The sequence below is a fragment of the Oryza sativa genome, chromosome 12 (assembly GCF_034140825.1).
Source record: "Oryza sativa Japonica Group chromosome 12, ASM3414082v1".
NCBI lineage: Eukaryota > Viridiplantae > Streptophyta > Magnoliopsida > Poales > Poaceae > Oryza > Oryza sativa.
In genome coordinates this window covers 8,367,275-8,428,733 of record NC_089046.1, presented here as the reverse complement: position 1 = coordinate 8,428,733, position 61,459 = coordinate 8,367,275, and the positions used below count along the sequence as shown (strand labels likewise).

At 39.7% G+C, this 61,459-nt stretch overlaps 2 protein-coding genes across 2 annotated transcripts; one reads left to right on the top strand and one right to left on the bottom strand.

The window, feature by feature from the left end:
- The first annotated feature begins 22,335 nt into the window (after nucleotides 1–22,335).
- LOC107277839 (cysteine-rich receptor-like protein kinase 19) lies at nucleotides 22,336–28,682 on the top strand. Its single transcript, XM_026021781.1, has 6 exons — nucleotides 22,336–22,503; nucleotides 25,482–25,758; nucleotides 25,846–26,062; nucleotides 26,165–26,309; nucleotides 27,286–27,465; nucleotides 28,620–28,682. The coding sequence occupies exons 1-6, from the start codon at nucleotides 22,336–22,338 to the stop codon at nucleotides 28,680–28,682; spliced, it is 1,050 nt and encodes a 349-aa protein (XP_025877566.1).
- Nucleotides 28,683–40,559: 11,877 nt separating this feature from the next.
- On the bottom strand, nucleotides 40,560–42,415 carry LOC107278353 (tetraspanin-3). Its single transcript, XM_026022273.2, has 2 exons — nucleotides 41,710–42,415; nucleotides 40,560–40,939 (listed from the first exon to the last, which is right to left on the bottom strand). The coding sequence occupies exons 1-2, from the start codon at nucleotides 42,310–42,312 to the stop codon at nucleotides 40,610–40,612; spliced, it is 933 nt and encodes a 310-aa protein (XP_025878058.1). The 5' UTR covers nucleotides 42,313–42,415; the 3' UTR covers nucleotides 40,560–40,609.
- Between the last annotated feature and the right edge of the window lie 19,044 nt (nucleotides 42,416–61,459).

Genomic DNA, 61,459 nt, shown 5'->3' with positions numbered 1-61,459 from the left:
TATATTAAATATTTTTTTGTGTGATGTGTGCTTTATGATAGTAAATAATTAATGGATAGAAAATTTAAAATATTTTTTTAAAAGAATTAGTAAATTGCAATTTTACAAAATAAATATGTGGCTATAGCTAGCTGAAAATACTAAGATTAGTATTATCTGTACATCCACTTAAATCACTTATTTTCAGCTAGCTATATCCACTTATTATTTTCAAAATTTCAGTGTACTAACTTTTCTCAAAATTTATTTTAAATTTTCTATCAACTGATTATTTAGTATCATAAAGCACACATCACAGAAAAAAATATTCAACATATAGCCAGCTCTCTAATCGGCCAACTATGATCAAATTTCATATCCTCCATTCTCAAAGGGCATAATGGACATTTCTAAGCAAATTAACATCTAAACTAACATAGACTTGACGGGTGGGGAACGCAAGGGTTCCAAACAAATTTTCGACGGCACACAAGGGATTCGGTATTTTTCAGGTGCATAGAAGGGATTGAGAGAGTTTTGAGGTGTACACAAGGAATTTTCTCTATAATCTAAGTGAACATCGATATTTAACCTAATCGGCTGACTTCTACTAACAGATGTTAGCCGATTGCAGGTTAGATAATGATATTGCCAGAGATTATGTAAGATATATGATAACTCGACGAATTGCATAAACAAGATTAGAGTGTCATAAAGATGGAAGCACTAATCCCGAGAACGCAAGCTGCCATAACAAGTTTTACCTCTTGTTGAAGATCGAAACCGATGCAGTACAACCCGAAATAAAGAACTCGTCGAAACAAAACGAAAGTAAAAAGGGTGGCGATGTGCCGAGATTGTATTGAACGTGTGTTCGTTTGATTACATGGGTTTCAGGTCTATTTATACCCAAGAATTACAAAATATGTCCATATCGGACATGACTCTTATCTCTAACAAACTCTAAGATAACATAAGTCTTTGCGACAGACTTTTGCCCAAATATATCTCTAAGAAAATTACATAAAATATCCTAATTAATAGATACAATTGCCTTCTCAGGACTCTATCCATGCGTGGCAATCATCATGAAGCACGTCAACCTAACCCGACATCATATGCCGTGTCATATTGTCGAATTCGGCTCAATCGGCTAACCCTGTCCAACTCGGACTCTGCCGATCGTGGTCGCAGCTGATTCAGACTCCATCCGATCTTTACTCTGTTTCCGAGACGATTTCCATCTCGAACTCCATCTCGATTTCTTCTTCATCTCCGATCCTTGGATTACCAAATTTGGTCGTTAACAAGGTCGCCGTTTTGTTCCATATGCTTCAGATCATTACGTGCTTCCAGTGTATCTTTCGACTTTCTATATACACCTAGGAAGCCAAGAAGGTTTACGCAAATGTTCTTAGTGAGGTGCATCACGTCGATTGCGTGGCGGATGTCCAAGAATTCCCAATAGGGTAACTCCCAAAATATGGAGTTCTTTTTCCACATCGCCGCGTGACCATCTTCGCTCTTCATTGGCTGGCTGCCAGGCCCCTTTCCAAACACTACTTTAAGATCTTTCACCATAGCAAACACTGTTTTCCCGCTGTAATGTTTAGGCTTCGTACGGTGGTCCGCCTTATATTCAAAGTGCTTGCCTTTCTTCCATACTAGCTGGTTTGCAGCAAGAAATCGACGATGACCCATGTAGACAACCTTCCTACAGTGCTTAAGATACGTACTTTCTGTTTCATCCATACAGTGAGTGCAAGCCTTGTACCCCTTGTTAGACTGCCCGGATAGGTTGCTAAGTGCAAGTCAATCGTTGATGGTTACGAACAGCAACGATCGTAGGTTAAACTCCTCCTGTTTGTCCTCGTTCCACACGGGGACACCTTCCTTCTTCCACAACAGTTTAAGATCTTCGACCAGTGGTCTTAGGTACACATCGATGTCGTTACCAGGTTGCTTGGGGCCTTGAATAATAATCGGCATCATTATGTACTTCCTCTTCATGCATAGCCAAGGGGGGAGGTTGTAGATACACATCGTAACGGGCCAAGTGCTTTGGCCGCTGCTTATCTCTCCAAAAGGATTCATGCCATCCGTACTTAAACCAAACCGTATGTTTCGTGTGTCCTATCAAAAGTCTTTAAATTTTCTGTCGATGTTTCGCCACTGCGAACCATCGGCAGGGTGTCTCAGCATCCCGTCCTGTTGACGTTCTTCAGCGTGCCAACGCGTCATTCTAGCATTCCCCTTATTCCTGAACAAACGACTTAGCCGTGGTTTTATAGGGAAATACCATATCACCTTAGCAGGAATTCTCTTCTTTGTTGGCTGCCCGTCAACTTCACCTAGATCATCTCGTCTAATCTTGTATCGTAGTGCTTTACAAACAGGGCATGCTTCTAGGTTCTCGCACTCCTCACCGCGATATAGGATACAATCATTCGGACATGTGTGAATCTTCTGAACTTCCAGTCCTAGAGGGCAAACTATCTTCTTAGCCTCGTACGTTGTCTTAGGCAATTTGTTTCTCTCCAGAAGAATGTTCTTGACGAGTTACAATAAATCGCCAAATGCCTTGTCACTAACACCATTTTTTGCCTTCTATTGCAAGAACTCCAGAGTGGTATCCAACTTTTTGTGCCCCTGCTCGCAACCTGGGTACAACGACATTCTGTGGTCATCTAACATATGCTCCAATTTATGGGCCTCCTTTTCACTTTCACACTCCTCCTTGGCGTCCTACAACATCTGACCAAGATCATCCGCAGCGTCATTATCGTCAGCATCCCTGTCCACCTCGCCCATTTGATTTCCTTCAAATGCAGCGTACTGAGCCCAGTCGGGAATGTTCCCGTCCTCCGCTTCATCTTCTTCCATTTCAACCCCTTGCTTACCGTGGGATGTCCAACAATTATAGCTTGGCATGAACCTCGACTCAAACAAGTGGAAATGAATAGTTCTGGATGTAGAATACTCCATCTTGTTCTTACACTTGTTGCATGGACAACAAATAAAACCGCTACGCTTGTTAGCTTCGGCCACTCTAAAAAAATAATGCACACCGTTGATAAACTCTTTGGACTGCCGGTCAGCGTACATCCATTGCTGATCCATCTACATGAAATGAAAAAAAATCGTACATAAATAAATTTTCGTACAATTTTGACAGTGGAACAATAATGATAAAATATTTAAAAACTCTTTCGACAAGCATACAATAATGACATATCATTACTCATACAATTAATAATTATAAAATAATCCAACAAACAATTCTTATTAACTATTTTTGAAGTTCTAAACTAATATTAATGTTGTACTTCTCTTAATTTTCAATTTAGTTTGTTTTCTATTTTTTAAGATTAATTTTCATTATATTTTAAACTATGAGAATAAAACTTTTTTAAGTAAAAAAACAAAATTTCTATATATTCTTCTTCCCCATATAAATTTTCTCTCTCATCAACTTACAACAAAGTTTTGGAGAAACAAAAATGTGTGAAACATAGCTCCAAAAGTAATATAACAACAAAAAACATTGGAGGATGAAGTTACTAACCTTTTAGACACCTCCGACTTGTATATAATCACTAAAAAAATTTCACAAGAAATTTTGGCATGACCTCCCCTCTTTTTTTGAGAAATTTTAAAGCTTGCTCGGGCTGGAGGAGGAAGAATACATATATAAAGGGGGGGATTTTTAGTCCCGGTTGGTGTTACCAACCGGAACTAAAGATCACATATGCCCGTTGTAGCCACCAGCCGGGACTAAAGATCACCTTTAGACCCGGTTTTTAGTGGAACCGGGACTATTGTGGATTTCGGCCGACCGACCAAAGATGGTTTCTCCACCAGTAGTTCATGAATTCACCCACCACTATTCAAATTATGGTGCCAATAAATATTACTCACTCCGTCCCTAAATATAAGGGATTTTGATTGGATGCGGCATATCCTATTACAACGAATCTGGACAGGTGCCTGTTCAGATTTATTATACTAGGATGTGTTATATCCAACTAAAATCCCTTATATTTAGAGACGGAGGGAGTAATTAATACAAATGTGCAAGTGCACTTCTAATACTATATTAGTCATGGTAAAGAATATTTTAATAGTATCTGTCTATTTGAGTTGGTGTGTTAGGACATACGTTTGTGAGTGTATAATCGTAGTGTAGTGTGGTGTAAGAAAAAAAAAACTATGCACCTATTTATATCTCCACCTATTATGCTATGAAGTTTCTTCCATTCCACCACTGTGCACTTAGTATGTTGTTTTCTCCTTCTAATGCAGGAACAGTCTGTTCAAAGTGCATATCGAGCCAAACATCGGATGGTACGATTTCCTTTTCCTCTCCATCAATCATCATTACATTGCACCCAGAAATGTTTTGTTAAATCCAATGCTTATATTTTCTTCTCAAATTTCAGTTCAATCTTTCATGTTTTCATAATATTCAGGAACAAGAGGGACATATACCAAAGTTTGCGTCACGGAACGAGGTGGGACACAAGCCTGGCCCTGGGGCAGGGCGAACAGTGCAAACGCCAAGTCGAGGGCCCGCAGGCCAGGTATCGCCATACGAATCGCTGATTTCTAGTGTATCGCAGCATCTGTGTGTCAAGCGGACACAACGTAAAAAATAAGTCCCTTAATTAACTGAGGCCCATGCGTAGCTATAGAAGGCAGATCAGACAATTGATTGGTCAGGCCTACATGAATGGCTCTATATATCCCCAAGGCGATTATCAACGATTTTAGGGCTACTATCACTTAATGAAGGGATCACTGATATTGATTTTGCGCCCATCAATACTTCAAGAATTATCGACACTATTATAAATGGTATTCTATTTAGAATAACCTACTTTATTGTAGACTAATCTAGAAACTTAATTTGATCTATTAAGTACTACTCTACTCGTTCATTATATAGCTTTCAAATTTTATCTAAAAATATAGGTACTTCATCGTCTGATGTCAAACAATCACAGCTTCCTCACGTGAACCAATCACAACCAAATCAATTTAGTTCCACTGCTCTTTAATCTCACTAAAAACTCTAATACTTACTATATTTTAGATGGAATATGTAGCATTGTATTTTTTAAACTGGTAATATTGCTAGAAAATTATATTGTTAGTTATAACTTACTAGCTTTGTAAAAACAAATTCTCCATTCGATCATACATATTCAAAATTCTGACAATCAAATCTATATTACGGTCTGTTCACTTTGATGCAAAAAAAAAACCTTACCAAATTTTAACATTACCAAATTTTGGTATAGTTGCCAAAATTTTGGCAAGTTGCCAAAATTTTGGTAGGATTTCTTATATAGTTACCAAAATTTGGCAGCAAACTAAATGTAGCCATTTTTTGGCAACTTTACCAAAATTTGGTAAGGTTAAAAATGACATCAAAGTGAACAGGCCTTTAGAAAATCTTCCTAAATTCTGATAAGTCTATAATATTATGATTAAAATTTTTGATGCAAATCTACGCATTGTTTACTTCATTTTTTTCACGCTACTAAACAGGGTTGTGTTCATGCTATTGAGGGCCCTAATTTTTGTCTCGCCATAGGCCCCAGAAATGTTAGAACCAGCCCAGGTGGGACAGCGGGACAAGGATGCCGCCCGGGTTGGTTGCGGATCACGGAACGAGGTGAGACAGCAGGACAAAGATGCTCCCCGGGTTTGTTGTGGATCACGGAACGAGGTGGGACAACGGGACAAAGATGCCCCCCGGGTTGGTTGTGGATCACGGAACGAGATGGGACAGCAGGACAAGCATGCCCCCCGGTTTGGTTGCTGGTAAGATATGCACAGTACGTTTTCTCTTTCACTAGCATGTTGATATATACTCTATCTTGTCAGACGCGAGCATGCCATTTCGTGCTTACAGTAAGGCGAAAATAGTTTTTCCACTCTCCCTGTACAGTGTTGAATGGCATAAGGAGAGATACATTGAAACGTAATGAACGAATATGAAAACGATCGAAGCAACGGGACCAACTGCATGAATGGCAATATCGCAGAAACCTGAGTAGGGACGGCTAAACCATAAGGCTAGAGCAGCGACAGTAGCACAACCTGTACGACACACAACGGCAATGCTCGTAATAGACGAATAAGAACCGGATGGCTGATTATAACTAGCGCAGATGTTGGAGACATTGACGTAGGAACAACAAGACGACGACGAGAGCAGTGATGCTGCGCTCGAAGGCAACACAACTATATAGCTCTAAGGCCCCGTTTAGTTCCCAAAATTTTTTCCTAAAAATATCATATCGAATCTTTGGACATATGGATGAAGCATTAGATGTAGATAAATGAAAAAACTAATTACACAGTTAGAGAGGAAATCGCGAGATAAATCTTTTGAGTCTAATTAGTCCATGATTAGCTATAAATGCTACAGTAACCCACATATGCTAATGACGGGTTAATTAGACTCAAAATATTCGTCTCGCGGTTTCCAGGCGAGTTATGAAATTAGTTTTTTTATTCGTGTCCGAAAACCCCTTCTAACATCCGGTCAAACGTCCAATGTGACACTTAAAAATTTTTATTTCCTCAACTAAACACACCCTAAGTCAATGCAGCACCCCGCGACTACAGTAGCCCAAAGCTTGATGTAGTACACGTGCTCGAAGCTCATACATCCCACGATGGATTGTCATAGATGGATCTTGGTTGCCCGATGATCCGGCCAATCGCGCATATTGCAATTCAACAGTGAATGATGCGGCACAAATAGGAGTTGAGGACAGCGATTTTGGAAGACAGCAGTCTGAAATCGTACGGTTGGGAATGCTGATTGAGCAGATCAAACCACTCATAATTACGATAATTTTTTTCTAACCCAAAAAGTCAAAACGGGTTGGATAGTAAAGATCGGGTAGAAGAGGTGGGAATGGATCGATCAGTGCTTGTATTGGAAGTATAGACGAGGCCAGGAGTACGTACCCTAGGGACTACAAAATTGCTACTTATAGTCACCACAATTGTTATCAAAGATGTACTTCCACGTAAAAAGGAAAAAAAAATTTGGCGGAAAAGAGATGTCCCTCCAAACATCTATCTATCTATCGTATACTAAAAGTCAATTAAACTTCCTAGAAACACACTTAAGCCGCCACATGACAGTACTGTTTAATCTCACCGTCAATTTTCATTAAAATTGGTGCACCCGATACTTTAGACCATTAGATTAGATGTATTATTTAAAAATAATACTACCTCCGTCCCATAAAAATTGAATTTCTAAGGAATTAAGGACATATTAGGAGGACAGACAAATGACTACAATAACCTTGTTTAATGAACACAATACATGCACACATTCCATATATAAACTTGATTAAAAGGAATGTTGAGACAATGGGTTAGAGATGGGATGGAAGGAAAGAAGATTACAAGGAAATGCAATCAGTTTAATGGGTCCCATATCAGTAGAAATACAATTTTTATGGGACAAAGATTCAATGGTAAAAATTCAATTTTTATGGGACGGAGGTAGTAATAATATTTTCCTCATGTATACTGTGGGCTGGAAAAAGAAACAAATTGTAAGTAATCCGTGTACGTACGTATGTACATACGGAAAACAAACAATGAATCTTATCTCCTGTTCACCGGAAGAAAAGAAAACATGCGTACCGACTTACGTACGTAGTGCCATTAAAGGCAAAGATCCGGCGAAGGCAGCGCTGGATCCACCGCCTCCTCGCTGGGATGGCCTGCCGTTCGCCACCTCTCCCGTGCCTGAGATGGGGTGCCACCATGTAGAAAGCCTTGCTGCCGTCATCATCGCTCGCCCAATGGCTTTCCGGCGGCGAGCTCTGGCAACGGTGAGGTGGGGGAGGGGGGAGAGGGAAGGCGGGTGGCGCTAGGGTATTCGCTCCCCGTGTCGCCAGCACGTGGGCGACGCGGGGGGGGGGGACCGGCCCACCTCTGACAAAGATTAAACCTAGATTGATGAAAAGCTAACCAATAGAACTGTGCATGTCTACACTTTTGGCCAATATCATCGGGTGAAGAGCTGGTTGACCATCGACGTAGCCACTTTCTCATTGCGTGCAGACAGCAGAGTGATGGCCTTTTCTTCTACACTAACCATCCCTCGAAACTCACGGGTAGACCTCATTGGCGAGCTCCTTGACTACATCTTAGTCATCATCGTGCCAGTCCTCGACACACCTCGGCCAACAGCCAGCCACCACTATCGCTTGACCTCCCTTATCCTTCGCATCTCCTTCTCTTGTTTGTGATGGCGCCGGTGGCCAGGTCTAGATGTCTAACACTCCACTCCGCCATCTCTTCTCCATACAGCGTTGTCGCTGCAGCCACCGTGGCCGATGGCGACGATGTTTGGCTCCACCATCTTTTCTTCATGTCACCTTACCACTGCAGCCACCCTTGCCACCAGCGATGATGATCATGACTAGCTCTGTCTCGTGTGTTTTCTACTAATGAAGAAAAGGTGAGAAGAAGACAAAACGATAAGGATTGGGACTGGATGGGTTGAATCTCTTCTCCATGTGACCTTGCCACTGCTGCCGCTGTGGTCGTCGGTGACGATGACTAGCTCTGCCTTGTGTGTTTCTTACCGGTGAAGAAAAGGTGACAAGAAGATAAGTGGATAAGGATTGGGAACGGTTGGGTTGAATCTCTTCTCCATATGACCTTGCCACTGCAGCTGTCGTGGCTACCTGTGACAATGGCTAGCACCGCCTCGTGTGTTTCCTACCGGTGAGAAAAGGCAACAAAAAGATAATTGGATAATGATTGGGAATGGATGGGTTGAATACTTAAATCAATAGCGAGTCCCACCTTATGTGGCATCCAGCGTTTCGTCTTGTGTCTAATGTTCAGGAATATGCATTTCCAAATTAGTATAGGTATAGATAGAAATATTCATTATCTTTCTTTTTTTTTGGTTTGTTACTAATTCAGGAAACCTTCACTGTTACTGTATCACTGGCAGGTCAGAAGAATCTGCAGGAGGTACCGACAAAATTTCGGGTAAGTCTGTCACATCTTGTAATTTCCTGATGGAAAGGGGCATTCATATTTTGGATCATATAGTTTAAATGCATCATTACTCGTTAGATAAAGATAAGCTGCTCCATGTTGTTACCTAAGTGATGTTGTAAATATCTTTCAGTGGCCAATAGGAAACCCCGACGCAAACTTTCTACCTTCTGTACACCTGTACAACTGTTTCGAGATCCAATTAGGCCTTATTCGGTTACAAAAGGATTCAATCCGGGCCGGGAATGACAAGTATAGTATAAATTTATTGTAGATACAATGAGAGACCGGGATTTATTTCAGGCCGGGAACAAATTTACCCATAATAGGGATAATAAGAGACCGGGAATCAATCCACTAATCAAGAGGTGTGAAACTAATCTGGATGTTTTGTTATACCTAATATGAGTAAATTGGTTCCGGACCGGAAATAAATCACGGTCTCTTGTTGTACCTATTATAAATTCCTTGTTATACCTATCATTTCCGACCTGGAACGAATCCTTGTGTTACTGAACAGGGCCTTACTCAACCTAAAACATATTGTATCATCTCTAGGACATATTTCAAAACATAAGGTGACATTTGTTTCGTTAGGACGAGACATGGACCAACCATATATAGCCAGAATAGAATAAAAACTTTTGTGACACGAAATTTTATTTACTAGATTCGTATCTAAAATTATGTCGTTATGATTATGTTTTGTCACGTAACTGATACATCATAGTGCTGTGCTAATAGAGTTATAGTTGGTTAAAGTATTTGTTACACTCCCACTTCATCTTCAACAAATCAACACAAACGCATTATATGGCACCAATAATTCTCACTAGATTTCTCAAGTAACTTGGGTAAAATGCAGCAGAATGAAATAAGGGGGTGAATAGAGCAGTTGCTGCTAGGTTGATCCTCTTGTATATGCCAGGTTGCTACTAGGTTGGGCCTAACAGGCCTCTTCTTTACATGCGATATAGCCCAGCCCATGTAAGTGATATTCCTTCCCACTTAAAAATCAGCTTGTCCCAAGCTGATGCAATTGAGCCTGCGAGCTGATGCAATTTCCCCAGGATCCCATAGCCTTGACCTTGCCTTTTCTCCAACATCGGCTTCATAAGGAGTAGTTGTAGCAAGGATTGCATAGACGATGCAGCAGCCATCACATCTCCCACTTAAGCATTTGAAACTTCACAGACAACATCACACTTCAGCTGCTCTCCCTGTAAAATCAGCTCACCAGATAATGTCAGCCCATTTATCGTAGCCTGGGAGACGAAATTTACTACTCCGTATTACCATAATTTGAATCACTTGTCCTTGAGCTGGTAATTCCACCTTTGCCGGATTGCCTCTTGTAACTTCAGAGAGTCAAACCAAGGATAACTAGCAGTGACAATCTTGCACTGAATAAATCGAGCACACAACAACAAAGGTGAAACCATTGGTGATAACTTTTAGTGATTCCTAGATACAATCCGACAAGCTTGGAACAAGTCAGTACACACGACAGATGCAATCAAGCGCCTCCACACAAAACTTTCAAGGACAGCAAAAGCCTTGCGAATATGGAACAAGAGCAGGGTTCGCGGAACAAAATTGAGAACAGAGATTGCAAGTGAGCTGATTTTTAGGCTTGACCTAGCACAGGAGGAGCGCAATCTATCCCCTGAAGAACTCACGTTCAGACGATTTCTAAAACAAAAACTTCTAGGTCTTGCGGCTTTAGATAGGGTCTGACTACGTCAAAGATCCAGGCAGACTTGGATAAAGGCAGGTGATGCTAACACTCGGTTCTTCCAAATCAAAGCTAGTGCGAGAAAGCGGAAAAACTTTATCCAACACCTCCTGACAGAAAATGGCCTGGCTCACTCTCATGAGGAGAAAGAAAACGAATTGCTCACCTTCTACAAGCTTCATTTGGGCGAAAATAGACCCCGTACCATAGCAATCAACTACAGCTTTCTACAGGAACAGAGCCATGACCTAACTGACCTTGAGGACCCTTTCATAGAAGATGAAATAAAATAAGCAATCTTTCACGCAAGATCAGATAACGCCCCAGGTCCTGATGGCTTCACAGGTGCTTTTTTCAAAAAATGTTGGGAGATTATACAGGAAGACGTTGTTCTGGCGATAAATCAGGTGGCTAACCACGACACTCGAAGCCTTTGGTTACTAAACTCGGCCTACATTGCCCTCTTGCCTAAGAGGAGTGAAGCACTTCGAGTAGGTGATTATAGACTGATCAGCCTCATTCATGCCTTTGGGAAGCTCTTCTCAAAATTATTAGCAAACAGATTGGCCCCTAAGCTCCAACAGATGATCTCAAAAAACCAAAGCGCCTTCAAAAAGGGAAGAAATATCTAGGACAATTTCCTCTTCGTCAACAGCCTGGTGCGCGAACTGCATTCCTCCAAAACCTCGGCGATCCTCCTGAAGCTAGACATTGCAAAAGCTTTGGACACTGTCAGTTGGCCATACCTTCTTGATAGACTCAGACACCTGGGGTTCGGAGACAGGTGGATTGGATGGATCATCTCTATCCTATCTACGTCCTCTTCAAAGATCATCCTAAACGGGAAAGCAGGTGACAGCTTCTTGCACGGAAGAGGTCTTCGTCAGGGTGACCCACTCTCCCCCATGCTCTTTATTCTGGCGATCGACCCCTTACAGAGATTACTTGCTAAGGCACAGGAAGAGGGCCTACTCCAACCTCTCCAAAGGCGGACATCTCGTTTCAATGTAGCCTTGTATGCTGATGACGCGGTGGTGTTCACAAGGCCAGATAAACAGGAACTTCAGACAGTACAGGCGATTCTCCATAACTTTGGACTCTCAACAGGGATGGTCACTAACCTATCTAAGAGCGAAATCTACGCAATAAGATGTGAAGACCTGGACCTCCAAGATATTATCTCCCCTTTCCCAGCGCAATTGAAGGCCTTCCAATGCACATACCTAGGTCTCCCTTTGCACATCAGAAAGCACAAAAAATCGGATGTGCAACCACTCATTGACAGGTTTTCAGCTCGGCTTCCGACATGGAAAGGAAAATTGCTGAATAAGACAGGTCGAACGGTTTTGATCAAATCCACCCTTTCTGCCCTCCCAACTTATCACCTTACAGTCTTCCCCCTAAAGAAATGGGCTAAAAAAAAGATCGACAAAATCCGGCGCGGATTCCTCTGGACAGGATCAGAACAGGCACAGGGAGGACACTGCTTAGTAAACTGGAAGAGGGCCTGCAGACCAAAGAACATGGGAGGGCTGGGCATAACAAACCTTGAGCTCTTCGACCGTTACTTAAGACTTCGCTGGCTCTGGCAAGAATGTACTGCAGTAGATAAACCTTAGCAGGGATCTACCCTTCCTTGTGATGAAACAGATCGACAAGTTTTCAGGGCTTCCACGGTGATCACCTTAGGAAATGGCAACAGGACAAAATTCTGGCATGACAGATGGCTTGAGGGGTCATCCCCTAAAGAGCTATACCCTTCCCTCTACCAGATAGCAACAAGAAAAAACAAAACGGTGGCACAGGAGCTTCAAGACAACCGTTGGTTGAGACAGATGCGAAGAATGAACACCACAGTTCAAGTCAGAGAGTTCATCCCCCTATGGCACCAAATCCAGCAGGTCGTTCTACAAGAGCAAATGGATGACACGATTATGTGGCGGTGGACTTCAAATGGAACCTACTCGGCAAAAACCGTGTACAGGATTCAGTTCGTTGGAGGCATCCAAGATAACAGGTCGGATTTCTTTTGGAAGGCAAAAGCGGAAAATAAATGCAAATTCTTCGGTTGGCTTATGATACACAAGAAGATTCTCACTGCCGATAAGCTTCACATTCGTGCTTGGGACAACAGTCACATCTGCCCTCTTTGTGGTGTAGAACTGGAGACAGCCACTCACCTCCTCATGGACTGCTCCTTTGCAAAGCAAGTCTGGAGACTCATTTGGCAGAAAGCAGGCCTTCATATGCCACTAGCCTCTCTTTTCAATGGAGACATGCTAGCATGGTAGACAGCTTGCAGGAGAGAGATGGTGAAAGAACAGAGAAGAAATTTTGATGGCCTCTTCATCTACACAGTTTGGGGCATTTGGCTTCAATGACATGCTAGGATCTTCAAGGGTGCTTATGGTGCAAGTCGTCGAGTCAATAATCGACATGTGCAAGGCCTATGATGGAGCACACAATTTAGATGAGTAGTTCTCGTATCCTCCTGCTAGTTGCTCTACACTATCTAAAAATTCCTGTCAACTCCTCTGTCAACACCTCGGAAGGGGGTCCCCATGGGATCCTTTTGTAACCTTACTTGTACAAACTCGGTTTCCCTCTCTTCTCCTTTTATGAAATAGGCAGAGCTCCTGCCTTTACCCCTCAAAAAAAACTTGTAGTGATTCTTCCCATTGGTGATAACTTGTTCAGTCAACAAGTTTATTTTATCTTCTTTAGATGGCCAAACCTTCAACTTGATCAACTCTGCAAATGGCCTGGGCTCTTTAGAAATCAGCACTATTTGGCAAATTTACACAACTGACCGGCACCATATGAGCTTCAAGATCCTCATTAGCGCATCTGAACAAGTACCTACTCCATTTATCAAATACTAGCCCTTGATTGCACCAGAAGGATAGCCATGGTTCTAGCTGCTACTCGGAAAAGGTACGTGTGCAAATGACTCGAGAAGGAGGTACGGTGGCCTTGGTTGGAGAGCCCTAAATACCAGCACATTTCGACTGCCTTGGATCAGTCTTGGAATTGACCATGGGTTCAAATCCATCTTGGTGACGTACCACGACATGCTCTGGCTGATAACCGGATAGAGAATGTGAACGCCTACGTCTTGTACTTTGTCTCAAGCACCTTGTGGACTACTTGTCAGCAATTGCTTTGCGACTAAACCGTTGAAGCTTGCATTGTAGGATCGAACAACAAGAACTAAGCCAACCACAAGGGGACGGGTTTGAATGGTTGTAGTACCAAAAAACCAAAACTTTTAGTGGAAATGAAAGTCACCCTCAAATTCGATGTCACGCGGTCTAACCGAAGTAGATGCGCCGGTCTGACCGAGATTATTGCTCTGGTCTTACCGCCGAGATCAGCTGTTGTCACCTGAGGCTCACGCTGGTTTGACCGCCGTTACTCCGCTGGTCTGACAGTCATGATGCCGTCGGTCTGACCACCGGTATCTCGCCGGTTGGACCATCGAACCCGAGCAAACACAAATTGAAGATCTCTCAAAATAGATGACAACTTTATTACTTCTTTTTGTGTTTACAAAGTGCAACAAAAGCACTCCTCATGAAAATCTCGGCTAAACTCGAAACCCTAACTATTCTCACAACTCAATGCTCTCTAAAGCGATATCGGGAGGCCTCACCCTCCCTCTCTATTTATACATGAGGTAAGCAGCCTAAAACTACGAACCAAACTCAGACAAGAAGTCCTAATCCACCTAGGAAACCTTTCCGTACAAGAAACCAACTTTACAAACTCCAACAGTAGCAAATTTGGACTCCTTCCAAATTCGACTCTGCATCCCATACGCACACAATATCTCCATCGTGTGCCATATGGAATCTTCACCAACCACGTGCATTGATCTTTAGCCTAAGTATCCCGCATAATATCTAACCGTTCGGACGTCACCTTATCTCCAAGTTGACTCCCGATCCATATTCCAAGACCAAGCTATCACCAACTTGACTCATTGTTAGCAAACAACAGTATTACATACGCATAGTATCCATCTAGAAGCCATAAACACATATTAATCACGGATATCCAATCAAACAACCCGAAATCGAAACCTACACAGAGTCAGCCGATCAGACCGTGGTCTGGCTGGTCTGACAGCTCGATACACGCCAATCTGATCGGCAACCCATGCCCGGTCTAACTGGACCAAATCATCCAGCAGCACCTAGGCCCGGGCCAAGTCAGTGGGGGGACCCTATCGGGCTCCTTCCCCCCCAAAACAAACTGTACGTGGGCAGAACCGTTGTTGCCTGATGGGAACTTCCCCCATCAGATACCAATTGTTCATCACGGAATAAGAATAAAAAACACTTTCATTTTACATGCATAATGCAGGCACAATAGTGAGCTTGGCATCTGCTTCAGCAAACACAACACAATCCTCAGTGACATTGTCACCGCCATCACCATCAACATCTTGACTGGCCTCCAGTGGGAACTGGATCGGTGTTACTACTGAGAGGTGCCGCAACTCCAGTCAGATCAGCGCTTGTAGTTGATTGAACCTTGATGTCACAGCATGTCTTGAGCATACTGTTGAGCGTGGCAATCGTCCTTGTGCACAGTTTGTTTGGAATATCACCGCTGGTTCCTCCTCGACTTGAGCTATGTCACCCTTGGTTTCGTCGGTCTCAATTGAAGACAATGTTGTTGCCGTGGCAAACAACATGACTGAGGGCATGGATGAACTCGTGGCAAGAACACAGGTTCAAGTGTAGTAGGAGTGCTCTCAGCCACAAACTCAGTGTTGGCGTACATCGGTCCTGACATCGACCAATTGGTAGGCATTAACTCTGCGCCATCCGTGGGACAAGCCCATGCATGCTGGACATCGAGAGGCAGTAGATGTTGCGGCCCTAGGTGACTGCTCGAGCCCTCTCCACATCACCACTCTATTGACGCGAAATTCGTCGTTCACATGAAAGCCGAGAAGATCTGCTTATTTTCAGTGCACGTCATATCAATCGTTTTTAGCGCATACCATTTATTTCGATCCTATATCTAATAAGATGGACATAGATCGATGATCAAGAAGCCGATCGGCCAGTAGAAACGTGAGATTTATGCTATCATCGGCTAGCACTAAGCTATGCATAATAAACAATAAACGCTATTTATCAAAGGCAATCTTGATAGATCAGACCGAACTGAAGATAGTATAAGATTGGAATTAATTGAGATAGATTTAATTGAAGATTATACAAATTTGAGTATAAGCCAATGCAACTCAAGATGCAATGAGATAATGTAATATGAACCAATCGTCATGATATAACGTGATAGATGTAAATCTGATGGTTAAAATGTACATTGGCTGAGATATATGTTCCGATGTAAGTAAATTAAAGTGTATATCGACTAACTAACCGATATATCTGATAGCTCAAGTCTAATATAAAGATAACTCATCGTCTAGCACTACAATAAAATGTTGAATGAAAACCTATTGGCTTAGTAGAAATATATTTATTAGCAGTAATCTAATAGATCGGACCTAACTGAGACAGTATATGATTAAGGATAATAAGAAAAACCTATTTAGCCGATAAATCTACACAAACGTGATAGATATATCGATCTATCTAAAACAATAGTACGATTAGTGAAACATGAACTTAGTCAAAATATAGGACCCAAGCGAGAAAGTTCTAGCTAAACCTATAAAACTCCGAACGGACAACGCATTTAAAGCTAGAATCAATATAACAGATAGATAATGCTCGCGTCAACCTGAATAGAATATTGGACTTAACCAAAAAAGTTCTAGCCACGCCGATACAAGCGAGGTTGACGCAACTTACTTCCTCGCATGAGATCAAACTTAACCGATGCAGCCCACTCAAAACTAAGAACTTGCTAGAATAAAAGATGGTGACACGCCAAAAGTAATTGTATTGATCTGTGTAGCTAGATTATAAAGTCTTCGGGTGTATATATTTATACCCTCGGATTCATACAAGTCTTGATCAGATTTCTAAAGATAAAAATATAAGACACGAGTACTTATCGGACACTAGACAAAACTTCTAAACATAAAGGAAAGTTACTAAATTATGCCTAATTAATAGATAGAATTAAATTTTCATGCCATAGTTCTTCACGATTCTTTCTTAAACTCCATCTTCTTGATAGGCTTCAATTTGTTGATTGACTTTTTTTTCTTAACCAAATCCACTAAAGAACCGTAACGAAATTTTGTGTTAACACACTCATCCGGAATGAGATGATAGTCTACACCCGCCACGCGTCGAGCGCTAGCATCAACAGCTCCTCTATGCTTTAGACGTTGCAGACATGGTGCACTACTTCGTCGGTCACTACGTACTGGATGTGGCTCCCTTGGACATAAAGAGCAGTACCGAATAATACATACTATCAATAAACTCCTTCGACCATTGATCCACGGTGTACATCCATTCCCGATTCATCTACATCAAATAAACAAATATAAAAGAAGTCTACGAAAATAAACCTATTTAAATAATCACATAATAATTTAAAACATTATAATTGAAATCAAAACTAATGATACACACTTTTAATGAATTCTTCTTATTTCTAAGGATTATCACGAGTTTTAAATGGACTTTATCAGAGTCATGGCTAATTATATCTAATTTCTATAAGTTTTAAAAGTTTTCTTAAAGTTCTAAACATATTTTTAATGCATTATACTTATCTCTAACTATTTTAATCATTTTTTAAATGGACTTAGTTTTCTATTCTTTTGTCTTATTTACTACTCCCTCCATTCCAAATTGATCTATATATTTCATAGATACACCAAGACTAAGAAAAACTAATAACTCTCTCATACTATATTTACTCTAGCAACAAACTCAATTCATGCACCATCCCCACTATTTCGTAGACAATAGCAAATTAAGATATTGCATGTGGGTTATAAATACTTGTGTGCATGGATGCATGCATCAATGTACATTTACTCCAATGCACAAATAACGAATGGACTTAATGAATGAACAGAAATATGTAGATCATTTAGGAATAACCTCAAAAAAAAAACTATATGTAGATCAATTTGGCTAGACATGTGCTATTTTGGTTAATGAGTACTATGTAAGTTATTTCACGACATTAATATATCATCACATAGCAATCCCGCAGATATTAATGTAATATGTAAAAATATATTGCTCATCCAATTTGCGCCATTGATTTAGATTTTTTTCACCATCTTAAATACTAACTAGAAAATTTCTACACAGTAAAATTTGTTCGACTTTAATTTACTAGAATGACAAAAAAAATTATGCTTATAGAAATCTATATATATGTATATTAACAAAATAAGTATAGCAAGAATGCTCAAAATAATTAAGTTTTTAGGCCTATACCAAAATCACACCCACCTTTCAAGGACATACACTCATTTATTAAGTTTTTTTACTAGGTTGCATGCACTTGTCAATTGTTTTACTAGTATGCTCATTTATCAAGTTCTCGCATTAAATTGCATCCACTTATTAAGTTGATGTACCGTGAATACAATTTACTCTATTAGATATTAGACTCTTACCCATTAAACTGCGGAGGATCAATGAGTCCACAATTCAAATACAACAAGTTAATTGGTGACCAACTATCGGACTTGGCCGAGCAGCAAAAACTTGTACAAATGGATGTCGTGTGCCTCCGACTTCCACAATGGCAGCATGTAGTTAGAGTCGAGCGGCCGACACGCGGAGGTGTCATAGGTTCGCTCATAAATATGGAAGATAATAACATCTATCATTGCTGGTCAGGGAGCATGGAGATCTAAAGCTACTGGATTTTGGCATAGGAGGATGATTATCAGAGAAAATCTTAAAAATTAAACTCATTTAAACCGATTATCCTATACTTTATTCTTTATACGTTATGACCATTAGAGTAGATTGATCTAAACAAATAAATCGGATCATAAGTGAGCAAGTCCGAATCTGAACATTCTTAGACATGGCTGGTTGACATGTGAGCTTGTTCACTTTGCTACTATTTTCAACCTTACCAAGTTTTGGCATTGTCAAATTTTGATAAGGTTGTTAAAATTTTGGCAAGATTCAACAAACTAAATGTAGCCACTTTTTTTGGTAACTTTGCTAATAAAAGGTAAGGTTAAAAATGATAGCAAAGTGAACAAGCCTATAATGCTAAGCTGGAGTTTAGTCCCATGAGAATAGTACTACAAGTCCAGCAAGGGAAAGATGTCGTTTTTCTGCGTATATGCTTTGCCTAAAACAACAGAAATATACTCTTTATCAACTTATTATATGTGAATATACCATTTAAAAAACATTGAAATATAGATGACTAGCCTATGAGAACGGAAGATACCATGCTGGTGTACTGTCGTCGCCACGAGTAGAGACAAGACAGCCGTGGGGCGCGCGCTTTGACATGGTGTAACCCTAAGGGCACATGAAAACAGCATGGTATTACTGGCTTGTGAAGCCTGAGCGACCGACTTCCACTCGCTATCTAGCCTGTCATATCTCTCTATACACGAATAATGCCTCACTCTGATTAGAAATAAATAGATTGCTATGTCCAATTACATGAAACATCCTCAAAAATTGTTACTATAGAATATGTAAAGACATTTATAGTAATATTATAAAAATTGAAGATGTTTTTAATAGTACTTTGGTACGTCATCCATATATATATGAGTTAGTTTTTAAGTTTATTTGATTTTGGAAATACATACAGATCTTAAAAAGCTTAAGCTATTTCCATCATCCGTACTTTAAAAAATTAAAAAGGGCCAAAAAAAAAAGTCCGATTCTCAACGTAAAAATAAGGCATCCGTAAAAATAAAAAACTGGTAGCGAAAAAAAGTTTGATACATATACAACAGAAAAAAAAAGTGAAAAAAAAGGTCCGATTCTTGATAAAAAAAGACATCTGTAAAAAAAAGTTAAATAAACAACGATAAAAAGCGCCGTATGTAAAAAAGCCAAAAAAAAGTTTGATTCGTATACAATGGAAAAAAAAGAAAAAAAGGAAAAAATAAAAAATGCGCCATCCAAAAAGAAAGCGATAAGAAGTCCAATTCATATCTATATCTATACCTAATAATAATCTCTTCTCTACTATTATAAAAAATAAAGATGTTTTTATCGGTATTTTGATACGTCATGCGTGTATGAGCCAGTTTTAAAAATATATATCCGTACTTGAGACAGGTTTTAAGATACAGATCTTAAAAGCTTAAGCTGTTTCCATCCTCTGTACTTAAAAAAATTAAAAAGGGTGGAAAAAGTCCGATACATATAAAAATAAAAAAAATTAAAAAGTGAAGAAAAAAAGTCTGATTCCTGACTTAAAAAAAAGACATATGAATAAAAAAGTTAAATAAACAACGATAAAAGCGCCGTATGTAAAAAAGCAAAAATAAAAAGTTTGATTCGTATACAATGGAAAAAAAGAAAAAAAAAGGAAAAAAATGCGGCATCCATAAAAAAAAAGATAAAAAGTCCGATTCATATTTATATCTATACCTAATAATAATCTCTTCTCTACTATCTTATATTAACTACTTAAAAGATTTGTAATTTTCCTTTCGTCACACCTGATTTTCGTCCATCAATAGAGGAATCCGGCTCGGGAACGACGGGACTCGGACGTGGAAAAAAACTAGGATTCTTCCGAGTTTGCTGGGATAGAAACTGAGCCGAAATTCGCGGGATTCAGCACAAAATTGATGGTGCTTTCTTGAGGAAAGGATAGAGGAGATTGAGGGGAACCCATTTTTGCAACCAATTTGTATAGGGAAGAAAAGGGGGTGACGGCATTGGAAGGATTGGCAGCGCCGGCTTAGCACGTGCACGGGGTTCGGTCTGGAGCAGGAGGAAGAAGACGACACTGTGCACGTGGGCCCCGGGCGACAGAAAGAGGAGGGAGTGAGGGAGGCAGTCTAGACTTGCTCTGCTGCTGTTGGGCCGAATAGAAAAGGAACGAAGCAAACTGGCCGAAACGTGGAGGACACAAATTAGACTTTATTGGAGAGTAGGTAAAGCCAGCTGGAGAGGAGAGAGAGGGACCCAAATCAGACTTCACTAAAATTGGTCCAAGGAGGGAGGATTTTAATTACTTTTCCATTTAAATTAATCACTGAAATGATCTTGAAATTTTAAAAAACACTTTCATTGCTCAAATAATTTCAAGAAAAATCAAGAAAATAGTTGGACACTCAAAGTATTTTTAAAAATATTTATCTAGATCATGTAGTTACTAATAATTGTTTAAATAATTACCGAAATGTTCTTTGTATTGTTAAAATTAATAATGGGAGAATTCTAGAGAGTATAATTAATCATCTAGAATTTAACAATGATTAAATATAGCCATGTTTTAATTAGGATATTTTATTTCTCACATTAAACTTCACTTATAAATTAATCAAATTTAATATAGATTCAAGAAATAATTTATTAAATAACTTACAAATCCCTAAACAAAAATCAGGGTGTGGCAGAACACAAATCCTCAAAAAAGAGCATAACAACAAGCGGAACATATCAGTCGCATCCAAGACCTAACACACCTGAAATCATGAAAAAACATCCGGCATTTTCATTGCCACCGATCGGCTGTGCTCTCCTCACTTCACCTTCAAGATGGATGGCGACTCACATCCCTCTGCTCCAGACGGGATCCGCTAGCGAGATTTTCCATAATTTTCATTCTGTTTCAACGCACGGGCATTTTTTCTAGTATATTATAAAAAGTGAAGATGTTTTTGTTGGTATTTTTGTGCGTTATCCGTGTATGAGTCGGTTTTTAAGTTCGTTTAATTTTGGAAATACATATCCGTATTTGAGACAGGTTTTAGGTTCGCTCACTTTTGAAAATATGGAAGGAGTCGTATAAGATATCTCTTTAAAAAACTCGCATGCTAACTTGAGATGATTGGACTCCTAACTACAGCTTATGATTTTCTAGAAATATATATATCCAAGCAAATTTCTACAGTGAATTTTACCAACTTCGCCTTAACTAAACCGTATAATAATAATAAGATTAAAATTACCTTTACCCGTTGCAACGCATGGGCATTTTTTATAGTACAAGAAAAAGTTTTACTTGAAGTTTGAAAACTCGGAAAAAAATGATATGCTAAATATTTTTTTAAAAAAGAAACACATGGTAGAAAATGCATAGAAATCAACTTCTTGATTGTAACATAATATTTTCTCACAAATTCAACACTACATGGTTCAAAGTAATTTTAGGTTAAAATTTAAATGTTGAAAGGGTAATTAGAAGAAAATCATAGCCAATGCTCAAATAAAATACTAAAAATACATATTTAAAATGAGTCCAGGAATATTTAGAAAAATAAATCACCACACATAAATCATCATAATAAAAATTCAAATAATATTAAGGTACCCCGGCATGTGCACGGGCTAGCTTCCTAGCTGTTCTAACGAATGAAAATACACTTCAAACTTCTTTATAATAGAGAATATTATTTTTTTTCTCTTCTTGCTGCAAATTAAAACGCTTCTTGATGTTCAGCTGGATTTACAGAGATGTTCGCCGTCATCAGGGCAAGACGAAGTTCACTTCCTGTAGGAATCCCAAAACTTCCCCGTGTTCGACAGAGGGAATTAATGAACTTCAGTTTTATTGAGTTGGAGGCTGCCACTCATAACTTTGCAACAACAATTGGTCAAGGTGGTTCTGGAACTGTCTACAAGGTCAGTCCCAATTCTAACTTGGCGTCTTGGTTTGCTCGGGTTGGGAGCAATTCAGTTTTGGATCATGTTAGTTAATTTTGGGATCAATTATATAGCAACTATATATAGCAATGGCTCGTTAGTCCCAGTTCAATTATGTCAGGCACAACTATTATAGAGCCCCATCAGTTTACCTAATAAGAGTAAAAGCTAAAACTTGAAATTTTAAACTTGATTTTGATGTTGATTTTAAGATTTTCTCAACGTAATTTCATTTAGCGTTGGCTTTTAATTTGCTACGAACATACATATAAAAGTTTTATTTATAAATTAATTTTAATTTCCTATAAGCCGTTTTGGCTTATTAGAAAATATGGATAACCGATGAGGCTCGTATTGTCCAATTCACAATTGTCCACCAGATACCTTTCGATGTGTGGGATCATGCGCACATAAATAGCCATTTAATCTTTATTGTGTATTTGAACATGGTTGAAATGTTTTAGAATAGTAGCCACGATGCAAGGAACAAACAGAAAATCGTTACAAGATAATTGAGCTATTGCCATTAAATTATTATAACAAAAAATAATTCATAGCAATATAATGTACTATTTCAATGATAATTTTTAGGCAAATAACTATATTTTATTGTAACAATTTACAGTCGTTATTTTATTTAGTATTTTTATTGTAATAGAAAATGATATATCACCAAAAAACATTATTGTTGAAAAAAAATGTTCTATCGCCACAATTTTAATTTTTTGGTAATTTGCATAGTACATGGCTATGGCAAGTTACTTTTCAATATTTTCTATTGCCACGATCAACAAATTCGTTGCAATAAAAAAATTGTCATCTCATAATTTAACATATTTTTTTCATATGGACATAGATTGGGACAAATTTTATAAGAAAATTATAGCTCTCAACGAGATCTAAACTTTATAGGTGATAACTTTTTCATTTGAAATCTTTTAGATTCAAATCTCAGTTAGGTAGGCTTAAATGGAACGATATGCATTTTGTAACAGAAATGATGTCTAGGTGAGGTGAGTTGGTAAAGGAGAGCGCATGTGAGGATAAGTCTTGGGTTCGAATCCTAGCCAATACAAGTTATAAAAAATAAATAGTTATGATGATAGATTAATATTTGAACTTTTAATTTAGTACGTAGAACTAATGCCACATATGGAGTGGTGGCAATAATATGATTTTTTGCCACATCCATTCCGTGGCAACATCAAAATTTATTACCATCAAATAAAAATCATTGCAATAACCTATTACCACCCTATTTATTACCACGGATAGCAACAATTTTAAAATTGTAGCAACATGTATATATTGCCTCAATAGTATTGATGCCCTGATTTTTTTCATGGCGACAAATGAATATTTTTTCCTATGATGCATTGTTTGTCATCCATGCGATGATGTCAACAAAGCACAAACTAAACATGACTCGATCTACGGCATAGTACAAGAAACCGGACCAGGCCGGCGGTTGAACCGGAAAAAACCAGAACTAGGGACCTTGGCGGCTTGGTTCAACAAAAAGACCGCCCTGCAATCGAACCGGTAAAAAACGGGTGAACCGGGTGGTTTTTATGGGAACCGGTGGACCGGTAGCGGTTTTTCAAGAATCGAATAGATTTTTAATTTGTCCTAGCAGTATGGCATTAATCCAGGCAATGCTTGGCAATGATGACATGTTGCAGTCTCTTCCAAGGAGTTCTGGTGCTAGCCGTGTGAAGGAAGTGGCTCCTCGGTGGCTTGGCTGATGCCCATTGTTGGATGCCGAAGCTGCTTTTCGCTTTGGCGACCTTTGTGCCTTCAGTGTCGCTGCGGTTGTGAAGTCGGCGCTGCTAGGTCGCTTGGGCGCCTAGCTCGGCAATGATAACACCTCTTCTGCGATGTAGGAGCTATTGTGTCGCTTTTGTGTTTAGCCTGGCGGCGACGTCCTGCGTTTGTGCTCCGCCGTTGTTGTTAGTTGTGTAGCGGCGGGTTTCAGCCGGTTTTTCTGTAATTAACCGTGCAGTTGTATGGTTTTCGGGCCAGGTTTTCCTTATAAACTGGGTCAATTCTCTTCTAAATATAAAAGTGGAACAAAGTTCCGCCTTAGGCTTAAAAAAAAGGAGTTGACGTGTGTCAGTGTGTAGGTGATTGATTGATAGCTTGATTTAGAGCCAACAACTTTGATAAAACATGATACTAGCATGGAAGAAGAAAAAAAGGCAGAGAATTGCTATTAACTATAATAAGTTAAGGATGATTTGTATAGGTTTGTAGGATTCATTTCTCCTTATCTACCATCGGCACAGGCAACCGGTTAGGGGGCTGCGTGGTGGAGGCAGTCGCCCTGTGGATTTTGCGGAGGCGGCACGCGGTGGAGGGGGAGAGATGAGTGAGGTGGCGGCGGGCGTGCGCTGGATTTGGCAGAGGAGGAGGCGGTGTGCGCGGTGGATGGGGAGAGAGGCGCATGCAGTGGAAGGAGGGAGAGGTGGCAATGCATGGTGGAACCATGGAAGGGGCCGCGAGGTGGCGGCGCCCAGGGTTTTTTCTTGCGTCGATTTTCTTTTTGGCGTGGAAAAAATTTTGGCGGTTTTTTTTATTTTCCCGCACACCTAAATGAATTTGCCGCCTGAGCTTTCACCTCACTCTATCTTAACTGTGAGATCATGATCTGACAGACGAAACATTGCTGACAGATGGATAATAATCATTAAGTTCTCTGGATATATAATTTGTTTCTACTCATAATATTGCTGTTATTTTGATCCAAAAAATATTTAGATTTCCTAACATATAACATGTCTTATTACGCAGTATTGTCAACACATAATTTGCCAAAATCTATCAATAATTCTTTATCTTTACTGATAGATGTCTGCTGGTAATCTAGTGTCATGGTGTACTGTATGCCTCATGGCTACTCCCACGTTGATAAGACTTTCTTGGGTGCTGTTTTGACTGTGTAATTTTGCACTTTTCAGGGTGTTTTATCTGATGGGGTTCAGGTTGCTATCAAGAAACATACAGATGGATTTCCATCTCAATATGACGAGATGCCCAAAAAGCATCCTTTGATCCTTCTACGTTCAATGCTTGAGCATAAAAATATAGTTAAACTTGTAGGATATTGCCACGAATACAGGGAAATTGAAATGCCGAAAGAAAATGCCACAAATGGAAATGTTTCTGCCAAAGAAGAATTTCTTTTGCTGGTTGAAGAATACATGACAAATGGAAACTTGGGCAACTTAATCTATGGTACGCACTATAAACAGAAAATTTGATCCTAACTTTTGTTGTTTATAATTACTGATTGTCCCACTTCAAATTGTTCTGGTTTTGCAGGGGGGTTGCTTGATTGGTCCTCCCGATTAAAAATAATTGAAGGGATAACCCAGGGAGTTGTTTACCTTCACACCCACTCCGAGAAACCTATAGTCCATCTGGACCTGAAACCAGACAACATACTTTTGGATTCTAACATGAACCCTAAGATTGGTGATTTTGGATTATCTGAAGAATTACAAGATGACTACATTAATGCAAGCGTTAGTGGAACACTGTAAGATATATGGCATTTCATTCGTTGCCTCTGAAATTATTTTCTTTCTATTTTCTCTACATACCCTTGATAGGATCTGAATTTGTATTTTGTGATATTTAGGGGCTATATGCCACCAGAATATATTATAGAAGGTACTGTCTCTTTGAAGAATGATGTCTACGGTTTTGGTGTGACACTACTTGAGACCATTAGTGGAATGAGTGAGTCTGGACGAGGTGCTCGTCATCAAGCTTCGATTGAGTGGGTAAGTACCTATTTGTTGAGATTTGTTCTTTTACTATTGAATTCTTATATAATACTCACTTGATCGAACTATATTGTGACAACATAATTATGACGTCCAAAACCGTGTGTAAAAAACAATAATCTGCACTACCTCCGATCTCGAAATGATGGCGTCCTAAATTGTGTGTAGTCACATGTCAAAAAAATTTGAAGTCATTAATAGATGCAACAATATCATGATTAAATTGTGAAAATTATATTAAGAGAATTTTAATGAAAAACTCATCGATGTTAAAAACATCCATCACCACTTTATAAATGGAGGTAGCAACAAAATAATTGGCAAAGTATAAAACTTCTGTTCACTACACCAACTAAGAATACACATAATTATATTTGGAAAAAAAAGTATGAATTACCCCCCTGAACGAATTACCGAGTTATTTGCCTGGTTTGTATAGTTGGGGGTAAATAATGTCTTGTTTTGTGGTCTAAGGTGTAATACGGTCGACCGCGATAGTTTAGGGGGTAATTAATATTTTTTCCTCGTATCTGTGAGGCTCATTGGGTGGAGTTTTGCAATCACAACTCTACTGTCCGATATATGGTGCATGTTGTTTGTATAAACCTTTTAATGATCAAGGTTCACAATTTGTTTGTATGAAATTGGACTACTATACTAAGATACTCTCGTGCCATAACTAATTCAATATATTAGTGCACGGAGGAACGGTCATGAAAGGAAACCATGTGTGTTAATTACTCTGAGTAAACTTGTCCGATATATGGTGCATGCTGTTTGTATAAACCTTTTAATGATCAAGGTTCACAATTTGTTTGTATGAAATTGGACTTCTATACTAAGATGCTCTCGTGCCATAACTAATTCAATATATTAGTACACGGAGGAGCGGTCATGAAAGGAAACCATGTGTGTTAATTACTCTGAGTAAACTTGTCGTACATGTTGATACATTTTTTTTTATCTTTCCCAGGCATGGAACGTACGTCTATCTGGAGGTATGAACAAGTTATTCGATCCCCGGCTTTGCGACGAATCTCAACTGAAGGAGATCAAAAGATGCATGGATATTGGACTGCTCTGTACCCAGAACAAAGCGACAGAGAGGCCAACCATGCAGGATGTTCTTAAAATGATTCAGGGCAAGAAGAAGGTACCGACCCCCAAGCAACCAGGCTACATCAAACGAGCACGGGCTGCGGGGCCGTTGTAAGCATGTCTGCATGTGTAGTGATAAGCGTCATGGTTTGTGTCTATCACCATGCCTGGTTGTTGTTTTTTAATTTTCCATAAGGAAAAACTGTTTTACATCTGTGACATGCGCATCTCTTTGGATTTGTTAGAAAATAATAAAACACCTGATGCTCTGATTTATGTGAGCTCAGTTATACATATTATTAATCTGTATATTGAATAATTTATCATATTTTTTTGAGATTTTCATCATAGATTGTTAACGGGTATCGTCATCTTTGAGGTATTCATCCATAGCATTTCTATGTAACCCTAAGGTTGGCCAGGTCTTTTACTGCGCTTGTTGCCAGATGACCGATTATAGAGGTTTTTCCCTATGTGGCATTAAGAAAGATGGTGTCTGCCTCTGTGCCACTAAAAAGTTCGAGCCTCCCTCTCTGCCATCGTCAAACTTTATCGCGCTCTCCACACCATTCCGTCCGTTTTTTGTCGTAACGGTGGGTAACGACGCAGCCAAATGACTTAGTTACCCTTAGGCTTGAGATACCATTTGAACAAGTTTGTTTTCTTCTGTGCCATTCGGAGGACAGCCGCAGGCGTTTCTTTTTGGCGGCAAAGGCAGGGCTGTTTGGCGCCAACTGAGCCTCTGGCCCTTCTCCTCCTACATATGACACCTCAGCCCTTGTACTTCCCACTCCTCCATCTCCATCTCATTCACCTGTCTTCTTCTCCAACCATATCCCAAGAATCCAGCAGCTATGGTAGTAGGGTGAAGCGGGTGCTTTGCCCCAACTGCCATGTGCTTGCAAGCTGGTTCATCTCGACAACAAAAAAGAACAGCAACTATGCCTTTCACAAGTTCCCTTATTTTGTAGTTTGTGTTTCATTCTCTGCTCACATCTTGTCTTTGGTTTTTTTTTTGTTTGCTTACAATTAATGTGTTAATGGTTTGGCTTTCAGATTGGAGGCTAACAGTATTATCAGTGGGAGGATAAAATGGTGGACACTGGAGTGCAGACACCTCATGCCCCTACTCCAATTCATGCAGTTCCCCTAATGGCAGTGGCACCACTTGGTGGTTTCCCTACTGCAGCTCCATTGGCTATCATGCAGGAAGGTTCTCAGGCTGCTGGAATTGTAGGCAATGCACAAGTGGGCAATAGGGTGATGCAGTAGCTTAAGGTTGTGTTTGTTGCTGCCTGTTCCTGACCGGAACAGTGCACACGGAAAACGGAGCGGACCAATAGCGCGTGATTAATTAAGTATTAGATTTTTTTTTCAAAAATTGATCAATACGATTTTTTAAGCAACTTTCATGTAGAAACTTTTCGCAAAAAACACACCGTTTAGCAGTTTGAAAAGTGTGCGCGTGAAAAAAGAGAGTGGGGACTTGGGAACTAGGGAAATGAACTAAGCCTAAGTGGCTTGAAAAGATAGTCTATATTTGCATTTTTCTTACTTTGTATGCTATTTTCAAGAAGTAGGTGGTTGTGTGTGTGAGTAGTCATGGATAAATGGATGTATGGATGGATGAATGAATGAATTTTCAATGTTGAATGGTGAAAGTGTAATTGTCCAGAATGAAACAACATAGCATAACTAGTCGTTTCCTCACATAACTAGCTGTTTCATCACATGATAGCACTAAATGTCGGCAATAGACATGACTTATCAAATACATTACTTGTTTGCATCCACATAACAACATGGCAAACTAACGGAACAAAAGAAGAGTGTTTCATCACATGGCAGATGTTTTTCACCATCAAAGAACAAAAGAATAGTTATGCCAGCGACTGAAAGGGCAAGAGCGACATTTTTCCTGCCTGGGCCCACATGTCAGAACTGCCAAACTGTTAAACCCAAGCAGAATAGCGATGGAATGGTGTGGAGGGTGTGATAAAGTTCGACGATGGTGGAGAGGGAGGCTCGAACTTTTTAGTGGCACAGAGGCACACACCATCTTTCTATATATTGAATAATTTATCATAATTTTTTGAGATTTTCATCACAAATTGTTAACAGGTATCGTCATCTTTGGGGTATTCATCCATAGCACTTCTGTCTAACCCTAGGGTTGGCAGGGTCTTTTACTACGCTTGCTACCAGATGATCGATTATAATGATGACCGACAAGCATCCACCTTTTCAGACAAAAGAGTGATATAGGCTTAATTGAACAATTTGAATTAAGAAATATGCCTTTGTTGAATCGCTGCAAGCGCCAAGAGAATATCACCTGATAATCTCCCAAACACCTTGTAGAAACAACCCGTAAAACCATCGAGACCATAAGCTTCGTCGAGGTGAAAAGCCTTAACAGTAGACCATATCTCATCGTCGAAGAATGGCTCATCAAGGCATCAATATCAAACTTTTTATCGTCAAAATCCGGGAGATCCAACAAGAAATCCCTATCACGTGCTGACTTTAGAATATGCTCGTAGAACTCAAAAACTACCTCATGTTTTTCTTCCTGAGAAGTGACAACCCGATCATCCACCATTAACTTAGAAATGATTCTTTTTTTTCTTACAGTAGCAGGACTGATTAAGAAAATAAGAGTTGTTGGCGTCCCCTTCACTAAGAAAAGTTATCTGAGATCTTGACCTAGCAATAGTACGCTCAAGAGATGCCAGGCCAAGGCAGTGCAGATTCAATTTCATTCTCAACCATTCCTCCCCAACAGTGAGAGGTCTACAATCTCTGGCAATCTTAATGCGGTTGAGGATCTCCTTTGCCATCGAAAGCTGAATCTTAAAGTTGCCCACCTTTTTCTAACTCCAACTCTGCAATCCATTTGCCCAATCATTTTAGCTTGAGGAATAAACCCTCAATTGCACAAGAGGATTGTATAGGAGCTACCTAGATCTATTGCTCGACCTCAAGAAAACCCTCGTTTTAGGTGAAAAAACTCTCAAAGTGAAATCCCTTTTTGCCCCCGAACACTTGTGCGAAGGCAAAACAGGGGCAATGATCTAAGACAACTGATGCTGAGCTCTGTAACAACGAATCCAGAAACATCTCCTCCCAAACTGTGCAAAAAAGGCTCTATCCAATCTGACCAAAGTTGGTGAATCTCGTTCGTTGGACCAAGTGTAAAATCAAAGTGTGTTTGGTCCTTATTATGTGAACAATTGGCATATGGGATTATTGGTTTTGATATTTAGAGATTATTGACGAAGTGATTTTGGAGATGATTGATTTGCAGGTGATGAACAGCAACTGGTGTTGACTGTTTGAACCAGTTAGACCGGGCAAGTGCTGCTAGTCCGATCGGATGTATGCGTGCAGTCGGACCGGCCAGCTAGTGGTCTGATCGGCTGACTCTATGTAGGTTTCGGTTTCGGGTTGATTCTTTGGATATCCTTGGATAATTCATGTTTATAACTTCTATATGGATACTATGCGTATATAATACTGTTGTTGGCTAACAATGAGTCATGTTGGTGAGAACTTGTGCTCAGATATGGTTTCTTGGTTGCTGCATGTGTAGGTGGTTTTGATGCCTCGGAAGAGTATTGCCGATGATGGATCGGAAGTCAACTTGGGAGAAGATGACGTCCGGATGATCAGCTAATCCGGGATGCTGTCACATCCTGATTTTTGTTTCAGGATTTATAAATTATTTAATAAATTATTATTAGAATTTATATTAAATGTTCATTAATTTACAAGTGAAGTTAAATGTGGGAAATAAAATTTCCTAAATATAAAGCATGGATGGATTTAATTTTTATTAAATTCTCCATGATTAAGTCAACTCTCTGGAATATTCTCGGATTTTTCAGAGCTCAATTCCTAAATGATACAAAGAACAGTTCAGTAATTATTTGATCAATAATGATCTAATTATAATTGTTAAGAGCTTTTCCTTGTTTAAAAATCCTTAAATTATAAATTGTTGTTTAAAAGGAATAATTAGAAATGATCTTAAAAGCTTAAAGGAGAAGATCTAATTTTAATTTGTTAAATCTCAATATAAAATTGGGCTAGATAAAATTTTGTTAAATACTTTGCTTAATTCTATAATTCCTAGATTTTTCTGGGATTTATTTGAGCTAAGGAAGTATTTTTAATAAATGGAATTGCATTTCATGAATAATTTAAATCGAAAAAGGTTTTTAAAAGTATCTTTTGGCTTTGGGCCGAAAGCCAGCCCAAAACCTCTCTCTTTCTCTCTCCCTCCCCGGCCCAGTCGGCCCAGTCCGCCGCGCCCCTTCCTCCTCTCTCTCGGCCGCTGACAGGTGGGTCCCGCCTGTCAGGTTCGTCTTCCTCGCGCCGCCGCCGCCGCCCGAACCCTAGCGCCGCGCCGCCGTCGTCTCCTTCCAAATTCGGCCGCGCCTTTCCTTCTCCGGTGAAATCAATAGAGGGGAAATGATCCTCGGGATCTCCTCCACCTTTTCTCTTTTGGAATCATCGTCTAAATCGCTTTGGAAGTTCGTGAATTCGAGGTCGATTCGGATCGGTCTCTTTCCTCCGAACCCTAACTTTTCCTTCGCGTCGCCGGTCGCCGTGGGTCTTCGCCGCCGCCTCCTTGCCCCTTTAAAAGCACCCCCGAGCTCTCCTCTATCCGCCGTCACCTTTGCCTTAGCCCGCCGTCGCGTCTAGCGCCGCCTCCGCGTAGCCCTAGCCGCCGCCGTCGTTGCCGCCGCTCCAGCCGTGCTTCGCCGTCGCTCCAGTCGTCGCCGTCGCTCGGGGAAGTCGCCATCGTGGTCGCCGTCGCGTCGCCGTCCTCGTCCACCGCTCCGCCGCCGCCGAAGACCGCCGGAGCACCGCCGTCACCGTCGACCCGAAGACCGTCGCCGCTTCTTCCTCGTCGCCGGCGCCATCCGTTGCTCTTCGCCGTTGTTTTGGTCATCGGTGAGTTCACCGCGTCGCCCTCTACCCGTTGGTGTCCTCCGTTCGCGTCGTCGCGCCGTCGTTCGCCGGCGAGCATGCATTGCCGAGCCGCCGCCGGTGTTGACGTCATCGCTGACGTCGTCGCTGACGTCATCGGGACCGTCCGCCGTGGCCCGGTCGTGGACCGTTCGATCTCGGCCGTCCATTTTGGATGGATCGATCTCGGCCGTCCGTTCCCGTGAACCGTTGCCGTGCACCCGGTCCACCGCAAACCCTAGCCGCTGACGCAATAATTCCCTTTTCCTTTTCAAAAATAATTCATTATTGCGTCATAATTCAATTAAAATCCATATAAATGCTTTAATCCGATTTAATCTTTGAAAATTCATAACTAATTCATTGTAACTCAGTTTAATGTGGTTCAAGTTGCAAAAGTTGTATAAAATAAAGATCTACATGTTAAAATTATCCATAAATTGAATTAAATTTATTTAATCCTTTTTAAATAGGCTTTAAATAGATTTAATCTTGTAAAGTTCATAATAAATTCATTTGAAGTCAGAATGAGGCCGTTCAAGTCTCATAATTCATCTAAAATTATGATCTACATGTTTGTTTACTTTTTATGTATTGTTTATTTGGTTTTTATTAGTCTTTTTCTTCGTTTTGCGTGTTAGCTTGTCGTTTCCGTCGTTACGAAGGTTCGCGAGTGCGCCGGAAGTATTCAAGAAGATTAATTGAAGACCGATTATTGCAAAGGCAAGTCACACAGATCCTAAACACAATCCTTTGAGCATGTTGATCCTATATTTAAATTCTCTATTTATTTCAACTGTGCATTTATTTTCGAATGTCACTGGGTGGTGTGAATCTATTCCTTTGTTATGGCCTGTTTGCATTGATTACTTTATTCCTTGATACCTTGGGTTATTATAACTTGACTAGTTGGACTATGTATATATTGGTTCAGCTAGATATTAGATATAATTGCTTAGCCATGCTTAGAAACATTAGCACACTATTGGGATAACTTATGACTCACTATTACTTAATGATGGCTTAATGATAGTTCACGATGGTCAATTGTGATTGGTTAATTAATTACTTGCCAACTAAAACTTGATAATGGTGGGTTGTGAGCACATGGTTTTGAGAGTCGTGCTCATGACAATTAAGGACCGGTTCGCGAGCTACTATTGTGAAACATTAACCATGCCAACCACAAGCCAGCGTGGGCAACGGCTTTACCTTTTGTATAGCATGATTCATTGCGGAGCACCAGACTGAGAAGTGGCGGAGATAAGCCCACGGGGGTCGCTGGGGAGTCCATGCCTTGTTTATAAGGGGGTGATTATGATCCAGGAAAGGTGCGCTGTGGTGGATTGTCTTGTGCAAGGGGTATTGTCACAGCTCCTTTCCGAGGTACCGTGGTGGTATTGAGGCACATGGTGACATGTTGTGGGGCTGTGTCTTGTGGGTACAGTGGTACACCTCTGGCCAGAGTAAAACTATTCGAATAGCCGTGCCCGCGGTTATGGGCGGGTTGAGCAATGTTTTTCGTGATTAGTCTCACACCTCTCACAACAATTATGGATGTTATACCTAGTAATAATTTGCTTAGCTCCTGGTTTAGAGTTAGATCTGTACAGCCGGGTATGGTTGTTCGGAATGGTTGGGCCTGAGCAGCATGGGCGTGTTGTTCAGTGTTGATTAAAATTAATGATTAAAGTACTCTACTGTTTTATTACTCTTAAATGTTTGCTAAATGCTGCTTTTGCAAATGAGCCTATATTATGCCATCCTTTGGTATCCTTGTGCACTTGCATATTTGCTGTGTGGCTTGTTGAGTATGTCATATGCTCATTCTTGCAATAATCAATCAACCTCAGTTGAAGAAAAAGGATCCAGAAGGAGAAGACGTTTGGCTTATACCCCAGTTGAGCTGTCTGTGGGAGTGGAGCCGGAGCTTCGCTAGATTTTATTTTCCGCTGCAGGTTTCTTCATGGTGAGGACTAAGTGCCTCTTAAGTAAGTATTTATTGTTTTAGTTATTTTGATGAATCTGTATATTAAATTGTCAATTTGTGTACCTCGGCTGATTCCTGGATGAGGATTTTATGCACAAATAAGTTCGGAAATTACTAGTGAATTTTCGGGCGTGACAGATGCTTAGGCTAAAGATCAATGCACGTGGTTGGTGAAGATTCCATATGGCATACGATGGAGATATTGTGTGCGTATGGGATGGAGAGTCGAATTTGGAAGGAGTCCAAATTTGGTACAATTTAAGTTTGTAAAGTTTGTTTCTTGTATGGGAAGGTTTCGTAGGGGATTAAGATTCTTGTACAAGGTTGGTTCGTGGCTTTAGGATGCCTACCTTAGGTATATATAGAGAGGGATGGTGTGTCCTCCCGGTATTGTTTTTCTGAGAGTAATGTTGAGAGAATAGTTAGGGTTTCGAGTTTAGTAAAGATTTTCGTGAGGAGTGCCGTTGTCCAACTTTGTAAACACAGAGAGAACTAATAAAGTTTCAATCTACTTTGAGAGATCTTCGATTTGTGTTTGGTCGGGATCGGCGGTCCAACCAGCGGGACACTAGTGGTCAGACTGACGACATTGGCATGGTCAAATCGGCCAGAACACAATGGTTAGGCCGGCGACCAGTCATACCGACAGTGCAGTGGCGGTCGGACCGACCCCTGGTTAGACCGGCAGTACCCCCTCGGTCAAACCGACCTTGGAAAAATTTTCTAAAAATTCTCAAACTATTTTCACGCGCAGATATATATCTATTGGATCTACTGGTCATGTGTCTTAGTATTGGATTTCTAAATTTCTTTTATCTAACCGCAGTACTGAGGCTTCGGCATCTTCTTGTGTATAGGCTTTGGTGGCGAGGAAGGAGAACGTGTGATCGTGGATTCCGGTTGTTCGCAGCACATGACCAGTGATAAAAATTGGTTCTCCTCGCTCAAACAGGCACCCGAAACGGAATCGATTATCTTTGGTGATGCTTCTACTATTGTCATTCTTACTACGAGATGTGTCAAGGTAAGTGACAAGTTTGAATTGAAAAACGTAGCTTTGGTAGATTGTTTTGTGTGTTTGTATTTTGCTTTGGTTGCTAAGTCTATGTATTTTTTTGACATGAATGTAGAGAGTACAATTCGGAATAGATACATATGCAATACTCGGTTACTGATTCTGATTATTTCACTTTGATAAATCATGTATGATTGTTGTTTTCCAAAATAAAATACTATTTCCAAACTGAAAAAGAATCCTTATTTACTATGTAAGCAATCTATAGGGTGTCCAATTGATTTTTTTTCTTTTTTTCTACGGTTAATGTGGTACCGTCTCGGATTGACTTTTATTTTTTTCTTATTTTCCTCCAATTAATGTGGGATTTTATAGGCCATAAGAGCAAACATGGAGGCTTATTTTTTTATTCCTTTAATAAGTTAATAGATTCTATTTAAGTTAATCAAAGTCCCAAAACCCGTTCCAATGGTTATAATATCATGTCCTTCCCTTGAATCCTTTGAATGCCAAAATTGGATCTAAATCCCAATTTCGTTTATTTGCATTTATTTTCTTCGGATCCATTTTCATGATATTTCAACTTTATCCGAAACACCCTGTAATAGTCCCTTCCTTCATAGCCAAAAAAACTGCCGATGAATTTTAATATGTGACGACAATTCTAAATCTGTTTTCAAAAACAATCCATCCATCCAAGCAATTTCTCGAAATTCTATAACTAATCCCTGCACCCCGTAATAACCATGTTGAATTGGAATGTCCAATTAAACAGTCCAGTTTCAAATTTTGAATACAAATTACATTCCAATTCAATCCTTTTTTCATTTCCAAATTACAAAATTCCAAGCAAATATAAAACAAAAATCCTGTTCATTTGAGGCCCTAACTCTCCTCCTAGCCCCTCTCCCTCAGGCCTCAGCCCAGCATAGCAGCCGCCCGGGTGGGGCTAATACGCGAACGTTCGCGGATCGCGATCACTTTCAGACCACAAATCGACTTTATCATCTACTAGTATCACCTTAACCTTCTACGCTTACGCGTTTTAATTAGGGATTAGTGGCATGATTTGCAGGCAGCCAGGCACCTGCATGCACACATCGAGCATGCAACCATGCATGCTGCCACTTAATCAGCTGCATGTATCATGTTGTTTCTACCGATAAAACTAGTATGATCTGTAATTAAACCATTATACTACGTAACTAGGCTAGGTAAATGTATTTTTATTTTATTTTATAGCAACATCTTCAATTCAATAGATTTTTTACCCATTTTTTTAAGCTTTTCATTCAAATAAAATCATATTCAAATTACTAGCATCTCTACTCACAAACATTAAACCCAAATTTAAACTTTATACATACAAACTTTATATATAAAAACTTTGATATAGAAACTTTATACATATATAAACTTTTGGCATGTAAACTTTATATAAATAAACTTTCGATATACAAAATTTATACACAGATGAATTTAAAACGAAACTAAAATAAATTCAAAAATAAAAAACTATTAAATTTCAATTGGGTCAAAACTAACCTAAATAAAAAGTGGCGGATGTGGGCACACATTGAGTAAGAATTCCCAAGAATCTTTCCTATTCTTGTGCATGTGTTGTTCAGAAAAAAAAATCACATACGTGATCAATCCCTAAAAAATCGGAGATTAAAAAGGAAAAAAAAAGATATACGTACACAGTTTAGCTATAAAAGAAAGGACACTGCATTCAAGGGCCCCAGCTGACGCGTGACAGCCTTTTCAGTCATGCATGTCAACCTGTCCGAGCTGTTCGCGGTAAAGTATTAGAGCGAACGTTCTGCTTATTAGGTATTTCGCACTTTTTACCCTCCTCCCTCCTGGGCCGACACGGCCTCGCCGGGCCACCTGCCCGCCACCTGGTAGACAAAATGCCAAGCCGGGCAAGCGACGCGCCGAGCCGTCCCACACCACTCGCACCGCACCGTGCGCTGCCCCCACAAATCTACTTTGTGTCCAAGTGATTGAATGGCAGGATACCTATGTACTGAGGGATGATGCTGAATAAGATCGATCAACTTGATCACCTAATGTGCAATCCGCGATGATGAACAAACACATGCCAGCATAGTTATTCTTCTAGCCGTATTCCCGTTGTGAAACCAAGAAGCTATAAATTTGTACTACTTTGTCGAAAAAAAAAGTCAAACTCTAAGTACGAATCTGGTCACGCATATGTCCAGTTCTGTAGCTAGGATTGGACTTTTTTTTTTTGGAACGGAGGGGTCTGTAAGCTTCCAATAATTCTATGAATAAATGAAGTGTTTCTTTGTGAGTGCACACAATTATATATTATTGCTTAATGATATTTTCGGTGATTTTATATAAGGAAGTGTTCATAAATAAAATAAGGATGTATAATACCCCCATCGTCAGTGAAATAATGATAGCAACAGCCCTTAATTAAATAACAATGACAATATCACGATCGTTAATGAAGACGATGACATAATATCACGGTCACTAGAAAGGTAGCCCACGCTTTTGCGCGGGCATTATATGTTGAAGGGTAATATTATATTTTGTTCAACAATTATCTCATAGATAGTCAACGAATGTCCTTTTAAAATATATCCTGGGTTCTTTTTTTTTAGCATTTCTCAAAAACCATTCATTCACTTTTGAATAGATGATACATTAACTTCATACAACTTTTGTATAAAATAAATATTAAACTACCGCTAGGTAATTATCATGCATATCATGCAGTACACATGCCGTGTAAATACGGCTAGAAGCGGAAATTACAAGATCAAGTTACTCAAAGTTCTTGTGATTGAATCACCTCGTGAAGGCGTAGATTAAATCAAGGGTAGATTAAAAATTAGATTTTTTTTCCTCTACATAAGTTCAACAATATTTTATCTATAGTTTTAAAGAACATTAAAGGGTTTTGGTGCACACAAATACTTACATAATTGCTTGGCTTTGTAGTGCAAAACATAAAATTGTTTGAAGTTAATTTCTTTCATTTTTGCATATTCGATTGTTTTTGTTGAAACAATAATTTTTTTGTAATAAGACCATAATTATGTACATTTAATTAGTATGTATAGTTTACTTATAAATTTTGGAGTTCTTTTAAGTAAAGTTTTTTCTATCATGTAATACGGTTATATCAAGAATATAGTTTGTCATGTAAATTATAATCAATAAGTTCCATACGATTTATAATCATTAACTTTGTACCATGACTATTTAACAAAATAAATGGTTTGCCTATATTTTTTTAAGTTAAAAAATAAGTACATATTCCCATCCCTTCATACTGCTGTCTTTGTCATTATTCATAATCAAAGAAAAACTTTTTTATACAACTGACACATCATGCCATCACTCGATAAAATATAGAAGTAAACTATTTGTCATTATTTTGAGTCTGCTTATTGCTTGGTGACATCCTCCACTCACTCATTATCTTTTTATAGTTGTATAGACCATATTTTATATAAATTTATCTACTCATTTATTTTACATGAGACCACGCCGCTCCTCTCTCATGCGTCGGACACGTGGCACAGAATGTTTTCTTCCCAAAGTATGTTCTTAATTAACACATGTAAATAGATTATTACATGTGTAATATATATGTATGTGACATCGGATAATACTTTTATAGCTTCGTCATGTTTATATACATAAAGAGAGAAATTAATTATATTCAACTCGCGGTGCTAGATTTTTCTCCGCTCTACACCACATATTCAATTTGTTTTCAAGTTATTAAAAAAGCCCAATCATTATCCATTTAAGATTTGATACGTCTTCACCTCGGCAAAGCGCGCAATAGTGTTGCAAATGTCATGATCACCTTATTTGCCACAACACTTTACTTTATCATGCGCGTGGAAGGCAAAGATACGCACCTGCGTTAAGGTGTAGAGAGAGTTCGTCTTCCAAGGCTTGGTTTTTAAATAAAGATAGATCTAATGGACTAAATAATAGGTCCATCCGTTTAAGTGAAAATTGATGGAAACTTTTTTTTATTAATAAATAATATAAAATAATGGGTACATAACATAATGGTGTAAACTTTGTTTTCAAATATTGTAGAGTAATTCATTTATGTCTAGTTGTCTACTTGTAAAAGAGTTGTATGCAGATATATTCTATTTTTTTTAAAGTAACCTTTATTAAAATTTATTATCACTTTTAATAATAATAATAATAATAATAATAATAATAATAATAATAATAATAATAATAATAATAATAATAATAATAATAATAAACGTCTCAACTATAGACATTGAAAAGAAAAAAAAAGGTTACATACTAACGCACGTACGTCCGTACCATGGAAGTTGAGATGGGACAGTATAGTCACTTTTGGTTTTTCGTTTTATTTTAAGATAATCTAATATAACGGTTTATAATATTAGAACCATTAATTTAATTTAAAACCGAGGGATAAATGTTTTGTTTTTTCTCAGATTTTTTTAATTTGTTAGAGCGTCACGTGACGGTTTAAGATCGTTTTGAAAAATATTAATGGACTCTTAATATATAACAGAAAACGACGGAAGGAAAACTTTATAGTTAATACCATAACGATGAGAAAAATAATGACCTTTAACGATCATATTCGGCTTTTTATTCATGCCGTTAATACTACTTCCTCCGTTTTATATTATAAGTCTTTATATTTATATAGATGTTAATGAATCTAGTTATATATATATATATACATATACAAGTAAATCTTACGTACTAAAACGGAGGAGGTAGTAGTAGTTTTAACGATCGACGACGCCGGCTGGAAGTTTGCTGAGCGTGACCGGCAGCGGAAGGATGCTGACATCAAAGTAGCGATACCGCACAAATGAATGGAAAAATGACAGACTGGTGAATGGATAATAACCAAAATGCCAAAATTAATATTGCGTACCCTAATCGCTGAGTTAATAAAGTACCGATATATGCACTTATAAAAACCGACGATTCAGATTAAATTCCAGAACTAGTATGATATTACACTAGAGAGCCTTTCTCAATATAGATGGCTTAATACCATACACTCATTATGCATGCTATTTACAGAGTCAAAGCATATTGATAATACAAATAGCATGTCTATAAAAGAGAGACGACTCTTATAATCTTACTGTACGCGTCGTCTATAAGTATGTCGCCTATGCATTACGTGAAAAGATTATACGCAGATATTAGCCGTCTAAATTAAGCCACTGCTCGTTCTCTAATTAGTGAGTACCCAGTGTCTAGTCTTGGTCTCCAATACTTGACGCCTGCAAAGCATGAAAGAAAGGCTCCGACCAACGCGAGAATTGGATACAGGGCATCGAAACTCCAGGCTTTCTTGATGTCGTCCAGGAAGCCAGCCTTGCATGAGTCGCACTGGAAGCAGAGCGTCTGTTGGTTGTTGCTCCACCTGCTGCAGTCGACGTTGGTCGCCGCGGCAGGGGTGCCTGCTGCTGCTGGTGTTGGTATCCACGTCGTCCCGTTGACATATCTGAAACCACATGATGTCGGTGGCTTGCAGCATCCAGACTGCCAAGTGCAGCATATATATATTCAGTTATAAGGCGAGGTTCCAATTAAGTGAAATATCGAAATGAATAAATAAAGAGCAATTTTAAAGTCCTTGAGGAGATACCATGAAATACCATTTTTTCTATTGTAAATTTGGTAACTCATGGTATCTAGGTACTGTGAGGTACCGAAATTTAAGTGTAAATTTTGCTATCTCATGGTACCTTCCTAAGAACCGTAGAATTGCTCATAAATAAAGAAGTATTGAACAAAATATATCATCATCACTGAAAAAATAAAGCAGGGAATAGGAAAGGAAAGAAAAAAAATGAAATGCAAGCTATAATTAACCTAGCACAACGTACGTATACTAAGCTGGAAGTCTTTTGAACTCCCTAAAACAAAGTGGTGCACCGCTTCATCCCGAGTGCGCTAGTGCGAATCAAGTCATTTCTGTCTGGCGGGAACCCTCATCTATGTCAGACGGTCTGGTAGCGGTTTAGTGGTCAGCGATGTGGAAACTCATATGTGTTAGAGCCGTCATCGATGGTGGTCATCTTTGTCGGACCTAAACAAAAAACCGTCACCACGCACGCGGTTGCATTCATGTGGTTTCAAAGGTGGACCGGCCCATACGTCAAAGAAGATACTACCCTCTCCCTTTCAAAATAAATCAAGTTTTGTACACTAAGGTTGGACATACATAGGCTAATACCGAAGTTACACCTGAGCTTGGGCTCGGGGATATCATCCATCAATTATATCGAAGCTAGCTGCTACGTACATACCTCGATAGGCGACATTACGTGCACGCCTTTTTTAATCCCATGTTCCTTGAGCCACCTTTCATACCGGGATAACTCAGGGACGAATATGCCGGTGTCTGGGTCGCGTACCAACCGCGTCATGCCGCTGCAGACGTTCCCGTCGCGTAGGCATGCGCTGGTTGTTTCCCAGTAGTGCGGGTCGGCCACACGGCCCCTGAGCCACCCGCTGTACTCCTCCAGATTGTACTCGCGAATACTTACGCCGCCGAGGTCGATGCCTCCAACAGCGACGTAGCCGAAGATTATGAAGGCAAGGAGGAGGGGGAAGGCGATGAGGAGACCGAGGAGGTAGCAACCAAAGAGGCACTCATCACCGTACCTCTGGCCGCACGTACCCAAAATGAAGGCGGCCATCAGCAGGAGGCCGAGAGCGATCGTGGGGCTAAAGAAGACGCCACGGCCGGTGCAAACCTTAGGGCCGTACCCATAGGTGCTGCCGCTTAACAGGAGGAGGATCGACGTTACCAACGTCACGACACCGGCCATGCCTAGTAGATATTCAGCTCGCCTTTCCGGCGTCATTCTCTCAAATCGTCTCATCTCTCTTACCCCAAATAACGCCATCTCTCTCTCTCTCTCTCTCTGTCTGCGTGTGTGTGTGCGCGAGGGATTTGAGAGTTAATTAGTATTGCTCAGAAGCTGGCTGATGGTCTCCTTATATATTGCCTTTGAGAATCTTTTATGATGCTCATCCCAACTTGTTTCACACCGTCCATAATATATACCATGATACTAATATTACTAGTATTGTATATATGAATGACATTCGTCTTACCTCATTTGGGGGTAATATATCGTAAAAAAAATAAAATAAGGGAATTCATGAACCTGCCTAATAACGCTACTGGAGAAATGATCTTTACTAGGTCACACAAAAATCACATTAGTCCCGGTTTGAGTAAAAACCGGAACTAAAAATAACTTTAATCCCGGTTTGAAAACCTACATGTACTTTTGTGATTTTTATTCCCAGTTGGTGTTACCAACCCCTATCATCTTTAGTCCCGGTTGTTTGTACCAACCGAAACCCAAAATAAAAAAAATCGAAAAACTCCCCAGAGACTCGCGCGCGCTTCCAGCAGTCCTTATCCGATCCCCTCCTCCTCTGCTCCTCCCATCGAACTCGTCCTCTACTTCTCCCTTCTCATTTTCTCCTCTACCTCCTCCCCCTCCCCCTCTCTCCTCCCCTTCCTCCGGCCGCTTCCCCTCTCCTCCCCCTCCCCACTCCTCCCACTCCGGCGACGGCGGGCGTAGGCCGGGTGGCGGCTGCGAGGAGGCGGCGCACGGCCGCGGCCACGCATGAGCTGCGGGTGGCGGCCTCCCCTCCGGCGGTGGCCGGGCGGTCGTAGCGGCAGCGGCGGCGGGATGGGAGCGATGCGGCGCACGGCCGGGCGGCCTCCCCTCCTCCATATCCGGCGGGAGGGGAGGCCACCGGGCGGCGGCGGCAGGGTTGTGTTTTTTGAGTTTATTTTAGATTTTTTTGAATGATTTATAAACTTTGTTATGGATTATTTTAGATTTGGGGATGATTTTATGAATGACTTGTGGAGTGTGGATGATTTTATGGATAGGCAATTGTGTATGATTTGTTGTGAATGATTTGTGGGGCATTTAAGGGTGACAATAAATGCGAGCAGAAAAATAACAACAAAAAGAAAAAAAAACTAACCAACCGGACTAATGGTGCCGCCATCTTACCAACCGGGACTTAAAAATCCATCTTTACTCCCTGTTATTTTAGCCGAGACTAAAGATAGATAACTTTAGTCCCGGATTAGGTGTCCCGGTTTGCAAACCGGGAGTAAAATGGGTTGCAAACCGGGAGTGATGAGCCTTTCCGTAGTGGTGTAAAGAGATGTTGTTGCCCATAAAGTAAGCACTTAATGCAATCCAATTCGAATTACTGTCATGAACATTTAAATTTTTAGTATATATATGATCATATTTGGAATAGATTCTAATATCTCCGAGGAATGTTCTCTCATGTATATTTTTCTTCCAAATTCCATATGAATAGTTATTGAAAAATATTATTTTTGATAATGTAGAGTATAATGAAATGTAGCAGTCCGCCAGAATTAATTTCAAATTTGACCAACACAATGAGATAGAAAAAGAATTCAGCAGATATATGTTGTAAGTATGAATGTTATATTTATTTTTTTCAAAATTCTGCATAACTATTTGGATGATTTTTTTAAGACAAATGAAGGGAAATGTAGCAGTCCGCCAGAATTAATATCAAATTTGACCAACACAATGAGATAGAAAAAGAATTCAGCAGATATATGTTGTAAGTATGAATGTTATATTTCTTTTTTCAAAATTCTGCATAACTATTTGGATGATTTTTTTAAGACAAATGAAGGAACATCCTCTTGTGGGGTTAAAATAGTTTTCCGGTTAAAAGCTTAAAACAAAATTTCAAAGTATGGATTTTTTTTGACACATTAAAATTTCAAAGCAGATTAACGAAGTTTATTTTGCCTTTAATGTCATCCAACAAGTGGTTTGGTGGTGCCAGTGAAGGGCATGGAGGTGGTGAGGTTTGTCAGGGTAGTTCCAGCCATATACCTAGCTAGTTTTTGTAGCATTAAATAAGCTGTAAAAAAAATAAGTTGACAAGATAGATAATTAGAAGAGAGAGAAATGATGAGAGAAGAGAGGTGATTGGATGAGTTTATTGTGAGGAAACCAAACCTTTGACACATATAGTTTGTATAAAGAGTGTTTGTATGACATGGTAAGTATGGGAACTACGAAATAGTGTTTGAGTTGGGATTATGTTTGCAGGAGAAATCCTTCCACCCTTTTATCCAGTTTCAATAAGATTGCTTCATAGTCGATGCTTGTCACATGCTACCGGGCAAACAGACATGTGTGCGCGTTGTAATTAGAGACGATCTATTCGGTGCACCTTTGGGAACGCGTTGATGCCCCTCCTCAGCACCCGTACAACCTTGTTGTTTTTTTTCTCCTTTCTAAAAAAAAAAGAGATGGATATAAAAAGACATTGAACCAGGCATCATAGTTTAGTGGTCCATGAGTGAACGAAGCTGCCATCCTTGTAATTAGGGATGAAAACGGATCGAATACGGTCGGAAGCTAGCTCTATCATTCGTTTTCATTTTTTTTATTGGAATCGAAATCAGAATCGGAAACCCGATATGAAAACGGAATCGATTATTATCGAATACAAATACGGAGCGAATACGAATCGAAACGAATACGGTAACGAATAATTATCAAAATATAATACCCCTCAAAATAAGCTTCTTAAAACGAGGAAGATATGTAGCCATTAGTTTTCAAAAACAAAACATCAGTATTTTTAAATTTTATCTCTATTTATAATGGCAAGGAGGAGATAGAAAATGTTATGTTTACTTTCCATATAAATTTATGTTATCATGAAACAAATAAATTAATGTGTATCACTAAAATTTTCATAGGCACATTGAAATTTTTGAAAATTGGTTGAATATTTTAAATTTTGGGTTGAACATTTCAATTGAAAGTTTTTAAATATTTGATTGGTTATTTTTCAGAATTGAATTTTTTCATTTGTTTGTATGTGGACCATTTAAGGACCCGCATGAAAAAAATCAATTTTCCCATACGGGTGACTTAAGAAGCCGTATGCAGAAATAAAATTTGGAAATTTGAAACTAATTTATCTCACTCATATGAACTCCAAATTAGATGATTCTTTTTTCTAAATGTTTCTAAAATCATACTCTATCATGTTATTGTGTTCTTGCTGCTATTATTTTGGCCATTTTTTCTTGTGACTTTGTTTTATCAATTAAAAATTTGAATTTCAAAACTTCAAATAATATTTTGAAGATGTAATTAATTTCACCTGTACACGAACATGAAAGTTGCAGAGCTCATCAAGACATACAACTTTTATTTTGGTCATTTCTTCATCCGATAAATTGATAATAATATTTTTCACAAAGTTTACATATCTCTCTTATAGTTTAATAAACCAAATGAGATAAATGCAAATTTTGTGTACAATGTTATAATCACTTTGTCGGATGAAGAAATGACCAAAATAAAAGTTATAGATCTTAATGAGTTATACAACTTTGTTGTTGATGACTTTTTCAGTTGAAATTATTTAGTATTTCAAAATATTATTTGAAGTTGTCATATTTTGAAATTCAAATTCAAACGGTTCAAACAAAGTCATATAGAAAAATGACCAAAACAAAAGTTGTAGATGTTGATGTGTTATACAACTTTGTTGTTGACAATTTTTTCATTTGAAATCATTTACAACCTGGAAAATTATTTGAATTTCTTATATTTTTAAATTCAAATTTTATATAGTTTAATCAAACTCGGATGGAGAAATGACCAAAATAAAAATAATAGATCTCAATAAGTTATACAACTTTATTTTTAACAACTTTTTTATATGAGTTGATTTAGTGCCTTTAAATTCGTTTTAAAGAGCCACATATAAAATAAAAATTGATTTTTACATTGAAAAAAAATCCACCATTTTTTTCACCCCCAACCTTATCCTCTTGACTCTTCCTCTCCTCTCTCTCTCACACACACTTTCTACTCTCTCTCTCTTTCACTTCCTCTCATCCACAGGCACAGGGCGGCGGCGGCCAGCCAAGAGCGGCGCGGGGCGCGGCAGGCGGCGACCGGCCAAGAGCGGCGCGCGGGCTCGCGAGGCGGGGCAGGCGGCGACGGGCGGCGGCGGCGGCAGTGGGACCCTCGGCGGGCTCCCACGGCCGGCGGCGGCGGGCGAGCTCGAGCGGCGGCTCGCGCCGCGGCGGCGTCGGTGGGTGGGAGCCGCGGCGGGCTCCCGCGGCCGGCGGCGGCGGGCGAGCTCGCGCAGCGGACGGCGGCGGCGGCAGCAGGCAGGCTCGCGCGGTGACGGATGGCTGCAGCATGCAGCTGGCGCGGCCGGCTAGCCGGCTAGGGTTTCTGGGTTTTTTTTTTGTTGTTGTTTTTTTTTTTGAAAAATATCTCTGGATATCCAATGAAAAATCCCGGATAGTTTCCGACCGTTTTCCGATTCCGTCGAATATCACCCTTACTGTATTCGTTTTCGTATCCGAGAAAAAAAAATCCGAATTCGTTTTCGAATCCGAGAAATTCCGGATAGTTCCGACCGAATTTTTCCGAATCCATAAATTGGTCCGGACGGACGGAAACTATCTGAACTAGTTTCATCCCTACTTGTAATGGAGTATTTTCGACGTGCCTGTGGGAATGCGCTGGAACCACCTATTTGTCTTTCTTAATAATAAAATAGAGACTTCAATACAAACACTCCGAATTACTTGTTCCGTCCCGTTTTATTAGATTAGGTCACATCTTATTACACGTTGATTTATTTTGGTACGGAACGAGTAGGCACCACCAAATTGAAGACCTGAATGGTTGAGCACCTGACATTGCCATTCTTGTAATGGATTCTATTCGAGGCTCCCGTGGAATAAGTTGGCATTATTTCTCCTCAGCAGTCTTGGATCCATCTATTTTATCTTCGTTTCGATCTTTCTTTTTTAAGAAAAAGACTTAGATACAAAGACTACCATTCACCATCAAGTGAAGGACAGGCGAGCGCCTTATGTTACCGTCCTTGTAATGGAGTTTATTCTATGAAAATGTGGAAATGCGTTGATACGTCTTCTCGATGGCTTGGACACATCTAATTTTCTTCTTCTTTTTAAAAAAACAAGACTTGGAATATAAAAGACTCCCACAATGTGCCATTATGTCAAGGAACCTAGAGACTAGAGGTTGGCACCTGGCGTTGCAGTCTTTCTAATAGAGTCTATATCTAATATACGTGCCCGTGGGAATTAACATCGTCTCTTCAGCGCGGTCTTAATTAAGCCTTCTTCTTCTTCATCATCTTTAAAATAAGAAGACTTGGGATATAAGACTCCAAACCACCTGCATTATATGAACGAACCTGGAGATGAGCCAATGACGTTGCAAGCACCTGGAGTCTATTCGCCGTGCATGTGGAAAGACGTAGGAATTAGAGACCCGTGTGCGAATCACATAACATGGCCCTAAATTTTTAAAAACACTGTAGAATCAAAGTTTTTTTTTTAAGGTAATGAAAACTTTATAGAGATTAGTCATTCAGAGAATACTCTCGGCCTCTGCACCATGACAGCGTACACAACCAACAAACTTCAATACACTCAAAATAAGAGAAAAAACCAATGTGGAAGATCAATGCCCAACAACCCAAAAACTAGGTCACCACCCATTTGCCGGGGTAAAAAAACTCCTTGACCACTTGCTCCAAATATAGACAAGCCGAAGTGACAAAATCCTACAAATTTGGTTTCTAGAGAATAACCCACGATCGGAGCCAATGTGTAATCAAGAAAATAACCTGCAAAGGAGAAGAAATAATTTTGCTATCAAAAACCACATCATTCCTTGATCCAAATTCATGAGAGCCAAATTGCCCAGTAATAAGTTGCTGCCGCCCCTGGTAAGACAAGAGATCTAAACTATAGAATCAAAGTATATATCTTCACTTAATATGGATTGGTGAATTGAATAAATAAACTCCTATTTCATAACCAAAATCATACATTTAAGAAGACACGATGAGGATTGATGAAATAAACAAATAAATTCCTGCGTGTTTATAACATGAATTTGAAACTTAGAGAAGAAAAATAAAGTCGGGAAATGTAATGGCACAGTGAACGTCTCACGAACTGATGGATGCACACGGACATACTCCCTTTTGCTGCATTGTTGGTTTCTTGCTGATGCGATCCAACGGAGATTAGGAATTGATTTGCTGTTGTGAAAACGGATCGGAAATGGATGGAAACTAGCTTTATCATATTCGTTTTCATACTTTTTTTTGGGAATCAGAATCGGAATCGAAAACTCGGATACGGAAATAAAATCGAATATTATCGAATACAGATACGGAGCGAATACGAGACGGAACGAATACGGTAGTGAATATTTACCGGTATATAAAAAGCCCCTCAAATTGAATTTCTTGATCAAGGAAGAGATATCACTTATTATTATTGTAGTTCAACATCTCCAACATTTATATCGTCAATTTAATTTTATAGACGGTCTCACAACCGTATGTGAAAATCAATTTTCATGGTTGTTCCTCTAAGAGATTCATATGCAAATATGATTATCATTTTCTATTCTCAAGACGTTTTACTAGATGTATAACTTACTTGCCATTGTATAAATTGGAGATGTTATTTATTTTACTTCACATCTTCGAAACTTGAAATATTTGTTTTATGCTTTAAATGCTTTCAAATACAAATGTTATAAACTACAAAGTGGTAGATCCCGTTGAGCTCTACAACTTTGGTATGAAACACATCTCCATCAGATGTCGTTTGAATTGTAGATCTGAGATTTTGTAAAAATTAATATGGTATATTATAATGAATATTTAGACACTTAAATGACCTTAAATAATAAAATAGTAAATAAGAAAGTTGTAGATCTCATGGAACTCTACAAATGTTGATATAAAGTTTGTCTTCATCTGATTCCGTATAAAAAAATTATATATATCTACGTGTTTTTTCTAAAATTTGCTCAATGTCTGCTGATATAAAAAAATTCCAGATAGTTTCCGACCATTTTCCAATTCCGACGGATAGTACCCTTATTGTATTCGTTTTCGTCTTCGAGAAAAAAAATCCGAATTCGTTTCAGAATCCGAGAATTTCCGAATAGTTCCGACCGAAACTATCCGAATCCGAAAAATGGTCCGGACGGACGGAAACTATCCGAACCAGTTTCATCCCTAGCTGTTGTACATATGCCTGCGCGACACCGAACTATCGAGGCTAAGTAGCGCGCGGGCGGCAATGGATCGAGGGGACAAGGATACGGTCTTTGGGCCTGGTAGTCCTTGTGAGTCTTTATCTTTTTTCATTTGTTATGGCTTGCAAAATATTAACAATGCCAATGTTCCTAAAGAAAACAACTCTAGAACAAATCATCACATTGACGGTTGACATTAGCCGAATTACTAATAACCAAAGCTTTCATGGTGCAATAACTATGAAATCTATATCTTCTATGGTGATCCATAAAAACAAATATGATTTGGCTTTGAATAAATATCCAGAACTCATGAGCCAAATCATACTTTAAACAAATTGTATACCAACTTACCAATTCCACTACTTAGAACTGGCATTTGCAACATGTATGTATAATATCAATTTGATAAGAAAAACACACATGTGCTAGATAGTAAGCAATCTAACATGGCAAAGGCATATAATATAATGATGAACACAATAAACACATACCTTCCCTTAGCATCCAACAAACGGCGGCTCAAAGATGAGATGTTGTATCCATCGCCGTTCATCTTCTCTTGATTCAATCGTAAGCATAATAACGTCTTGCCCCCCAAGCAAAATCGTCTTTCTTGATTGCACGATTTTGAAGGCAAGATTAATACCACACTAATACCCATAGCATCATGTGAAAAAGATTTATCTCTGATGATCGATGATTCTTTTTTCATCAAATTGGAATTATCACTACTTTGGGAAATCACCGGTCTCTTAACTTTTACTTCTTTAGGTCTCCACATTTGCTTAGGTGCTGTTTGAGGTTCTAAATTATTACATGTTTTGTTCTCTACATCTTCGGCCTTATTTTCTTTTTGATCTATGGCCCGAAGACGTTGTATCCTCCTCTTTTGAGAGCGAGATAAGCCAGTAGGTATCCACGTCGGCTGTGGTTGTTTTTCAAGAGCCAAGCAATGATTCTTGATATTTTTAGTCGAAGTGAAAACTCTCGTGCTACTCTCAATTTTCCCACTCTTCTCCAATGCCCCCCGGTCAGATCGGCCTCTTGGCCCAGTCATTCTTCTGAATGACATAATACCAAACTACATACTGCTGCGAGTCAACACAAATTATGGATAGGCAAGAAATATCTGCATAGTAGAAAATATTTAGCACAATTGCATCATTCTTTAGAATGAAAATGCATTTTTGTTGGTTTATTAGTCAAGGTCCAGGAAAACTCGCATATATTTTCCTGTACAAATATCACAATTTCCTGTCAACTTCATAACCTGGCTTCTCCCATATTTCTAACTTTGTGGACTGTATGATGTGCTCGGCCTATGTGCTCTGATTCCTAGCTGCAAACAAAATCAATATCTTAAAAGAGAGATCTCATGATTAGTGTTTAGAATTAAATTAAAAAAGTAGCGTCCCATGAATAAATTCTGCAAACAAAGCTAACACCGGTAGATAAGACGAAAATATGCTTCCATGACAGGAATTAACCTTTTTAATACAAGGCATGACCATCAAAAGTTTACATGTACAGTATGCACAAAAGGGGTGGTAAATCATCACCTAATAGTTATGTAGACTACTGCAACAGCATACTTAAGAACGATTCTTCAATTCAGTAGTACATAATCCTATCAATTGATATAGAAAACTAATTATACCCAGTGATTGCTCAGGAAACTAGAACTGTATACATTCTCCTGCTGATAAGTCATAAATCGATCATCAGTACTGAATACATGTATACAAGCACTATGACCCCACATTGACATACTTTGGAACAAACTTGTATTGAAAAATACCCAATTACAAAGGCAAATCATGGATGAGACAAATATGCTCATTCAAACCTCAAAATTTACATACAGCGGACATTTCATTCTCAGTTTTATATACTTCAGATATGTCCAACATATGTTAGAAAATATGTCCATGTAACCATTCAGATTTATATACTTTGGACACATTCAGTATTTGCCGTATTATATACGTCAGATAAGTCCAACATATGGCGGAAAATTGCCAGTCGATATGTCCATCATACCATTAAGATTTATAAACTTCGAGCATACAAAAATTCAAGCATTTCATATAACTGAGACAAAATCTTCACAAACAAAATCAAGTTTAAGGCATGTTTTAAACAAAGAATAAACAAATGTTCCTAACATCAGCAGCGATTCATATCATACTGTAAGTTTAGACAACCAATAATGGGTGAAATTTGACTTTTGTGCAACAGATCGACAGAGAAGGAAGCAAAAAAATTGGCAAAGGGGCAGGGAGGAGGAATTTGAGGAGATATTAGGTGTGCCGTGAGAGGGCTTTGGCGCCATATGCAATGATTTGGCGCCTTAATGAAAATTTGGCGCCGGTAATTTGCTAAAGGAATGTGATTTGCCGCCATGGAGGTGGATTTGGCGCGACTAGATATTTGATTGAAGTATTAGTAGATAAATAAAAAGTTAATTGGATCCACGTCATTATAAATTTGCCAGTTTTAAAAAATATCATCCCAATTCACTTAATTGGAAATATGCCGTTATAATTCTTCATTTGTATCAGACATGCCATTTTCTACACACTGAAGACCGTTGGATCCACGTACCATTGTAATTTCGTAGAGCTTGTCTACGGTGCTTTCTACTGGTAGTATTATACTACAAATAGAAACGATCTGAACCATCCATTTGGAAGGGCATATTAGTACTTACAAACTATGTGCTTAAGGGTAATTTGGGTATTTGTATTTTCCTTTTGTTTTAGTCTCGTATTGCTCCGACCATCTCGCCGCATCCATCCGCCGTCCGTTCCTGTACAGCCCGATTCCGGTGGTGGCACCCATTTCGATTAGCCGGCGTTCATCCTGCCGCCGCCGTTTTATCTCGCCGTCGGTGACCTCGATTATCCTGCCATCCTCCGCCCCTGGTATTCCCGCCGTCGCTGATCTCTGTCTAGCCACCACGGCCGTGCCAACTGACTCCTTGCTGGCGACCACGCGCATCTGCGCCGATCTCCTCCCTATCGACCACGGCCACGCCGATTTCTTCTGCCCTGACGACCGCGTCCACATCCGCGTTGACCTCCTCCTCCAACTGAACAGCTGGTATTTATTTTCGATTATCATGGTTCTTGTGCGTTTGCTCCAAATCGAATTTGATTTCTTCGTTGTTGATAAGAAGAGGAACCTGCTACTGCTACTGCTGCTAGATTGCATATAGCGTTGTATACAAGTTCCAATTCGATTTATTGGATGTCAATTTGATATGGATGGATGCTGAATTTTGATTCGGGCTGGATGCAATATATTAATTCTGAAGATGTAATGTGCTAGCTATTATAATACTGTATTATTTGAACAAAATACAGTTCTAACTGAATCTCTGAACTTCAGAGTATGTATAAAATACTATTTTGACTGTTAATATCTGTTATGGTATATTTCTAAAAATCTAAAAGTATTGTTTGAAAAGAAAATACTCACGATTTTAGGATCGTTGACACAGTTCCTGAGTTTTCATTTGAGGGAACATTTCTGAATTAGAAACTCAGTTCCTGAGTTGTTTTTTTTGGGAGCAGTTCCATATAGTTACTAACTCAATACTCCCTCCATTTCATAATATAAGGCATAACCACTTTTTTTTAAGATGTTCCATAATATAAGAAGGCATACATGCATGCATGCCATTAACTATGACAATTCTCCATTAAATTACTACTTTTTTAAATCCTTCACTCTCACATTCTCTAACTCTATTGGATGCATGCATTACATTTATTAGGATGATCCAAACTACAAGGTGATAATAATTATTTCTTAGTCTTTGGGTTAAGGGTGGTTGTGCCTTATATTTTGGAATGGAGGGAGTAGTATTAATTACTAATTTATCCATGAATGTCCACAAGCATGCTCATAAATCATCATGATATATATTCTTTAATTGCTAGAATATCTATTATATTATTAAAGGAATAGAAAAAAGAGCCTTCACGTTCGCTCTCATGGCCTAGAAATTCTCACATTAATCGAAGAAAAAGAAAAAGCAGAATCCATATAGAAATACAATTAGGAAATAACTGAAATTCAGAATTAAAAAATAAGAAATATTAGAAGAGGAGACTAGAGTCAATATAGAAATACAATTAGGAAATAGTTGAAATTCGGAATTAAAAAATAAGGAATATTAGAAGAGGAGACTAGAGTCCATCTAGAAATATAATTAGGAAATAACTGAAATTCGGAATTAAAAAATAAGGAATATTAAAAGATGAGACTAGAGTTCATATAGAAATACAATTAGAAAATACCTGAAATTCAGAATTAAATATAAGAAATATTAGAAATATAGTATATAGTCCATATAGAAATACAATTAGAAAATAATATAAATTTGTAATTAAAAATAAGGAATATTAGAAGTAGAGTATATGTAACACCCTGAAAATTCGACCAACAAAAATCAAAGTCCCAAAAATATGAGCCTTCAAAAACTTTTTAAATAAAATTGCATCATGCCGATTTTGTTCGATTATTTTATTGGATTCTGATTTCGGAGTTTATGAATCGCGAATAATGGATAATTAGTTAGGAATAAACCCTAAAAAGTAAATTGACTAAGTAAATAATTAAAGTGCAAATTAAAATAATATTTGGTGAGGATAGAAATGAGTAAAATATTATTACGACTATATTTGTATCAATTAAATTTGAAAGTATCGGAATAAGAATTAACTCTAATTAAATTCAAGAAAATTATATAAAAATAAAATATGGGTAAAATTAATCAAGGATGGACCCATTGGTTGGAATAACACAAATATTGAGTGAACTTCATTTGTACAAAATTTAGGTTTATAGAATCAATTTTAAATAAATAAATAGGCTTAAATCGGGTAAATAGAAAACGGCACTATTCATCGGCCGCCAGGTGTTCGACGAGGTCCCCTAGCCTAACCCTGCCCCGCTGCCGCGCCGACGCCGCGCCCGCGCCCCACGCCTCGCGCCGCGCACCACCGCTACCGCCGTCGCCTTCGGCCGTTGCCGTCGCCGCTCGCCCGTCATGTCACGCCCGGAAATTCACTAGTAATTTCCGAACTTATTTGTGCATAAAATCCTCGTCCAGGAATCAGCCGAGGTACACAAACTGACAATTTAATATTCAAATCCATCATAAAAATAACGTTACACACTTACAAAAGAAAAGAAAACAGCAGCGGAATAACGGTCTAGCGATGGCTTCAGCTCCACTCCCACAGGCAGCTCAACTGGAGTATAAGCCAAACGTCTTCTCCTTCGCAACTTGTCTTCAACTGAGGTTTGATTGATTATTGCAAGGTGAGCATATGACATACTAAGCAAGCCACACAGCAAATATGCAAGTGCACAAGGATACCAAAGGATGGCATAATATAGGCTCAATTGCAAAAGCAGCATTTAGCAAAACATTTAAGAGAAGTAAAACAGTGGAGTAATTAATCAGAAATTTTAATCAACACTGAACAGCACACCCATGCTGCACAGGCCCAACCATCCTGAACAACCATACCCGGCTGCACAGATCTATCTCCAAACCAGGAGCTAAACAAATTATTACCAATTATATCATCATTTATTATGGTGAGAAGTGTGAGACTAACCACGAAAGACATTGTTAGACCCACCCATGACTGCGGGCACGGCTATTTTTATAGTTTTACTCTGGCCAGAGGTGTACCACTGTACCCACAAGACACAGCCCCACAACATGTCACCATGTGCCTCAATACCACCACGGTACCTCGGAAAGGAGCTGTGACATTACCCCTCGCACAACACAATCCACCACAGTGCACCGTTCCCGGATCATAGTCACCCCCTTATAAACAAGGCATGGACTCCCCAGCGACCCCCGTGGGCTTATCTCCGCCACTTCTCAGTCTGGTGCTCCGCAATGAACCATGCTATACAAAAGGTAAAGCCGTTGCCCACGCTGGCTTGTGGTTGGCACGGTTAATATTTCACAACCGAAAATCGTGAACCGGTCCTTAATTGTCATGAGCACGACTCTCAAAACCATGTGCTCACAACCCACCATTATCAAGTTTTAGTTGGCAAGTAATTAATTAACCAATCACGATTGGCCATCGTGAGCTATCATTAAGCCATCATTAAATAATAGTGAAACATTAATTATCCCAATAGTGTGCTAATGTTTCTAAGCATGGCTAAGCAATCATATCTAATATCTAGCTGAACCAATATATAAAGCCTAACTAGTCAAGTTATCATAACCCAAGGTATCAAAGAATAAAGTAATCAAAAACAAAAGGGCTATAAACAAACAGTAGGTTAATTCCACCCAATGACATTCGAAAATAAATGCAATAGTTGAATAGAAACAATAGCTTTAAACGGGATCAACATGCTCAAAGGGTTGTTTGGGATCTGTGTGACTTGCCTTGCTGGCCTTGGAACTCTTCAAATTCTTCTCCTGCGAAAATGGACTCTCCGGAAACGTCGGAATCTAAACAGAAAGGAGCAAAACACCAAAACAGCACATAAACAAGCATGAACAGTTCATGTGGATATTTTTAACATGTAGATCTCAATTTTAGAAAAATTTAGAGACTTGAACCAACTAAATCCGAGCTAAGATGAATTAGTTATGAATTTTTAAAGATTAAATCGGATTAAAACACTTATATGGGTTTTAATGGAATTATGACGCAATAATGAATTATTCTTGAAAAGGAAAAGAGGATTATTGCGTCAGCGGCTAGGGTTCACGGTGGACCGGGTGCACAGCGGCGGCTCACGGAAACGAATGGCCGAGATCGATCCTATCCAAAACGGACGGCCAAGATCGATCGGATCCACCGTGGCTCACGGATGGACGACGACGATGACGTCAGCGGTGACGTCACCACCGGCGGCGGCTCGAGCGTGCAAGCTCGCCGGCGAACGACGGCGCGACGGCACAAACGGAGGACACAGCACATAGAGGGCGACGCGGCGAACTCACCGGTGACCAAAATGGCGGCGGAAGATCAACGGACGGCGACGGCGTCGTGGAAAAGGCGGCGGAGAAGATCGCCTTGACGACGACGGCGGTGCTCCGGCGGTCTATAGCAACGACGGAGGGGCGGACGAGGACGGCGACCACGACGGCGGCCTTCCTGAGCGACGGCGACGACTGGAGTGACGGCGACGCACGGCTGGAGCGACGGTGACGACGGCGGCGCGAGGTCTCACGGTGCTAGGGCGCTACCGACGGCGAGAGACGAAGGCAAAGGTGGCGACGGGTAGCGGAGACACCGGGGGTCCTTTTATAGGGGCTAAGAGGTGACGGCGAAGGCCCACGGCGACCGGCAACGCGATGGAAGGTTTAGGGTTCGGAGGAGAGAGATCGATCCGAATCGAACTCGAATCCACGAATTTCCAAAGCGATTTAGACGATGTTTCCAAAAGGGAAAAGGTAGAGGAGATCTCGGGAAACATTACCCTCAATTGATTTCACCGGAGAAGGAAAGGCGCGGCCGAATTTGGAAAGAGACGGCGGCGGCGCGGCGCTAGGGTTCGGGCGACGGGCGGCCGGAGGAAGACGACGGGTCCGACAGGTGGGACCCACCTGTCAGCGACCGAGAGCGCTCGCGCGGGCAGCTGCTGCTGCGGACTGGGCCGACTGGGCCGAGGGAAAGGGAGAGAAGGTTTTGGGCCGACTTTCGGCCCAAAGCCAAAAGAGACTTTTAAAAACCTTTTTCAATTTAAATTATTCATGAAATGCAATTCCATTTATTAAAAATACTTCCTTTACTCAAATAAATCCCAGAAAAATCTAGGAATTATAGAATTAAGCAAAGTATTTAATGAAATTTTATCTGGCCCCATTTTATATTGGAATTTATTAATTAGATCTTCTCTTTTAGGCTTTTAAGATCATTTCTAATAATTCCCTTTTAGACAACAATTTATAAATTAAGGATTTTTTTAAACAAGAAAAGCACTTAACATAATTATAATTAGATCATTAATGATTAAATAATTACTGAACTGTTCTTTGTATCATTTAGGAATTGAGCTCCGAAAAATCCGAGAAAATTTCAGAGAGTATAATTAATCATGGAGAATTTAATGAAAATTAAATCCATCCATGCTTTAAATTTAGGAAATTTTATTTCCCACATTTAACTTTACTTGTAAATTAAAGAACATTTAATATAAATTCTAATAATAATTTATTAGATAATTTATAAATCCTGAAACAAAAATCAGGATGTGACACGTCACGTCGCCTTGCGCCCTGTGCCGCCGCTGCGGCGCTGTCGCCGTTGCCATCGCGACCCGCCTCACGCCGCGCGCCACCGCTGCCGCCCTGTCACCACCCGTCCCGTCGCGCGCGCGTCCCATCGCCCGCCGCTGCGCCGCGCACCGTCGCCATCACCGTCGCCGTCGCCACGTGCCGTTGCCGTCGCCGCCTCGAGCCCTACGCCGCCGTCGCCATCGCCGTCGCGCCGCGCCGTCCCATCGCCGTCGCGCCGCGCCGTCCCATCGCCGCGCACGTCCCGTCGCCGCGCGCGTCCCATTGCCGCCTCGCGCCCCGCGCTGCCGCGCCGCCGTCGCATCACCCCCCTTCACCGCCCCCTCTCTCTTCCCTCTCTCACACCCTATAAAACCCCCAGCCCTTCTCTTCTCCCCCACACCCATTCCCCTCCATCTCCTCCCTTTTCACCGCGCCGCCGCCGTAGTGCTGCCACACCGCCGCCTTCGTGCTGCTGCGCCGCCGTTCCCGTGCCGCCGCGCCGCCGTTCCCGTGCCGCCGTGCCGCCGCTCCCGCGCCGCCGTGCGCCACCATCGCCACCTCCGTCGTCGCCGCTGCCGCCGCCGGTGAGCCGCCCTCCGTTCCCGTCGCGTCCACCGCCGCCGCCGCTCGGGTGGGAGAGAGCCGAGAGAGAGGGAGAGGAAAAGAGAGGCCGGCAGAGAGAGAGAGAAAAAGAAAGAGAGGAGAGGAAAAAGGGGGAGAGAGAGAGAGAAAAAGAAAGAGAGGAAAGGAAAAAGGGAAAAGAGAAAAGAAAAGAAAGAGGGAGAGAAAGGAAAGGAAAAATTTAAGAGAAATTTTAAAATATTTAAAAATATTAGAATTTAATCATAGGCTTAATGAACATATTGTTAGATGAATTCTTACTAATTAAATACCTAAAATACTAGCATTTAATTATAGGATTAATGAGAATATAATTAGATGAATTCCTATAGATTATAGATTATTTTTAGTAATCTCCATAAGAAATCAATTTCGCGGTACTAATTTATATGTAATTAAGAACTCAATAATTCGATGAGTCTTAGGACATGACTATAAATCACAAAATATCTTAGGAAGAAGAATAATTCCACTTCGCGAATAAAGTAGCCTATATAGAATTCACCTCCCACGCTCGTTTTTCAATTCGGTCATTATTTGGATTTTGTTTGAATTCTAATCGAATTCAAATTGTTCTTACGCACGTAACTATAGAGACCGAGGGAGCCGCGGATCCGGGTGAAGGCCAAGACCCGCAAGACCTCGAGCAAGGCAAGTCATCACTATTCCTTGAACATGTTGATCCCAATTGTGAAATTGTTTTGTTTACGAATAAAATTGCATGCAATGATGAACATCCTACTTGTGATTATGCCATGCCTTGATTATTGTTTACCCCTTATTCCTTCGTAACCATGTTTACGTATGAGTCCCTAGTCAACTATGACAATTGCTTAGAAATGCTATTCTAGAATCATGCATACTCATATTTATCAAAATGCTTTATGCTTGGGCAATTACCTTTGGGAAGGTAATTGAGATGCCGCATGTGGAGACATGAGCGCCACATTGCCATGATATTGATGACATGATTTGTGAAAAGAGAAATAAAACTAAACAACTATTTTCGACTGGGGCGGACGGAGGATTTGGGTGGTATCCGGAAAAGGCTAATGCCGTCCCTGGTCAATTAGGGACCGAGCCATGAAGTTAAGCATGAAACGACCCCCGTACAACCCCGCTTCTCGTATGGGTATAGACCTAGCGGAGTAGATGGCTGAGCGGAGGCAGTATCCATGCATAGTGGTTTCTTGATGTGTGAGGCAGGGGCTCTACGGTGGGGCAGCCATAGGTAGAACCGCGAGACGGGTGTCTATAGTGGTGTCGCCATTGGTAGGACTGCCATGTGAGAATTTAAACATAATTATAACTTAATGCATGTGAGTCTTTCCCTCCCGGGTGCGCCAGAACTCCTCTCACTGCTAGAAACCGTGTACACCTGGAGTGCATGAGGATGTAAAGTTCATGGAGCGGGTACTGCCAATACAAGGTTATCGAAAAGCTTTGCCGTGACGCGTCTCATGTGTTGGGACGAGGCTCATGTGTTGGGTAGTCGCGGAGTACGGGTAAAGTGTACATCCACTGCAGTGTGAGTAAACCAAATCTATTCGAATAGCCGTGCTCGCGGTTAATGAGCACCGGGACATGTATTACACTTGGCTAGACTCTAAATTCTTAACTTGTGTGGGATGGAATATGGCATGATGATTTTTATGCTCATGGAGCCACTCCTGAGAGGCGGGAATATGGACGTCCTCAGAAAATCATAACGACTCAATGGCGGGAAGCTATCCTTGGGATCACAATGGATGGTGGACAGAACCGTCATTGTTTAATATGAACAATGGTATTAAAACTTGATCAGTCTATGCTAGGTCTTAGGCTTGTGAAAAGAATTACAAAACTTGCTTTGCGCAAACGAACCATAGCCATCCTTTGAATTCCTCTGTCATGTGCATCATTGCTGTGGTGGCTTGCTGAGTACGGTTGGTACTCACCCTTGCAAATATAAAATTAATTAGAAGCGGGAGATGAAGCTTCGGAGGATCCCTATGCCTACTACCAGAAGGGAGATGAAGACGATGGCGCCCAGTAGGTCTTAGTACGGTCGTTGCCTGTGGCAATGGCATGCCGCTGCCTAAATTCCGCTGCCTTACCTGTTTCTGCTTTTGGATGTATTCCGGACCGCTCGGTCCGATGATTTAAGACTATGCCTGCGGGCTTATGATGTAATAATTCGTACTAGACATTCGTGTATGTGCATTTGGTATTTCAGCTATGAATTCGTGTGTACCAGACTACTTGATCCAGGGAAATGGTACTGTTTACACGATTGATTCCTGTTATAAAAACGGGGGTCCACAGTATAGAGTCCATATAGAAATACAATTAGGAAATAATATAAATTTGTAATTAAAAATAAGGAATATTAGAAGTAGAGTATAGAGTCCATATAGAAATATAATTAAGAAAAAAATAGAAATTCGGAATTAAAAAATAAGGAATATTAGAAGTAGAGTATAGAGTCGATATAGGAATTTAAAACTAACTAAAATTTGGAATAAACATAATAAAATTAAAATTAGAGTTTAGAGTCTGTATAAAAATATAATTTATAAATAACTAAAATTTGAAATTAAGAAAAACATGGGAAGAAGAGTTTAAGGTCAATATAGGAATACAAATATAGGAATACAATTTAGAAGTAACTAAAATTTGAAATTAAAAATTAAAGAATATTGAAAGATGAGTTTAGAGTCCACATAGAAATACAATTAGAAATAATAAAAATTTAGAAATAAAAATAAATAATATTGAAGGAAGAGCATAGAGTTTATATAGAAATACAATTTACAGAAAATTCAGAATTAAAAAAAAAGAAATATTAAAAGACGAGTCTAGAGTCTATATAGGAATATATATAATTTACAACTAACTAAAATTTGATATTAAAAATAATTAATAACTAACACGTATATAAAATATAATATGAATATTACACATTAGTAGTTTTGTAGTTTTGTAAAGTTATTGTAAAATTTAAAATTATGTTGTCAT

Coding starts and splice junctions, on each gene's coding strand:
- LOC107277839 (XM_026021781.1), top strand. CDS start 22,336: ATGTTCGCCGTCATCAGGGCAAGACGAAGTTCACTTCCTGTAGGAATC. Junction 22,504..25,481: donor GTTCTGGAACTGTCTACAAG/GTCAGTCCCAAT, acceptor TGCACTTTTCAG/GGTGTTTTATCTGATGGGGT. Junction 26,063..26,164: donor GCAAGCGTTAGTGGAACACT/GTAAGATATATG, acceptor TGTGATATTTAG/GGGCTATATGCCACCAGAAT.
- LOC107278353 (XM_026022273.2), bottom strand. CDS start 42,312: ATGGCGTTATTTGGGGTAAGAGAGATGAGACGATTTGAGAGAATGACG. Junction 40,940..41,709: donor ACGTAATGTCGCCTATCGAG/GTATGTACGTAG, acceptor TGCACTTGGCAG/TCTGGATGCTGCAAGCCACC.